This window comes from Triticum aestivum, chromosome 2B (genome assembly GCF_018294505.1).
Source record: "Triticum aestivum cultivar Chinese Spring chromosome 2B, IWGSC CS RefSeq v2.1, whole genome shotgun sequence".
Lineage (NCBI taxonomy): Eukaryota > Viridiplantae > Streptophyta > Magnoliopsida > Poales > Poaceae > Triticum > Triticum aestivum.
In genome coordinates this window covers 764,670,417-764,742,256 of record NC_057798.1, presented here as the reverse complement: position 1 = coordinate 764,742,256, position 71,840 = coordinate 764,670,417, and the positions used below count along the sequence as shown (strand labels likewise).

At 43.6% G+C, this 71,840-nt stretch overlaps 2 protein-coding genes, 3 long non-coding RNA genes and 1 pseudogene across 7 annotated transcripts; 3 read left to right on the top strand and 3 right to left on the bottom strand.

Moving 5' to 3' along the window:
- Positions 1–12,339: 12,339 nt before the first annotated feature.
- On the bottom strand, positions 12,340–18,419 carry LOC123047253 (uncharacterized). 2 transcript variants are annotated; one of them, XR_006422868.1, is made up of 8 exons: positions 17,830–18,419; positions 16,899–17,158; positions 16,779–16,827; positions 15,231–15,335; positions 14,452–14,564; positions 13,861–14,026; positions 13,667–13,773; positions 12,340–13,141 (listed from the first exon to the last, which is right to left on the bottom strand). It is a non-coding gene; the product is annotated as an uncharacterized lncRNA (long non-coding RNA). The 2 variants fall into 2 exon arrangements; XR_006422867.1 differs by having other exon boundaries at positions 12,340–13,146; positions 17,830–18,417.
- A 9,633-nt stretch (positions 18,420–28,052) lies between these two features.
- On the bottom strand, positions 28,053–32,094 carry LOC123047251 (uncharacterized). Of its 2 annotated transcripts, XR_006422865.1 has the most exons (5): positions 30,551–32,094; positions 29,771–29,883; positions 29,180–29,345; positions 28,987–29,092; positions 28,053–28,467 (listed from the first exon to the last, which is right to left on the bottom strand). It is a non-coding gene; the product is annotated as an uncharacterized lncRNA (long non-coding RNA). The 2 variants fall into 2 exon arrangements; XR_006422864.1 differs by having other exon boundaries at positions 29,771–32,094.
- A 39-nt stretch (positions 32,095–32,133) lies between these two features.
- LOC123047252 (uncharacterized) lies at positions 32,134–33,720 on the bottom strand. The gene is made up of 3 exons (XR_006422866.1): positions 33,151–33,720; positions 32,220–32,479; positions 32,134–32,148 (listed from the first exon to the last, which is right to left on the bottom strand). It is a non-coding gene; the product is annotated as an uncharacterized lncRNA (long non-coding RNA).
- Positions 33,721–34,038: 318 nt separating this feature from the next.
- LOC123039578 (receptor-like serine/threonine-protein kinase SD1-8) lies at positions 34,039–41,491 on the top strand. The gene is made up of 10 exons (XM_044462687.1): positions 34,039–35,350; positions 35,877–36,008; positions 36,108–36,274; positions 36,445–36,667; positions 36,762–36,981; positions 37,078–37,210; positions 37,316–37,467; positions 40,194–40,364; positions 40,653–40,722; positions 41,486–41,491. The coding sequence occupies exons 1-10, from the start codon at positions 34,039–34,041 to the stop codon at positions 41,489–41,491; spliced, it is 2,586 nt and encodes an 861-aa protein (XP_044318622.1).
- Positions 41,492–48,499: 7,008 nt separating this feature from the next.
- Positions 48,500–56,000, top strand: LOC123039577 (receptor-like serine/threonine-protein kinase SD1-8; annotated as a pseudogene).
- A 6,997-nt stretch (positions 56,001–62,997) lies between these two features.
- On the top strand, positions 62,998–69,359 carry LOC123039576 (receptor-like serine/threonine-protein kinase SD1-8). The gene is made up of 7 exons (XM_044462686.1): positions 62,998–64,309; positions 64,835–64,966; positions 65,066–65,232; positions 65,403–65,625; positions 65,721–65,940; positions 66,037–66,169; positions 69,027–69,359. The coding sequence occupies exons 1-7, from the start codon at positions 62,998–63,000 to the stop codon at positions 69,357–69,359; spliced, it is 2,520 nt and encodes an 839-aa protein (XP_044318621.1).
- Positions 69,360–71,840: the final 2,481 nt, after the last annotated feature.

Sequence of the window (71,840 nt, the reverse complement as noted above, 5' to 3'; positions counted from 1 at the left end):
GGTGCACTCGGCGTGCCCCCACTGATCCAGACAGTTTACTGAGACTCGGCTCGAGTCGAGTGGAGTGGAAGATTTCTTAAACACTAAACAAAGGAACACCCCAGTGGGTGATCGGATATAAAACAACATTCAAAAGTTCAGTCGGAGTTTTGCTAACCTGAACGTTGGTCTGAAGGGCAGTACTGGCGTTGTAAGCCACCTGACTAGCCTCGTGCATCACCTTCACCTGCTCCATGACAAGGTTCACCTGGCGAAGAGCTTCCCTAGCGGCACTCGGTGAGTCATTTGGGGTCTGATACGCGGCAAAGAGTGATGGCTCCAAGGCAGTCGAAGCAGGTACTGGGTCAGACGCGTGGAGTTGCACTGGAGCGGCAGGAGTCTGTGCAGTCAATCCCGACGGACAATCAGTCGTCAGCGGGCTGGCGAATGTGACGTTGGTTCGAACCGGCTCTCTGGAACGTTCGGCCACCGCCTCAAGCGCTGGATTCGACTGAGGGACTTGAATTTCAAGCCTCCTCCTGCTTGAGCTTCCACTCTTCTTCCTCCTCTCCTGTAGAGGCGCTTCTTATTTTTCATCATCGGGGAGCACAACGATTTCTTGCAGAACTACAGAACGGGGGAAATATCAGATATTTAGCCGATTGACTACTCACTCGACTAAATGAAACCTGGTCGAACGGACTTACCAGCCCGAGAGGTGGCCTCCTCGTCTCCTAGTGCCTTATCGATATCCATGTCAGTAGCAGCGGAGGTGGGGCTATAAAGATGCATGATCCAATTGGCCAGAACAGAAATTTCAGTCGGTCTGCATAAACACAAGTGTGATACTCACCCCGAAGCCACAGGGACGTCCATCTTGATCCGCGGCAAAGTCTTCTGAGTCTTGGGAGGAGCAACCTTGGGCTGCTTGGCAATCTTCTCCGTCGGCTCCGGAGTCGACGTCCGAGTGCGCTTCTGAGCGTGAGTACTCAGAGCCACATTCTTCCCGCGCCCGCCCGCCTGGTCGTGTTGCTGCTTGGAGCGCCGCTCGGAACGCGGTGGAGAGTTGACTTCTTCTTCGTCGTCCGGCTCCTCGCTCTCCTCCTCCTCCTCTTCATCTGAAGAATCCCAGTCGCCACTCTCGTCTGCGCTGGCCTCTCCCTCCTGGACCTGCTCCAAAGCCTACAAGACAAAAAGTCGAGTAAAAGTCAGTCGACATCAAGTGCAGTCGGAACATATACGCCAGGCGGTCGGAATAAAAGAGCATACCTTGTTGGGTGGGTTGTCATCTCTGAAAGGGATGACTCGCCCGGATCCTCTGGGTTGTCCTGATTGCCTGTGATACTCTTCAACCACATAGCCACGGTCTCGGACGGCACTTCCTCTGGGTGGACCCGAGCGGTGTCTTCGGGTCCGAAGTACAACCACATAGGATGATCACGAGCCTGGAGAGGCTGGATGCATCGACTGAGGAACACTTCCAGCAGGTCCAGGCCGGTGACACCCTCATTGATAAGGTGGACCACTTTCTCCACCAACATCTTCGTCTCCACATTTTCAGCAGCAGTCACTTTGAGTGGAGAAGGAGTCTGAACGCGGTCGAATGTGAAGTGGGGAAGGCCAGTCGACTGGCCTGGAGCTGCGGTCCTCGCAGTAGAACCAAGTCGACTGCCAGCCTCTAACCAGTTCAGGGAGAGTCATAGTAGGGAAAGAACTCCTATGTCTTTTCTGAATACCTAAACGCCCACACATCTGGATGACATGGGTCTTTGAGTCACTCGGCTTTGCTTTTTTGACCGACTGGGATCGGATGGTGAAGATATGCTTGAAAAGACCCCGGTGCGGTCGACACCCTAAGAAGTTTTCACACATCGACACGAACGCGTCTAGATACGTGATGGTGTTGGGAGAAAAATGGTGGAGTTGAGCACCGAAGAAATTCAGAAATCCTCGGAAAAAAGGGGTGCGGAGGGAGCAAAAAACCCCGGTCGATGTGGGTGGCGAGCAGTACGCACTCACCCGGTCGAGGCTGCGGCTCCATCTCCCCTTCCAGCAGCCTTGCCACTCCCTTGGTGATTAGTCCGGACTCCGCCAGCTCGTCCAGATCTTCTTGCCGAAGCGAAGACCGGATCCAATCTCCCTGGATCCAGCCCGGTGGCAGCCCCGCTCGCGATGACGACCCGCGGTTCTGCTTCTTGCCTTTCGGCGCCCCCGTCGCCTTCTTTGCGCGCTCTAGCGCCGCCGTCTTGTCCTTCACCATGACGGCGGAGCAGCAGTATTGAGAGCAGAAGAGCAGGGCGCGGTGGAGAAGTGGAGGTAGAAGGAGGGGAAACGGGCGTGCATAGTGCAGACGCCTCGGCCCCGTCGCCTTGTAAAGGGTTACTTCCGAGTAACTTACGCATGGGGCCAGGCAATCCTGTCAAATCCCGCAACAGTCGCGCGCAACGTACGTGGCAAAAAAGGCAGCACAGAAATCGAGGCATCACCGTTTATCCGCTCCGCCCGCTTCGGCGCCCCCCGTCCCGCGCGCTTCCCCGAAATTTTGTATCCCGCGAAATCCGGGATACACAACAGTCAATCGCGCCCAAGATCTTGCACTCTAACAGAGCACTCGGCAGACGATGCCACAAGTTCAATCGACAACTCCCTGAATGGATCAAGGCAGCTGAGTCGACGCTGAAGTGCCAACGTGAGTTTTCCATCTTGCAGAAAACGCTCGCGAAGGTGCAAAGCTCAGAACAAGTTCAACTTCAACCTACTTTCCACTTGAACCTTAATCCATTCGGGGGCTACTGACGAGGATACAGACCTGGGGTAGGGTCATAGGCCTGACCTATACGTCCTACCCAAGGTCACTACCCTAGAAGATCAGACGTCCAAGAGGCAGCAAGAGAATCCCCAGTCAAAGATGTCGAGTGCAATCCACTCGACAATCATGTCACTCGGGAGTCCTCCTACCTACTGTCATTCGACCACCAGAGAAACACTCGACCTACCGAAGACCAGGAGTCACTCAGCATTACAATGGACAGGCATTCACTCCGTAGTCTTTAAGGTCATTAACAACACTTAATGCTAGCGTTACCAGTAACGCCCCCACTTTATGTACATTAAGTCCCTTGTAATGGAGGGCGATGGGGGTCCTGGCGTACTCTATATAAGACACCCCCCCTTCTCTGGCACAAGGGTTGGCACCCCCTGTAACATCACACATATAATCCAATCGACCGCCTCCGGGCACCAAGACGTAGGGCTGTTACTTCCACAGAGAAGGGCCTGAACTCGTAAACCTCGTGTGTACACCTTCACCATAGCTGAGATCTTGCCTCTCCATACCTACCCCCCTTTCTACTGTCAGTCTTATAACCACGACAGACGAAACTCACCCTCGTCCTCAACTGGATCAAGAGCATGAGGGACGTCATCGAGCTGAACGTGTGCTGAACGCGGAGGTGCCGTACGTTGGGTACTTGATCGGTTGGATCGCGAAGAAGTTCGACTACATCAACCATGTTGTTGAATCACTTTCGCTTTTGGTCTACGAGGGTACGTGGACACACTCGCCCCTCTCGTTGCTATGCATCACCTAGATAGATCTTGTGTGATCGTAGGAATTTTTTTGAAATTACCGCGTTCCCAACAATTGGCGAGGACCCGAAGCTTGGAGAAAGAGGAAGGAGCCCAAGATACCTGAAGCCGCGACCTAAAACAACTCCGGGCCAATTTAGTCAGCACACACTGGAAGAAAATGTGGTTCGTGTCCTCCAAAGTATCACATAATGCACAACGCTCCGAGCTCGGGCCATAACGTTTACAAATTTGGTCAACCGGAGGGAGACGACCTTTCAAAGCTTGCCAGAGGAAAATCTTCACTTTAGGAGGAACACGGGCACGCCAAATTGGACTAAATTTGCTAGTGGGGGATCCACCAATAAGCTTGGTATAGAGAGACTTAACAGAAAAGCGGCCAGAAGAAGCGTGGGGCCAGACCACCGAGTCGGCCGTCTCCGAGAGCACGGGGAAGATGGCAACAAGACGCTACCAATCCTCCAACTTTACAGGGAACAGCGAGCGCCGGAAGGCAAGTTCCTAATTATTAGCCGAAAGCTCCACGATGGAGATGTTCGGGTTGGGGCGGTAAGAAAACAACGTGGGGAAGACCACCGAGAGGGGTGAGTCTCCACACCACCAGTCGAGCCAAAAGTGAATAGAAGCTCCATTTCCAACCAGAAACTTGATTTGAGCCTTAAAAAAGGTCAAACCTTGACAAGATCTTTCCAAAACTGAGACCCTCCCCGAGAGGAAGCGAACATATGGTTAGAAAATGCGAAATACTGAGCTTTGAGAATAGAGAACCACAGGGTATCAGGTCCCGTGGTCATGATTTTCCACCATCATTTGATCATAAGGCATCTATTCATAATAGAAGTGTTAATGATGCACAACCCCGCAAGGTTTTTGTGTCTACATATAATTTTTCCACTCGACCAGTCTGTATTTGCGTCTATTGTCCGCAGAGTTCCAGAAGAAAGCACCCCTATGCTTAGCAAATCCGGCATGGGGACCAGCGGATAGGAAATAAAAGCCCATGATAAACATCGGCAGGGAAGAGAGGCAAGCATTAATTAAATCAACCTTCCCAGCACTACGTATTAGGCTGGTCATAGTGGGAGTAACATAGGTAGTAACATAGATGCCACATAAGCAAAAATGATGATGTGGCAAGTAGTTAATGAGGAGAGAGGCAAATAGAGTAACATAATATGTTACCATCACATAACGGTTTCCAATGCATAATGAGTCTACAAAGTAATAAATGAAGGCAACTATGTTACCACACCTATGACACTATCCACTATGAAGGTAGTAACATAGACTAGTAACATATGTATGTTACTAGTCTAAGTTACTCCCCACTATGACCAGCCTTATATCTACCCGCCACGGGAGCACCATATTCCCTACTTTAGCAATGGTAGGAGCAAACTCCTTGGCACATAGGTTGTCCTGGGAGATCAGGAGCTTCTAGCCGAGGAGGCGGACAAGGATTAGCATAAGCAGACCCAGCCCGATCAGTGCTGCAAGTAGGCTCGCTCCTGCCAGTAAAAAAGCTAGCCGCTTCATGTCCGAGCAGTACGGAGAGTGATCAGCGCCCGACGACGGCATGCGTTGCTTGTTCTGCATCTTCCACTAGGCGATGTGAGCGGTGAGCCTCGCCGACCCTAACCGTGGCCTCGTCGGCGGCTTACTCTGATAAGCCCTGTGACGGAACTACTCCCTCCGTCTTATAATGTAAGACGTTTTTTAAAAAAGTCTTACATTATGAGACGGAGGAAGTATGTTGCATGGCGACGAGCAGCTGGAAGTGGAACTGGAGACTGCTAGGTACCGAAATGCTGATTCAGGTCAGCGCTGTAAGTCATGTTTGATCTGATGGATCCACAGAGACCAGCCTGCAGACAAAAGTACAGATCTGGGACTAGTGAGACCGAGATGGCTATATTAAGCTAATTGATTGAGCATACTGTACTGAAGATCTCACCTCTTTCTTGACGCACTTCTAGAATTGGTCCCCGGCGTTGTCACCGCCTCGACCAATCCAGGTGATTATCTGGTCAACGCGATAAATGTGGCCGGGGAGTCCCCCTTTTCTAAAAAAAAATCTGGTCAACGCGATCAGGGCAAGGGGTGAGTGGCAGCATCTCATCATCGACGCCATTGGATGCGGAGGTGGACAACTGCAGAGGTTGCCTAGATTTACCCGCGACAGTCCAATCTGGGAGAGGAGATTTAACGAGAAGGGAAGGGGGAGGAATGGATCGTGCTGGTGAAGATTTGTGGGGAAGTGCGACGGTGGCGATAAATAATTGAGATGGCAGCCGGGAATTGCAAGCTGACGGCCCACTGTTGGATATTTATGTAGGTTTCAACATGATTATTATTTATTCAAATTAACTTGGAATTGTTCATACGGAGTACTATTATTAATGTTTGTAACGGGAAACAACTGATGTGGAATTTAACGTACTGCTTGTTGTGTGCCCACGTACTGCTTGTCGTGTGCTCCGTTTCGGTGTGCAAGTGACGGCTCGCACCGAGTTGCTGCCAACTCTCCACATGGATTCGGCAGGTCATCAACTCGCGCGCTCCAAGCCCTAGAATATTTCTAGATCACGCGGTCGAGGAAGAAAATCATGCGGCAATTACCGCCGTCGTGTACGCGCGTCGAGGAAAGAAGCAAGCGCCAGTATTTCATTTGTTTTGCAAAAATACTGCTGGTACGAGCGTGAAGCCAACCCTAGTTCCGTTCTAGCAAAGTGCACACATAAAAACTCACGGGGGTGTAGTAGATGGAAAGCAAGTTAAGTTTCAAAAGGATCGAGGAGGGTTGGAGTTGCCACTTTGATTCTTCACATCAAACTCTAATCGCGTGTGTACAAATTGCATTTGTATGCATGGGGATTAAGAAAGTAACGCCGGTGCCTTATTTGTACAAGCACGGAGATCGATGATGGCTCGTGTAGTGTACTTGCTACTACTACCTGATTCACCGAGGAAGGTTGTAACACAAGTCCTGGAAGATTCACTCTCTGCATGTTTATCCTTTGGAACTTCGGCGGCACTTCTGTATATCAACTCTTGTCTGGTTTTCTTTGCCACTTCTTCAGACCGGTAACGTTTTTCTCTAATGGCATCCAAAGAACATATTTTATCTTTTTGTTTGGTTCATACCGATTTGGCAAATATTATCATGGTTTCGAAAGTTGGAATTATGGTTTTATTTTTGATGGAGAAAATCCATAATATTATTGAGTAAAACAAACCAGAAAAGCCAAATTAAAATGACGTTGGTGAGGAAAAGGAAATATATTGAAGAATGTGGGACGGTAAAACTGTGTCTATCATAGCTTGCCACATAACTAGTTAAGGCTTGCTAGACATTTAACGGTTTAAAAGTAAGTAAAAAATATGAAATAAATAGGGAGCCTCACTCTAATATAATAAGATGATCCAATGGTATAATTGTGAAAATATGCATTTATGTGTCCTAGGTGAAAAAAACAAGCATTTCAGCTCACTGCAGGATCAATATATATTGAAAATTTTGTTCTTTTTGTCCAGGACACATGCGGTCATATTTTTTCAATCCCTCCGTTGGATCATGTTATATTATAGGTGTGTTGGTTTAATATTTTTTTCAGGATTTTTGAGAACTTTTACACCGTCGAAAACCTTAACTAGTTCTGTGGCAAGCTATTGTAGAAAATCCTACTCCAATGTGGGACTTGGTATATCCATATTAAATGGCTTGCATAATTATTTGTGATTATTACACTGTTCTTTGGCTTGTTCAATATGTGACTATGAGTAAACAGATTGCATGGAAAATTATGTGCAATCTGGAAAAAAAATCAGTGGAATATTTCTCATAAAGTATTAGTATTTATGGTATTCTGATTTCATGAGCATCTCTATGACCTATGTGTATGGGTAAGAGAGGAAACATACTACCCTTTTATTTATTTTATTATTCCAAACTCTAAGCCGAATTGATGAAATAACTCCATTTGATATTTGTAATTTGGGAGACGATTTTTTTATATGGAGGAAGATATAAACTTTTCAAGGGACAGATCCTATCAAATATTATTGACTGCACCTTGCAAAGGTAATTTTAATATTTATGAATGGAATCTGCAAAGATGAAGTGGAGGAAAATTGTGGTAATTATACCAAATTTGCATGAAAAGGAATTCAGTGAAATGTCTATTATGGCATCACTTATTTATGGAGGAAGATGGGAACCACTCCGTGAAAAAGGAAATTTGCTCTCCTTCGGGAAATTTTGCCATGGAACTCCCCGGTGGAGGAAAATTATTATTGCTATAGGACACTATATGCATTCAGTGAAATGTCTATTATGGCATCACTTATTTATGGAGGAAGATGGGAACCACTCCGTGAAAAAGGAAATTTGCTCTCCTTCGGGAAATTTTGCCATGGAACTCCCCGGTGGAGGAAAATTATTATTGCTATAGGACACTATATGCAAATTCAGTGTGAAGGGATTGAATGTATGGTTCTATATTGGAACCCATTGTTTATGAAATACTATTTGGAAAAGGAAGAAGTGGAAATGTTGCTCAATGATAAAATCAGTGCATTACGGAATTTCACACAATGGTCTATTCTTTCTTGATGGTCCATTGGAAGTTACCAACCCGAACTATTATTTGGGGAAGATAACTCCATAGAGAGGAATGCTGATAACAGGAACACATGCTTGGAATTTATTATTTTTGTCATGGATGACTTGGTCACTTATCATGGAACCGAATCGAGTGGCTTACTAATTCCGGAATACAAAACTTTAGTGGGAGGAATTTGGCTTTCTAAAGCACATATATAATGGTATTTGACTTGCACGCAATTTCTTAAAGTGGAAGGAGAGAAAAGCTTCACATAGTTTTTCTCATATACATATGGTATTTTTTTGGTCTCTCTCACTAGAGGTCGGATTGTTTATCATTTCATTCATTGATGATTGCACTTTATATGGTTCTTTGTTTATCTTTCATTATACAAGTTAGAAGGTTTTATTGTGTTGTTCACATGTTGTACTGAAGTGGAAAATCACAAGTTATTTGTGCCCCTCTTCGAGCATTGGGTGAAACCCTAGGTTCTGGTTATCCAGATCGGAGGGCGATGGCGTCTCGACGTCGTTCTCCTTCATGAAGGCGTTGTCTTGTATGCTCGCGGCATCCTCAGGTTCTAGATTTGGAGAAGTTGGTTGTCTAGTTGTTGGTTTGAGCTGCTTCTTAGGGCGGCGAGTGTTTTTTTTTCACGTGTGCGCGCGGGGGGGGGGGGGGGGGGGGGAGTACCTCCTCCTAACCACACTGCAGTCTCAGGAGTACAACGCCTGTAGGCAGCTAGACTATTTGACAAAGCCCTCCAATTTGCGAAGAGTTTGTCTATGCCACCACGTGCCAACTGACCCCAAGCCTTATGGTGTGGTTCTCCCCCCTCTTGATTGTCTCTCTCGTCCAACAAGCATCCAAGGTGCATCACATCTTCAGCAACAAATGTCAGTTTAGTCTAAGATGTCTTTAAAAATCTGGGAAGATAGGTATCAGAATTGTCACCAAGTCTCCTGTTGTTATCGTGGAAAGAGCTCGACGCAGAGGCGCTTCCTTTTTACCCCCCACCCCCCACCTTTTCTATTTATTTTATCTATTTATAACTATTTATTTATTCATTTTTGTAAAAAAAATGGACATTCTTTATTAGAACACATTAACACTTGTTTCTGAGAAATTTGAACATTTTTTTTTCAAAACCTGAACATCTCTTGTAAGATTTATATACATGTTTTTCACATACAAGCCATTTTTAAGAAAACAACAATTTTTTATACACGTCAATATTGTTTGAATTTGAAACACATGCAAATTTCATTTCACATACAACGTTTTATGTATGCCAATATCTAGATAATTTTTAAAACACATGAAATTTATTTTTAATAGAAAATTTTACATTTAATAACATATAAATTTATTACTACTAAATTACTTGTTAGATTTTATATAGAAAAACAAGTTTGCTTAGGGGGATATGGAAAACAAGAGATACAATATAATCCCATGCATTCCGTATATGGGCTAGACTCGATCCCGACCCCTTGCTGCACCGACAGCTCGCTTTGCGGCCTTCTTCGCCATCTTATAATATTTGTTTTATATATTTATAATTATTTACTTATTCATTTTTGTTAAAAAGAATGGATATTCTTTACTAGAACACATTAACGCTTCTTTCTGAGAAATTTGAACATTTTTTTCAAAACCTGAACATCTCTTGTAAGATTTGCATACATGTTTTTCACATACAAGGCATTTTTAAAGAAATGCCAACACTTTTTTATACACGTGATATTTTTTGAAACACATGCAAATTTCATTTCACATACAACTTTTTATGAATGCCGATATCTAGATAATTTTTAAAACACATGAATTTTTTTTGCATAAAAACATTTACATTTTATAACATATAAATTTTATTATTAATAAATTAATTGTTAAGTTTTATATAGAAAAACAAGTTTGGTTAGGGGGATATGGAAAACAAGCTATACAATTTAATCCCATGCACTCCATATATGGGCTAGACTCGATCCACCGAAGCCCATTCTGCCCCTCTGCCAGCTTCCTCTCTCCAATTCTGTCCTTTCCGCAGTCTCTCCACTCGCACAGACGGCCGGACAACGGCGCAACGCGCCTCCACCACACTCTCCATCCTTGCCCACTCGCCGGCGGCGGTCGGCAGGCATGAGCTTCCCGACGGCGACCAACTGTCTGGTCGTTCCCGAGAAAATCACTTCCCGACGGCAGCCCTCTTCAAGCCAATTTGTGCTTCAGGCCCAACCTCCGGATGCATCTTCAGGTTCAGACGTTAACTGAATCTGCGTCGATTCCACCACACGTTCCTGTCCGGACGCAGTGATCCATCACTGCCAAACACGGTATGTTAGCATATTTTATCTCCAATGTGGTGTGAACAAGCTGTGAAGTGCTAGCATTGCTCAAAGGTTTTCTCTGTGGAGTTGACTGTAAAATTATTAGTATTTCTTAATCAAATTATAGGCTAAACCAATAAATTAGTGAAAGAGCTAGTACCAGCCCTATTTATTGGGGAAGGTGCTATATGATTACTTATAAATAATGCTATTCAATGTACAAATCATTGGTCGTTGGAGATGAATTGCATCGAAAGTACGGTCCACTAAAGCGATGGTTCCATGATGCTTGAGCTATTAAACAAACATGTTCACAGCAACACATATGTAAGTCTGTAACTAGTAAGCATTATTGGTTTGAACTGTTCAAAGACCATCATGTGTTTTAGTGTACTGAAGAACCTGTCAATGCTAGCGTTGCTCAAAGGTTCTCTCTCCGGAGTTGACTGTATAATTATTATTTCTTGATTGGACCATAGGCTAAACCAATGAATTAGTGAAAGAGCTAGTACCTCGAAGTTCCTGCCAGCTTTGCTTATTGTGGAAGGTGTTATATATATGCTAACGTGATGAAGAATGCTATTCAAATGCAGAAGCGGATGATGTTAAGAATACAAAATAGCGATGGACCGTCCTCACTCCTCATGCACCCAACCAAAGGCATGTTCTAGTACCAGTGAATATTTGACTTCTCAAGACAAGCGTATAATTGGGCCGCTGCCCTTTCGGATGGTCCAAGCACCAAATTAGGCCAACCGTCAGTGGCATCCAAAATAAGAAAGATGTTTAGGGGCGTAGAACTTTGCGTGTTGAAGAGAAAGATCTGCTTGTTATTTGATGTATAACTAGATGACTCGTTGCGCCCATGGCACAAAAAGCGAGAGCGAGCCAAGTATTGAAAGCATACATACATGACTGATTTAGAACCAACTAAATAGATACTTATATCTCATTACATGGTACCATGATAGACTAAAGGAAGTAATGAGATCATCTGACAATAGCATATATTGGTTTCATAAAGCAAGCTACAGTGGCAAAGATGCATTGTATAGCTGCAATAGCATACATTGTTTTTATAAAGCAAGCTCCAGTAGCAAAGATGCATTGCATAGCTGCCAACTGGGAAGACCGGGAGATGGAAGCGATGGTATAATGTAGAATGAGCATTCAAACCATGCACAACAGAACATTTAGATGCAGTCGATACATAGCGTTATAAGAGAGGCACAAGATCATTTTACAGTAGCTTATTTACATTGCTAAGCAAGGTACATAGGTACAGATGCATCATATAGATGTTTCCATGGTAGATGACTCGTTGCATCCATTGCCAAGAAGCCTATTATAATATTTTAGAATGAAACAATAAGCACGATTCCAAACCTCATTTCTATAGCATAATAGGATGAGAGGTAAATAGTTTTTTAGATAGTCCTCGGATATTCAAAGGTAATGTTTATGGACCATATATTACATGGCACGATATAAGAATTCATGGATCTAAAGAAGGTAGAGTAAGCACATCATCACATAGATCAAAGAAAAGATAAATGTACGTAAGCACTAAAGCATCAACTACTTCTTTTGACTAAGATGGAACTTGCCCACTTATTTTGCCTCTGAACAAAGTACAACATAAAATCTCACTTTGATCCAAAGACATTATGTCTTTTTTACGGTTTGTGCGGCAACAAAGTTGTTCATGATAATACATGCATAAGAAGTGAAAAATATTTTTGATTTGCACAATGCCATGCAAAATGACTCTACTGCCCCCGGGCAAATTTGCAATTCTGTTCAAATTTTCTTCTCCATGGTTGACTACTGGTCCTTTTTTTGGCAAACTCCGAGCCCTACCCTCCCAAGGAGGGGGCCTCCCTGCTTTCATTAAAACCAGAACCAAAAGGCTCCACCAGGATTACAATTTGAGTAACATCACAAGCCTCAAAGATAAAAGAAAATTACAATCTTGCCCTCAAGATACATGTGCTGAGGGACAAAAACAGACGTCAATAGTTGCTTCACGGACTGCCACCAGGACACAGAACACCAACCACGTGTCTGGCATCCTTGGTTCCATCGACCAGATCTTCGTCCTGTTCCCCTCCCCCTTACTCGTACTGAAGTGAAGTAAGAAAGCACCAAGAGGAGGCCGACGAGGGCACCTTGGGCGCCATCTTCGTGGACGGCTCATGTTGTAGCTTGGCAGCGGAGCGGCTCCTACTGCAGCTCAAAGGCACTGCATCCCGACAGCTCGGAGGCACAACAACTCCATCTGCATCTCGGTGGCCCGGTAGGTCCTGCTGCAGCTCGGAGCTGCGGAATCGGCAAATGGGGTCGTCGTTGCTCGTATCGGCGAGCCGAATCCTTGCAGTTGCCACTGTCGCTCCCTGAAGCTGGTGACTTTCCACGGCAAAGGAGGCTCCAGCAAGACCACAATGGCAGCCGTTGCCGCTCAGGTATACACTAACCTCCTTCGGTGTTTGATGAATCTGTAGAATTTTTTGGGAGATCGTTAGCTCGATCTCCACCGGTAGTTGTGACCGTCGCTGCTGCAAAATCCCAACTTAGTTCACCCCTGCAGCTTAGCTCGTGGAATCCATCATCAAGGATGGGTACCTGGGCCTGGATAATACCTAACTGATCTATGATGAAAGAAAAGAAATGAAAATCCAATACACATCATCATAAGCTTTAATTTATCAAGAAAAACACATTTATAGAATTTCTAATTAGCTCAATTTATAGTAGAAATAAAAGTAAATCACATGTTCAAATGAATGAAGAGGGCTCAAGACCTCGAACCAGGTGTGAAAACCCTGAGTCAGATAAATTCTAACTGCACACCTGTTTATAGTTGTCCCAAAATAAGTGTCGCTGAGTACTAATTTTGACACTTATCTCATGCATTTGATGTTCCCTAAATCAAAGAAGAAAATAATGCAGGAAGTAAGTAAAGTCCAGGCTGGTCAAGTCTCCAGTGACAACCACTATGTGGGAAGAATTAGACTCTGTTGCTAGTTAGTATGTACAAGACACAATCCATTCATGCTAACATCATTTGCTATTAGACTCTTAAATCACACTTAATGTTTCTATTTCCTAAATTAGAATAGTGACCTCGGTACAGCAAAAAACAAAAACGCATGCAGCTAGCTTAATTACCTCAGAAAGCTATTAGCAAGGTAGTAGCAAAATCTTAAGCTCCTTCTGGTTCTTGCTCTGTTTCCACTTGAGCAATCCCTCCCTGCCTCTCAAATCTTCACCAATGTCTGCAAAAAGCATGCACATGGGACTGCATTCAGATAGCCAAATGAACAAATAGTCAGACCAAGTCATTCACTATAACCAACAATTACCTTCCTAAGACATAACTTGAAATCCTCTAGATAGCCTCGTTTCAAAAGAGAAGTTGAACAACCATCGGATGGCAGAGACGCCAAAATATCTTAAATGATACAGCCATAGGCCAATTTCCAGGCATTATTATGTCGCATAATTGTACAGTTGTACTTTCCAAAGCACCTACAATGAAAAGTTAGAAAACCAATTTTGTCCTTCATCATGCAAGTAACGAGAAGACACTTCCTTGATGAGTGACCTTACTGAAGTACCCAAAAATCAAAACAAAACGTTAACTACAAGAGGGGAAGTAGACAAGTAACTTTCAGATATTGGTGTCATTTAATATCAATACAGGAAGATGCTTATCAATAACTATATACAGTTCTTATTCCATTCACACATATTTCTTGCCTCCTGATCATGGTATTGTAAAGGGGACTAAAGAGACAGGTTCTAGGGGAAAAAGTAATAGAGCTATAGGAAATAAAGTAACTCATTTAGGTATGACTATGGACAAGGCAAAGGTTTCAGAGAGAAATTGAGGAATAAAGCAATTTTCTCAATCTAATTACTTCAGAATCATCGGAATGAGAAAACATTGATACCTGCTACTACATACTGATCCATTTGCTTCTCTTCATGGAAGAGTACCATTAGTCCTCTGTCCACATGACACGAACATAATGGCCATCTAACATCAAATAATGTCTTCTTGAAACTGAAACATAGAAAGGCAAGTTTGAGGTAGAAATAGAATCACCTATGTTATCACAAAAAAATTAAGAAACAAAGAAAACGTCCAACAAGAGACTTGCAACCCATCCTAAAAATCCTATAATCTGAATGACATCAGATTTAGCACAAGGCAAAGTATGTATCTTAATCTTATTGAACCAAAGAGAGTAAAACAATAAAATTGTGAACATTATATACATTAAAAATATAAGTGTCAAAGACCACCGGTGCCATTCTCATCAGCATCGACCAATTTTGTGAAAGTAAAAACCATCAAACATGAGAACCGTACCGCCCATCCTAAAACTCTTGGAATCCGATACACGAAGAAAATCAGACACATGACTACCATACATCATATAAAAAATTAAGTTATTTTAATTACTGAGAAACCATGCATCTATTGCCAACAAAATTGGGGCTTCTCATGTACATCAAACCAACAAGTGCAGCTACAATTTTAGAAGTATTTTGGTTTGACTAAAGCAAATGCTAGTCCTCGCACAAGACCCCTTCCAGCCTCATGCTTCAACCTAACACACCTTGTACGTAATACATCGAGGGCCCATGAGCACAAAATAGAAATGAATATATACGCTAGTAAGACCAGAAATTAACAAATACATGGAGCTTAATCATATTGTCTTACATGCATCAGGATGTAAGATGCGGTGACCTTGGCACCACAACCATGGAGACAACCAGTCTGGACATGATGGTGGCAGGGATTCAGCAGCGAGAAAAGGAGGAGACTCTGAAAAGTAAGCGCAATTACTAATCATTTTTACAGTTGCTGATTTAGATTCCGATTCATACTCTAAAATAGGAGGGCTAAAATTTTGTATTCAACCGCTATAAATAAACTACACAAGATGATAGTGAGACTGTGCGTAGAAAGCTAAATGTGCAAGATCGAAATTTTTGCTAGTAAAAGACTTAGCATTTTCTTCTTGCAGAACGTACATCTCTATTTTTGGACAAAAGAATGCAACACATACAAAGAACGGAAAATCGCCATCGAACAAAAGCCATGTTCCACCATTCAAGTATCTGAACAAACAAGCATGCGATTGGTAGCAGTAGTGAATAGTATGCATAGATGTGTCGGCAAGTAACAAAGATTAGCGAAAGGGAAACAGATTATCCAAAAGAAGAAAGGTTTTATATATTTTCAACGTACCCAGCCATAAAATCATATGCTTCTTGATTAACAAAATGAACACACAATTAAGCAGGCATAGGAGGTGCACAATCATGTACCGACAAAAAGAGTTCTGAGTTATGCACATATATAGAGATATAGATAGTGGTGTTTTGAAAATAGCTCTTCTTAATTCTGCATTTCTCCGAGGTACATCTATAAGAAATGCAGAGTGAAGCTGATATTTCCGCTCTATCCTCACAAATATTTTATTTTCAAGCCAATGATAAATTTAGATTGCTACTATTATAACTACAGTACGTATATCAGAGATATTATGGTATAAGCACTTAATAAACTGCTATCAAAGAAGTATACATGACATAAGGAGTATTTTGTTGCCTCGACAATTAAAAAAAATAGAGCAGTACAAATCTTTAAAGGAAAAGGCAAACCGAACTTGCAAATAGTGTGGGTTCCATCAATTTGCACAGAATTTAGACAAAGAAAAGAAACTGAATTCAGACCACAGAACATGGAAACCATGGAGAAGGAAAATCAGGAGATGCCAAAACCATTCAGCAATTTTGTCCCTTGGACCTAGAAGCAAAGACAATTTACTTATATACATTACACACCCAAGAGCTTGCAGCAGGGTAATGAATAAAACAGAACTGCAAGTCTGCAAGAAAGGAGCATATTTACCTTATTAGTTCCCATTGGATTTCTAAGCTACAAAAGTTGTTACATTAATGCTCTCAAGATTGGTAGGTTGTACCCTTTTCATAGTGTGCTGAAACTGTAATTAAATGAACTTTAATTGCATAGCTCTTGCAAGAGTATCACTTCATGTATGACCAATTGGAATCCTTGCTCTGTACTTAATAATTTTGCACTCCAAATAGCTACAACCCTCTACTGTTTTTTTAACCAAGAAGCAATAATGTGACCATAATTCATGGCAAAAAATGTTCGTTGCTCGTGTTAGAAGGATAAAATAACTACCTTTCGTAGGTACTTCAACTATGAAAGAGCATGTAATAATTAGTGATTTACCTAAGAGTAAAAGGAACGCAAGTATATTCATTAACTGCCCTTGTACAACCTGCAAATTGATTATGGAATGAGTTTCTGACGGGAAATAGAAAACACGCAACACAAAAGAACAGTAGGTACCTGACATAGCTCCAACGTGGTAAACTTTTTGAGTGCTTCCAGTCATCTTTGGTGCCTTACTCATGTCTGGAGTCTGGACATTTCCCTGCTCGTCGAGGTCAGTAGGTACCTGACATAGCTCCAGTGTGGTAAACTTTTTTGAGTGCTTCCAGTCATCTTTGGTGCCTTACTCATGTCTGGATTCTGGACATTTCCCTCCTCGTCGAGGTCACTATTGCACCACTACTCACGACAAGGCTCATGTACCAAGTATGGTCCAACTGCCAATAGACAAGCAATGTTGCAGAAAGCAATTGAGGCATTTTCACTAAGTAAAGCTACAAAACCATTTAGTAAAACCCAGTGGAACTATCCTACTACATGACTGAATCAATGAAACATAACAGGAGCTGCAGAAGCCATTCTAGATCTTTTTCACAAACCAAAGGTAGCATTTTAGGTACTAATTAACCCTGGGGCATATATTATCATTTAGTCAAATAACTGAATCGAAGAAAATTGATAGGAAGAGAAGGAATGGGGGTGTTTCAGAACCATGGTTACACATACATGGCATACATCTGAAAAAGGAAAAATGAACAGCCTAAATACATACTTGAAGGAAACAAGATAAAATAAACTGATGTACGAACTGTAATGTGGTGAGGTTATTAGTAGACATGATAAAATACGTATGTACAAGTCATTAATTAATAGATTATGAATAGGAAGACCTTGGAAACAAGGATGAAATTAAATCTGGAAAGGAAACAAGAATAAATCAAATCTGACTAAATCCAGGAGAGTACATGTGAAGAGAGGGAGAGAGAGAGGGGCAAGAAGCACCTGATTAACTTTTGGATTTATATGGTGTGCTGCCCCAATGGCTGTGTGTAACAAGAAAGAGGGGTTGGGGAAGAGAGAGAGGGCACAAAGGGGAGAGGGGGAGTACCTGCATGTGAAGGGGAGGCTGGCCTCGCCGGCGTCCGTCCGACCCGTTCCAGATCGGGAACCTGGGAGAAGGTGCGGAGAGGTAGGGGCATCCCCGTCGCTCACCGGCACTCGCCGTCAGCTGCATCGATCTAGCCACCACCAGGACACTCTAACTTCTTCTGGGGTCTCCTTTTCTTCTTCCAGATTGCGACCAGAAGCACCCCCGAGAGAGAGGGGGCTTGGGGAGGTCGCTGACGAGGGTGGGCTAGGCCATGGTGGTAGGGAGGACGTGAGAGAGGAGGCGGAGATGGGCGGCGGCGCGAGGCGAGGTGGGGTCATGGGGAGGAAGCGCGAGAGGAGGGAGGCGCCTGCGGAGGGCTCTAGGGTTCCTTTTACCCAGGCCACGATTGGCAAGGACGCGATGCACACCTCGTGTACCAAAAACTGGAGAAAACTCACATCAGTAGCATGACCCCACAGCCAACGAGTCCCACCCGTCATCCTCTCTAAAAGCTTACACTAATGTGAGAAAAAGCCAACGGTTGACCAGCTGCCAGCAGCCAAAAAAGTACTGTGGTGGATTCATCGTGCGGTGAAAATCGTCTCGCGCGAGGAGTGCCCCTAGAATGGCGGGTACTCTAGCGTGGTTTATATGTTCAATTATACTACGTAAGAATCTTATTTAGGTAGTGGCGAAAACTCAAAGGTACCCAATTGTAGCTGTGGATTCCCTCTTGTCTATATATAATAGACTACAACAAGTCAGGCATTTGACCTTTAACCGCCAATCAGTTAATACAACTACCTTCATAAGCGAGCTGCAGCCACATATATGCGCAGCTCATGTAGCTAACAGTGTACCTTGTTCAATTAGCTCAAACCCCAGAACAAGAAACATCAAGCCATCATGTGGTTGAAAAACCAGCCACACCTTCACAGCCTCCTGGGCATCCTTGTTCTCTTCATCCTTGTTTCCACAGCATCTGCTGCGAACCGTGGGTCTGACATTCTCGACAAGGGCCGCAACATCACCGACGGCGACACCCTTGTTTCGGCTGATGGGTCATTCACCCTGGGCTTCTTCCCTCCCGGGGTGCTTGCCAAGAGATACCTTGGTATATGGTTCTCCGTGTCCGAGGACGCCATCTGTTGGGTAGCCAACAGAGACCGTCCTCTCACTGACGCTCGTGGGGCACTGGTGATTAGTGACACGAGAAGCCTTTTCTTGCTCGATAGCTTCGGCCAGGTTGTGTGGTCTTCAAACACGACAGGTGCTGCCTCCACGACACTGCAACTGCATAATTCAGGAAACCTTGTCCTGAGCGATGGGAGTGCCAATGGTGCTGCCAGAGGAAAATCTTCACTTTAGGAGGAACACGGGCACGCCAAATTGGACTAAATTTGCTAGTGGGGGATCCACCAATAAGCTTGGTATAGAGAGACTTAACAGAAAAGCGGCCAGAAGAAGCGTGGGGCCAGACCACCGAGTCGGCCGTCTCCGAGAGCACGGGGAAGATGGCAACAAGACGCTACCAATCCTCCAACTTTACAGGGAACAGCGAGCGCCGGAAGGCAAGTTCCTAATTATTAGCCGAAAGCTCCACGATGGAGATGTTCGGGTTGGGGCGGTAAGAAAACAACGTGGGGAAGACCACCGAGAGGGGTGAGTCTCCACACCACCAGTCGAGCCAAAAGTGAATAGAAGCTCCATTTCCAACCAGAAACTTGATTTGAGCCTTAAAAAAGGTCAAACCTTGACAAGATCTTTCCAAAACTGAGACCCTCCCCGAGAGGAAGCGAACATATGGTTAGAAAATGCGAAATACTGAGCTTTGAGAATAGAGAACCACAGGGTATCAGGTCCCGTGGTCATGATTTTCCACCATCATTTGATCATAAGGCATCTATTCATAATAGAAGTGTTAATGATGCACAACCCCGCAAGGTTTTTGTGTCTACATATAATTTTTCCACTCGACCAGTCTGTATTTGCGTCTATTGTCCGCAGAGTTCCAGAAGAAAGCACCCCTATGCTTAGCAAATCCGGCATGGGGACCAGCGGATAGGAAATAAAAGCCCATGATAAACATCGGCAGGGAAGAGAGGCAAGCATTAATTAAATCAACCTTCCCAGCACTACGTATTAGGCTGGTCATAGTGGGAGTAACATAGGTAGTAACATAGATGCCACATAAGCAAAAATGATGATGTGGCAAGTAGTTAATGAGGAGAGAGGCAAATAGAGTAACATAATATGTTACCATCACATAACGGTTTCCAATGCATAATGAGTCTACAAAGTAATAAATGAAGGCAACTATGTTACCACACCTATGACACTATCCACTATGAAGGTAGTAACATAGACTAGTAACATATGTATGTTACTAGTCTAAGTTACTCCCCACTATGACCAGCCTTATATCTACCCGCCACGGGAGCACCATATTCCCTACTTTAGCAATGGTAGGAGCAAACTCCTTGGCACATAGGTTGTCCTGGGAGATCAGGAGCTTCTAGCCGAGGAGGCGGACAAGGATTAGCATAAGCAGACCCAGCCCGATCAGTGCTGCAAGTAGGCTCGCTCCTGCCAGTAAAAAAGCTAGCCGCTTCATGTCCGAGCAGTACGGAGAGTGATCAGCGCCCGACGACGGCATGCGTTGCTTGTTCTGCATCTTCCACTAGGCGATGTGAGCGGTGAGCCTCGCCGACCCTAACCGTGGCCTCGTCGGCGGCTTACTCTGATAAGCCCTGTGACGGAACTACTCCCTCCGTCTTATAATGTAAGACGTTTTTTAAAAAAGTCTTACATTATGAGACGGAGGAAGTATGTTGCATGGCGACGAGCAGCTGGAAGTGGAACTGGAGACTGCTAGGTACCGAAATGCTGATTCAGGTCAGCGCTGTAAGTCATGTTTGATCTGATGGATCCACAGAGACCAGCCTGCAGACAAAAGTACAGATCTGGGACTAGTGAGACCGAGATGGCTATATTAAGCTAATTGATTGAGCATACTGTACTGAAGATCTCACCTCTTTCTTGACGCACTTCTAGAATTGGTCCCCGGCGTTGTCACCGCCTCGACCAATCCAGGTGATTATCTGGTCAACGCGATAAATGTGGCCGGGGAGTCCCCCTTTTCTAAAAAAAAATCTGGTCAACGCGATCAGGGCAAGGGGTGAGTGGCAGCATCTCATCATCGACGCCATTGGATGCGGAGGTGGACAACTGCAGAGGTTGCCTAGATTTACCCGCGACAGTCCAATCTGGGAGAGGAGATTTAACGAGAAGGGAAGGGGGAGGAATGGATCGTGCTGGTGAAGATTTGTGGGGAAGTGCGACGGTGGCGATAAATAATTGAGATGGCAGCCGGGAATTGCAAGCTGACGGCCCACTGTTGGATATTTATGTAGGTTTCAACATGATTATTATTTATTCAAATTAACTTGGAATTGTTCATACGGAGTACTATTATTAATGTTTGTAACGGGAAACAACTGATGTGGAATTTAACGTACTGCTTGTTGTGTGCCCACGTACTGCTTGTCGTGTGCTCCGTTTCGGTGTGCAAGTGACGGCTCGCACCGAGTTGCTGCCAACTCTCCACATGGATTCGGCAGGTCATCAACTCGCGCGCTCCAAGCCCTAGAATATTTCTAGATCACGCGGTCGAGGAAGAAAATCATGCGGCAATTACCGCCGTCGTGTACGCGCGTCGAGGAAAGAAGCAAGCGCCAGTATTTCATTTGTTTTGCAAAAATACTGCTGGTACGAGCGTGAAGCCAACCCTAGTTCCGTTCTAGCAAAGTGCACACATAAAAACTCACGGGGGTGTAGTAGATGGAAAGCAAGTTAAGTTTCAAAAGGATCGAGGAGGGTTGGAGTTGCCACTTTGATTCTTCACATCAAACTCTAATCGCGTGTGTACAAATTGCATTTGTATGCATGGGGATTAAGAAAGTAACGCCGGTGCCTTATTTGTACAAGCACGGAGATCGATGATGGCTCGTGTAGTGTACTTGCTACTACTACCTGATTCACCGAGGAAGGTTGTAACACAAGTCCTGGAAGATTCACTCTCTGCATGTTTATCCTTTGGAACTTCGGCGGCACTTCTGTATATCAACTCTTGTCTGGTTTTCTTTGCCACTTCTTCAGACCGGTAACGTTTTTCTCTAATGGCATCCAAAGAACATATTTTATCTTTTTGTTTGGTTCATACCGATTTGGCAAATATTATCATGGTTTCGAAAGTTGGAATTATGGTTTTATTTTTGATGGAGAAAATCCATAATATTATTGAGTAAAACAAACCAGAAAAGCCAAATTAAAATGACGTTGGTGAGGAAAAGGAAATATATTGAAGAATGTGGGACGGTAAAACTGTGTCTATCATAGCTTGCCACATAACTAGTTAAGGCTTGCTAGACATTTAACGGTTTAAAAGTAAGTAAAAAATATGAAATAAATAGGGAGCCTCACTCTAATATAATAAGATGATCCAATGGTATAATTGTGAAAATATGCATTTATGTGTCCTAGGTGAAAAAAACAAGCATTTCAGCTCACTGCAGGATCAATATATATTGAAAATTTTGTTCTTTTTGTCCAGGACACATGCGGTCATATTTTTTCAATCCCTCCGTTGGATCATGTTATATTATAGGTGTGTTGGTTTAATATTTTTTTCAGGATTTTTGAGAACTTTTACACCGTCGAAAACCTTAACTAGTTCTGTGGCAAGCTATTGTAGAAAATCCTACTCCAATGTGGGACTTGGTATATCCATATTAAATGGCTTGCATAATTATTTGTGATTATTACACTGTTCTTTGGCTTGTTCAATATGTGACTATGAGTAAACAGATTGCATGGAAAATTATGTGCAATCTGGAAAAAAAATCAGTGGAATATTTCTCATAAAGTATTAGTATTTATGGTATTCTGATTTCATGAGCATCTCTATGACCTATGTGTATGGGTAAGAGAGGAAACATACTACCCTTTTATTTATTTTATTATTCCAAACTCTAAGCCGAATTGATGAAATAACTCCATTTGATATTTGTAATTTGGGAGACGATTTTTTTATATGGAGGAAGATATAAACTTTTCAAGGGACAGATCCTATCAAATATTATTGACTGCACCTTGCAAAGGTAATTTTAATATTTATGAATGGAATCTGCAAAGATGAAGTGGAGGAAAATTGTGGTAATTATACCAAATTTGCATGAAAAGGAATTCAGTGAAATGTCTATTATGGCATCACTTATTTATGGAGGAAGATGGGAACCACTCCGTGAAAAAGGAAATTTGCTCTCCTTCGGGAAATTTTGCCATGGAACTCCCCGGTGGAGGAAAATTATTATTGCTATAGGACACTATATGCATTCAGTGAAATGTCTATTATGGCATCACTTATTTATGGAGGAAGATGGGAACCACTCCGTGAAAAAGGAAATTTGCTCTCCTTCGGGAAATTTTGCCATGGAACTCCCCGGTGGAGGAAAATTATTATTGCTATAGGACACTATATGCAAATTCAGTGTGAAGGGATTGAATGTATGGTTCTATATTGGAACCCATTGTTTATGAAATACTATTTGGAAAAGGAAGAAGTGGAAATGTTGCTCAATGATAAAATCAGTGCATTACGGAATTTCACACAATGGTCTATTCTTTCTTGATGGTCCATTGGAAGTTACCAACCCGAACTATTATTTGGGGAAGATAACTCCATAGAGAGGAATGCTGATAACAGGAACACATGCTTGGAATTTATTATTTTTGTCATGGATGACTTGGTCACTTATCATGGAACCGAATCGAGTGGCTTACTAATTCCGGAATACAAAACTTTAGTGGGAGGAATTTGGCTTTCTAAAGCACATATATAATGGTATTTGACTTGCACGCAATTTCTTAAAGTGGAAGGAGAGAAAAGCTTCACATAGTTTTTCTCATATACATATGGTATTTTTTTGGTCTCTCTCACTAGAGGTCGGATTGTTTATCATTTCATTCATTGATGATTGCACTTTATATGGTTCTTTGTTTATCTTTCATTATACAAGTTAGAAGGTTTTATTGTGTTGTTCACATGTTGTACTGAAGTGGAAAATCACAAGTTATTTGTGCCCCTCTTCGAGCATTGGGTGAAACCCTAGGTTCTGGTTATCCAGATCGGAGGGCGATGGCGTCTCGACGTCGTTCTCCTTCATGAAGGCGTTGTCTTGTATGCTCGCGGCATCCTCAGGTTCTAGATTTGGAGAAGTTGGTTGTCTAGTTGTTGGTTTGAGCTGCTTCTTAGGGCGGCGAGTGTTTTTTTTCACGTGTGCGCGCGGGGGGGGGGGGGGGGGGGGAGTACCTCCTCCTAACCACACTGCAGTCTCAGGAGTACAACGCCTGTAGGCAGCTAGACTATTTGACAAAGCCCTCCAATTTGCGAAGAGTTTGTCTATGCCACCACGTGCCAACTGACCCCAAGCCTTATGGTGTGGTTCTCCCCCCTCTTGATTGTCTCTCTCGTCCAACAAGCATCCAAGGTGCATCACATCTTCAGCAACAAATGTCAGTTTAGTCTAAGATGTCTTTAAAAATCTGGGAAGATAGGTATCAGAATTGTCACCAAGTCTCCTGTTGTTATCGTGGAAAGAGCTCGACGCAGAGGCGCTTCCTTTTTACCCCCCACCCCCCACCTTTTCTATTTATTTTATCTATTTATAACTATTTATTTATTCATTTTTGTAAAAAAAATGGACATTCTTTATTAGAACACATTAACACTTGTTTCTGAGAAATTTGAACATTTTTTTTTCAAAACCTGAACATCTCTTGTAAGATTTATATACATGTTTTTCACATACAAGCCATTTTTAAGAAAACAACAATTTTTTATACACGTCAATATTGTTTGAATTTGAAACACATGCAAATTTCATTTCACATACAACGTTTTATGTATGCCAATATCTAGATAATTTTTAAAACACATGAAATTTATTTTTAATAGAAAATTTTACATTTAATAACATATAAATTTATTACTACTAAATTACTTGTTAGATTTTATATAGAAAAACAAGTTTGCTTAGGGGGATATGGAAAACAAGAGATACAATATAATCCCATGCATTCCGTATATGGGCTAGACTCGATCCCGACCCCTTGCTGCACCGACAGCTCGCTTTGCGGCCTTCTTCGCCATCTTATAATATTTGTTTTATATATTTATAATTATTTACTTATTCATTTTTGTTAAAAAGAATGGATATTCTTTACTAGAACACATTAACGCTTCTTTCTGAGAAATTTGAACATTTTTTTCAAAACCTGAACATCTCTTGTAAGATTTGCATACATGTTTTTCACATACAAGGCATTTTTAAAGAAATGCCAACACTTTTTTATACACGTGATATTTTTTGAAACACATGCAAATTTCATTTCACATACAACTTTTTATGAATGCCGATATCTAGATAATTTTTAAAACACATGAATTTTTTTTGCATAAAAACATTTACATTTTATAACATATAAATTTTATTATTAATAAATTAATTGTTAAGTTTTATATAGAAAAACAAGTTTGGTTAGGGGGATATGGAAAACAAGCTATACAATTTAATCCCATGCACTCCATATATGGGCTAGACTCGATCCACCGAAGCCCATTCTGCCCCTCTGCCAGCTTCCTCTCTCCAATTCTGTCCTTTCCGCAGTCTCTCCACTCGCACAGACGGCCGGACAACGGCGCAACGCGCCTCCACCACACTCTCCATCCTTGCCCACTCGCCGGCGGCGGTCGGCAGGCATGAGCTTCCCGACGGCGACCAACTGTCTGGTCGTTCCCGAGAAAATCACTTCCCGACGGCAGCCCTCTTCAAGCCAATTTGTGCTTCAGGCCCAACCTCCGGATGCATCTTCAGGTTCAGACGTTAACTGAATCTGCGTCGATTCCACCACACGTTCCTGTCCGGACGCAGTGATCCATCACTGCCAAACACGGTATGTTAGCATATTTTATCTCCAATGTGGTGTGAACAAGCTGTGAAGTGCTAGCATTGCTCAAAGGTTTTCTCTGTGGAGTTGACTGTAAAATTATTAGTATTTCTTAATCAAATTATAGGCTAAACCAATAAATTAGTGAAAGAGCTAGTACCAGCCCTATTTATTGGGGAAGGTGCTATATGATTACTTATAAATAATGCTATTCAATGTACAAATCATTGGTCGTTGGAGATGAATTGCATCGAAAGTACGGTCCACTAAAGCGATGGTTCCATGATGCTTGAGCTATTAAACAAACATGTTCACAGCAACACATATGTAAGTCTGTAACTAGTAAGCATTATTGGTTTGAACTGTTCAAAGACCATCATGTGTTTTAGTGTACTGAAGAACCTGTCAATGCTAGCGTTGCTCAAAGGTTCTCTCTCCGGAGTTGACTGTATAATTATTATTTCTTGATTGGACCATAGGCTAAACCAATGAATTAGTGAAAGAGCTAGTACCTCGAAGTTCCTGCCAGCTTTGCTTATTGTGGAAGGTGTTATATATATGCTAACGTGATGAAGAATGCTATTCAAATGCAGAAGCGGATGATGTTAAGAATACAAAATAGCGATGGACCGTCCTCACTCCTCATGCACCCAACCAAAGGCATGTTCTAGTACCAGTGAATATTTGACTTCTCAAGACAAGCGTATAATTGGGCCGCTGCCCTTTCGGATGGTCCAAGCACCAAATTAGGCCAACCGTCAGTGGCATCCAAAATAAGAAAGATGTTTAGGGGCGTAGAACTTTGCGTGTTGAAGAGAAAGATCTGCTTGTTATTTGATGTATAACTAGATGACTCGTTGCGCCCATGGCACAAAAAGCGAGAGCGAGCCAAGTATTGAAAGCATACATACATGACTGATTTAGAACCAACTAAATAGATACTTATATCTCATTACATGGTACCATGATAGACTAAAGGAAGTAATGAGATCATCTGACAATAGCATATATTGGTTTCATAAAGCAAGCTACAGTGGCAAAGATGCATTGTATAGCTGCAATAGCATACATTGTTTTTATAAAGCAAGCTCCAGTAGCAAAGATGCATTGCATAGCTGCCAACTGGGAAGACCGGGAGATGGAAGCGATGGTATAATGTAGAATGAGCATTCAAACCATGCACAACAGAACATTTAGATGCAGTCGATACATAGCGTTATAAGAGAGGCACAAGATCATTTTACAGTAGCTTATTTACATTGCTAAGCAAGGTACATAGGTACAGATGCATCATATAGATGTTTCCATGGTAGATGACTCGTTGCATCCATTGCCAAGAAGCCTATTATAATATTTTAGAATGAAACAATAAGCACGATTCCAAACCTCATTTCTATAGCATAATAGGATGAGAGGTAAATAGTTTTTTAGATAGTCCTCGGATATTCAAAGGTAATGTTTATGGACCATATATTACATGGCACGATATAAGAATTCATGGATCTAAAGAAGGTAGAGTAAGCACATCATCACATAGATCAAAGAAAAGATAAATGTACGTAAGCACTAAAGCATCAACTACTTCTTTTGACTAAGATGGAACTTGCCCACTTATTTTGCCTCTGAACAAAGTACAACATAAAATCTCACTTTGATCCAAAGACATTATGTCTTTTTTACGGTTTGTGCGGCAACAAAGTTGTTCATGATAATACATGCATAAGAAGTGAAAAATATTTTTGATTTGCACAATGCCATGCAAAATGACTCTACTGCCCCCGGGCAAATTTGCAATTCTGTTCAAATTTTCTTCTCCATGGTTGACTACTGGTCCTTTTTTTGGCAAACTCCGAGCCCTACCCTCCCAAGGAGGGGGCCTCCCTGCTTTCATTAAAACCAGAACCAAAAGGCTCCACCAGGATTACAATTTGAGTAACATCACAAGCCTCAAAGATAAAAGAAAATTACAATCTTGCCCTCAAGATACATGTGCTGAGGGACAAAAACAGACGTCAATAGTTGCTTCACGGACTGCCACCAGGACACAGAACACCAACCACGTGTCTGGCATCCTTGGTTCCATCGACCAGATCTTCGTCCTGTTCCCCTCCCCCTTACTCGTACTGAAGTGAAGTAAGAAAGCACCAAGAGGAGGCCGACGAGGGCACCTTGGGCGCCATCTTCGTGGACGGCTCATGTTGTAGCTTGGCAGCGGAGCGGCTCCCTACTGCAGCTCAAAGGCACTGCATCCCGACAGCTCGGAGGCACAACAACTCCATCTGCATCTCGGTGGCCCGGTAGGTCCTGCTGCAGCTCGGAGCTGCGGAATCGGCAAATGGGGTCGTCGTTGCTCGTATCGGCGAGCCGAATCCTTGCAGTTGCCACTGTCGCTCCCTGAAGCTGGTGACTTTCCACGGCAAAGGAGGCTCCAGCAAGACCACAATGGCAGCCGTTGCCGCTCAGGTATACACTAACCTCCTTCGGTGTTTGATGAATCTGTAGAATTTTTTGGGAGATCGTTAGCTCGATCTCCACCGGTAGTTGTGACCGTCGCTGCTGCAAAATCCCAACTTAGTTCACCCCTGCAGCTTAGCTCGTGGAATCCATCATCAAGGATGGGTACCTGGGCCTGGATAATACCTAACTGATCTATGATGAAAGAAAAGAAATGAGAATCCAATACACATCATCATAAGCTTTAATTTATCAAGAAAAACACATTTATAGAATTTCTAATTAGCTCAATTTATAGTAGAAATAAAAGTAAATCACATGTTCAAATGAATGAAGAGGGCTCAAGACCTCGAACCAGGTGTGAAAACCCTGAGTCAGATAAATTCTAACTGCACACCTATTTATAATTGTCCCAAAATAAGTGTCGCTGAGTACTAATTTTGACACTTATCTCATGCATTTGATGTTCCCTAAATCAAAGAAGAAATAATGCAGGAAGTAAGTAAAGTCCAGGCTGGTCAAGTCTCCAGTGACAACCACTATGTGGGAAGAATTAGACTCTGTTGCTAGTTAGTATGTACAAGACACAATCCATTCATGCTAACATCATTTGCTATTAGACTCTTAAATCACACTTAATGTTTCTATTTCCTAAATTAGAATAGTGACCTCGGTACAGCAAAAAACAAAAATGCATGCAGCTAGCTTAATTACCTCAGAAAGCTATTAGCAAGGTAGTAGCAAAATCTTAAGCTCCTTCTGGTTCTTGCTCTGTTTCCACTTGAGCAATCCCCCCTGCCTCTCAAATCTTCATCAATGTCTGCAAAAAGCATGCACATGGGACTGCATTCAGATAGCCAAATGAACAAATAGTCAGACCAAGTCATTCACTATAACCAACAATTACCTTCCTAAGACATAACTTGAAATCCTCTAGATAGCCTCGTTTCAAAAGAGAAGTTGAACAACCATAGGATGGCAGAGACGCCAAAATATCTTAAATGATACAGCCATAGGCCAATTTCCAGGCATTATTATGTCGCATAATTGTACAGTTGTACTTTCCAAAGCACCTACAATGAAAAGTTAGAAAACCAATTTTGTCCTTCATCATGCAAGTAACGAGAAGACACTTCCTTGATGAGTGACCTTACTGAAGTACCCAAAAATCAAAACAAAACGTTAACTACAAGAGGGGAAGTAGACAAGTAACTTTCAGATATTGGTGTCATTTAATATCAATACAGGAAGATGCTTATCAATAACTATATACAGTTCTTATTCCATTCACACATATTTCTTGCCTCCTGATCATGGTATTGTAAAGGGGACTAAAGAGACATGTTCTAGGGGAAAAAGTAATAGAGCTATAGGAAATAAAGTAACTCATTTAGGTATGACTATGGACAAGGAAAAGGTTTCAGAGAGAAATTGAGGAATAAAGCAATTTTCTCAATCTAATTACTTCAGAATCATCGGAATGAGAAAACATTGATACCTGCTACTACATACTGATCCATTTGCTTCTCTTCATGGAAGAGTACCATTAGTCCTCTGTCCACATGACACGAACATAATGGCCATCTAACATCAAATAATGTCTTCTTGAAACTGAAACATAGAAAGGCAAGTTTGAGGTAGAAATAGAATCACCTATGTTATCACAAAAAAATTAAGAAACAAAGAAAACGTCCAACAAGAGACTTGCAACCTATCCTAAAAATCCTATAATCTGAATGACATCAGATTTAGCACAAGGCAAAGTATGTATCTTAATCTTATTGAACCAAAGAGAGTAAAACAATAAAATTGTGAACATTATATACATTAAAAATATAAGTGTCAAAGACCACCGGTGCCATTCTCATCAGCATCAACCAATTTTGTGAAAGTAAAAACCATCAAACATGAGAACCGTACCGCCCATCCTAAAACTCTTGGAATCCGATACACGAAGAAAATCAGACACATGACTACCATACATCATACAAAAAAATTAAGTTATTTTAATTACTGAGAAACCATGCATCTATTGCCAACAAAATTGGGGCTTCTCATGTACATCAAACCAACAAGTGCAGCTACAATTTTAGAAGTATTTTGGTTTGACTAAAGCAAATGCTAGTCCTCGCACAAGACCCCTTCCAGCCTCATGCTTCAACCTAACACACCTTGTACGTAATACATCGAGGGCCCATGAGCACAAAATAGAAATGAATATATACGCTAGTAAGACCAGAAATTAACAAATACATGGAGCTTAATCATATTGTCTTACATGCATCAGGATGTAAGATGCGGTGACCTTGGCGCCACAACCATGGAGACAACCAGTCTGGACATGATGGTGGCAGGGATTCAACAGCGAGAAAAGGAGGAGACTCTGAAAAGTAAGCGCAATTACTAATCATTTTTACAGTTGCTGATTTAGATTCCGATTCATACTCGAAAATAGGAGGGCTAAAATTTTGTATTCAACCGCTATAAATAAACTACACAAGATGATAGTGAGACTGTGCGTAGAAAGCTAAATGTGCAAGATCGAAATTTTTGCTAGTAAAAGACTTAGCATTTTCTTCTTGCAGAACGTACATCTCTATTTTTGGACAAAAGAATGCAACACATACAAAGAATGGAAAATCGCCATCGAACAAAAGCCATGTTCCACCATTCAAGTATCTGAACAAACAAGCATGCGATTGGTAGCAGTAGTGAATAGTATGCATAGATGTGTCGGCAAGTAACAAAGATTAGGGAAAGGGAAACAGATTATCCAAAAGAAGAAAGGTTTTATATATTTTCAACGTACCCAGCCATAAAATCATATGCTTCTTGATTAACAAAATGAACACACAATTAAGCAGGCATAGGAGGTGCACAATCATGTACCGACAAAAAGAGTTCTGAGTTATGCACATATATAGAGATATAGATAGTGGTGTTTTGAAAATAGCTCTTCTTAATTCTGCATTTCTCCGAGGTACATCTATAAGAAATGCAGAGTGAAGCTGATATTTCCGTTCTATCCTCACAAATATTTTATTTTCAAGCCAATGATAAATTTAGATTGCTACTATTATAATTACAGTATGTATATCAGAGATATTATGGTATAAGCACTTAATAAACTGCTATCAAAGAAGTATACATGACATAAGGGGTATTTTGTTGCCTCGACAATTAAAAAAAAATAGAGCAGTACAAATCTTTAAAGGAAAAGGCAAACCGAACTTGCAAATAGTGTGGGTTCCATCAATTTGCACAGAATTTAGACAAAGAAAAGAAACTGAATTCAGACCACAGAACATGGAAACCATGGAGAAGGAAAATCAGGAGATGCCAAAATCATTCAGCAATTTTGTCCCTTGGACCTAGAAGCAAAGACAATTTACTTATATACATTACACACCCAAGAGCTTGCAGCAGGGTAATGAATAAAACAGAACTGCAAGTCTGCAAGAAAGGAGCATATTTACCTTATTAGTTCCCATTGGATTTCTAAGCTACAAAAGTTGTTACATTAATGCTCTCAAGATTGGTAGGTTGTACCCTTTTCATAGTGTGGTGAAACTGTAATTAAATGAACTTTAATTGCATAGCTCTTGCAAGAGTATCACTTCATGTATGACCAATTGGAATCCTTGCTCTGTACTTAATAATTCTGCACTTCAAATAGCTACAACCCTCTACTGTTTTTTTAACCAAGAAGCAATAATGTGACCATAATTCATGGCAAAAAATGTTCGTTGCTCGTGTTAGAAGGATAAAATAACTACCTTTCGTAGGTACTTCAACTATGAAAGAGCATGTAATAATTAGTGATTTACCTAAGAGTAAAAGGAACGCAAGTATATTCATTAACTGCCCTTGTACAACCTGCAAATTGATTATGGAATGAGTTTCTGACGGGAAATAGAAAACACGCAACACAAAAGAACAGTAGGTACCTGACATAGCTCCAACGTGGTAAACTTTTTGAGTGCTTCCAGTCATCTTTGGTGCCTTACTCATGTCTGGAGTCTGGACATTTCCCTGCTCGTCGAGGTCAGTAGGTACCTGACATAGCTCCAGTGTGGTAAACTTTTTTGAGTGCTTCCAGTCATCTTTGGTGCCTTACTCATGTCTGGATTCTGGACATTTCCCTCCTCGTCGAGGTCACTATTGCACCACTACTCACGACAAGGCTCATGTACCAAGTATGGTCCAACTGCCAATAGACAAGCAATGTTGCAGAAAGCAATTGAGGCATTTTCACTAAGTAAAGCTACAAAACCATTTAGTAAAACCCAGTGGAACTATCCTACTACATGACTGAATCAATGAAACATAACAGGAGCTGCAGAAGCCATTCTAGATCTTTTTCACAAACCAAAGGTAGCATTTTAGGTACTAATTAACCCTGGGGCATATATTATCATTTAGTCAAATAACTGAATCGAAGAAAATTGATAGGAAGAGAAGGAATGGGGGTGTTTCAGAACCATGGTTACACATACATGGCATACATCTGAAAAAGGAAAAATGAACAGCCTAAATACATACTTGAAGGAAACAAGATAAAATAAACTGATGTACGAACTGTAATGTGGTGAGGTTATTAGTAGACATGATAAAATACGTATGTACAAGTCATTAATTAATAGATTATGAATAGGAAGACCTTGGAAACAAGGATGAAATTAAATCTGGAAAGGAAACAAGAATAAATCAAATCTGACTAAATCCAGGAGAGTACATGTGAAGAGAGGGAGAGAGAGAGGGGCAAGAAGCACCTGATTAACTTTTGGATTTATATGGTGTGCTGCCCCAATGGCTGTGTGTAACAAGAAAGAGGGGTTGGGGAAGAGAGAGAGGGCACAAAGGGGAGAGGGGGAGTACCTGCATGTGAAGGGGAGGCTGGCCTCGCCGGCGTCCGTCCGACCCGTTCCAGATCGGGAACCTGGGAGAAGGTGCGGAGAGGTAGGGGCATCCCCGTCGCTCACCGGCACTCGCCGTCAGCTGCATCGATCTAGCCACCACCAGGACACTCTAACTTCTTCTGGGGTCTCCTTTTCTTCTTCCAGATTGCGACCAGAAGCACCCCCGAGAGAGAGGGGGCTTGGGGAGGTCGCTGACGAGGGTGGGCTAGGCCATGGTGGTAGGGAGGACGTGAGAGAGGAGGCGGAGATGGGCGGCGGCGCGAGGCGAGGTGGGGTCATGGGGAGGAAGCGCGAGAGGAGGGAGGCGCCTGCGGAGGGCTCTAGGGTTCCTTTTACCCAGGCCACGATTGGCAAGGACGCGATGCACACCTCGTGTACCAAAAACTGGAGAAAACTCACATCAGTAGCATGACCCCACAGCCAACGAGTCCCACCCGTCATCCTCTCTAAAAGCTTACACTAATGTGAGAAAAAGCCAACGGTTGACCAGCTGCCAGCAGCCAAAAAAGTACTGTGGTGGATTCATCGTGCGGTGAAAATCGTCTCGCGCGAGGAGTGCCCCTAGAATGGCGGGTACTCTAGCGTGGTTTATATGTTCAATTATACTACGTAAGAATCTTATTTAGGTAGTGGCGAAAACTCAAAGGTACCCAATTGTAGCTGTGGATTCCCTCTTGTCTATATATAATAGACTACAACAAGTCAGGCATTTGACCTTTAACCGCCAATCAGTTAATACAACTACCTTCATAAGCGAGCTGCAGCCACATATATGCGCAGCTCATGTAGCTAACAGTGTACCTTGTTCAATTAGCTCAAACCCCAGAACAAGAAACATCAAGCCATCATGTGGTTGAAAAACCAGCCACACCTTCACAGCCTCCTGGGCATCCTTGTTCTCTTCATCCTTGTTTCCACAGCATCTGCTGCGAACCGTGGGTCTGACATTCTCGACAAGGGCCGCAACATCACCGACGGCGACACCCTTGTTTCGGCTGATGGGTCATTCACCCTGGGCTTCTTCCCTCCCGGGGTGCTTGCCAAGAGATACCTTGGTATATGGTTCTCCGTGTCCGAGGACGCCATCTGTTGGGTAGCCAACAGAGACCGTCCTCTCACTGACGCTCGTGGGGCACTGGTGATTAGTGACACGAGAAGCCTTTTCTTGCTCGATAGCTTCGGCCAGGTTGTGTGGTCTTCAAACACGACAGGTGCTGCCTCCACGACACTGCAACTGCATAATTCAGGAAACCTTGTCCTGAGCGATGGGAGTGCCAATGGTGCTGCCATATGGCAGTCATTTGACCACCCATCAAACACCTTGCTTCCCAGCATGAAGATTGGCAAGAACCTATGGACCAGGGAAGAGTGGTACCTTACGTCGTGGGCTTCGGCCAATGACCCTGCCACAGGGAAGTTTCGCTACATTACTGACGGAGAAGGTGTGCCACAAAACATACTCTTGGATGGTGACAAAATGATCTACCGGTCAGGACCATGGAATGGCCTACGGTTCAGCGGTGTCACGGAGATGACCTCGTATTCTGACAAGTTTGCTTACCAGTTGACAAGCAGCTCAAGTGAGGTAACCTACAACTATGTTTCCAAGGCTGAAGCCTCCTTCTCGCGTCTACTTCTGACTGATGACGGAGTATACCAACGCCTGGTATGGGACCCAACCAGCCGGTTGTGGAAGATCTTCTTCCAAGCGCCGAGGGACATCTGCGACCACTATGGCAGGTGTGGGCCATTTGGTCTGTGCAACGCCAATGCTCCATCAACGTCGTTCTGCAGCTGTGTACAGGGGTTCAGCCCGACATCTCCAGTGCAGTGGAAGATGAGGGACACCTCCAACGGTTGCCGCCGAAAGATTGTACTGGACTGTGGCAATGGAATGTCCAGTACCACGGACGGTTTCGTGGTGATAGACGGAGTGAAGCTTCCCAACACGCACAATGTATCGGTGAATGCTAGCATCACGTTGGAGGAGTGCAGGGCGAGGTGCCTGGCCAACTGCTCTTGTTTGGCGTATGCGCCGTTGGATCTCAAAGGAGGAGGCGCTGGAACTGGCTGCATCATCTGGACAGAGGACCTCATGGATCTCCAGTATGTAGATGGAGGGCAAATCCTTTATCTCAGATCCACCAAGTCAGATTTAGGTATGTTATATTGTTTCACTTTCTAGATCATTAGCAATGTATAGTTTGCATTTTAAGATTTTTGGTGATGCTAATTTACTGTTGTTCCTGAGATGCACACCTCATGGATGCCCCTCCTTACCCATTTCCAACATCTACCATTTTAGATTCCCAATAGGAAAGTTTAGAGTTTAGGATTTCAACCAAACAAAGCTATACAACTGCAGTTCGTAGATATGTCAACATTCAATTAATCAAGGAATGTGATGGCACAGATGGCTACTGGCTAGTTCAAAGAGCATACTGTACCGACCAATGTAGCATCACAACGCCTACCAGGATTTGAGTCCTAAGCTTAGAACCAAGGCCATGCAACCAGTTAGAAAATATGTTAGGATCACTGCAAGGAAGGTATCAGTTAGATGGCACCAACATCTAATACTGTGTTTCTAGTTTTTTTTAGAAGATTTATGCCTTTGCGCAAATACCAAAGGAAAGTTTAACATTTAAGCTAATTTAAGTTCCAAAATTTTATTGTTCATAATAGATGGGCCATCTGTATCCATGTTCCCAACTGGTATCGTTATCGGTGTATCCGTAGCCTTGATCATCATTCTGGTTCTCCTTGCCTTCTGGGTTATTATCACCAGGAGACGACATCGCATGCAAAGGGTATTAGGTAAGTTCTTAATTATATTAAATTATTAATCGCATTTGTATTTCTTCTTTTACTATTCCGAATGAGAGAAGTAGACTCACAAGCCTAACTATTTTCCAGTACACAATGGTCTGAGGGTGACAGGGGGTTCTGACAGCCATTCTCCGAATCCCGCTTCGCCCATGATGTCCGTCCCTACAATTGATCTCCATACTATAATAGAGGCTACAGGAAGTTTCTCCGATGCAAATAAAGTTGTTGAAGAAGGATTTAGTGTTGTCTACAAGGTGTTGATTTTTTTTCTTATCCATATGAACTGACATTTTTCCCACGTTGACTACACAATACACAAGGAGATAATAGAATCAGACAATCCAATGGCACCCTTCAGTAATTAATTGCATGCTGCAAATATCTGCTGGATCTACACTGTAACATATTACTGTATAATCAATAGGGGCAACTACCTGGTGGTACAGTGGTTGCTGTAAAGAGGCTCAAACAGTCTCTTCTTACTGATAAAGGCAGGCAGCATTTCTCAAGGGAAGTGGAAGTGATGTCAACGCTTACCCATGTCAATCTTGCTAAGCTCCTCTACTATTGCCGGGAAGGAGATGAGTGGATACTAGTCTACGAGTGGATGGAGAAAAAAAGTTTGAATCTTTACATATTTGGTACTCGTTGCAATGCATGCCATGTTAATCTATCATTATATGTACCCACAACTATTCCTATCTGTTTTTGGCCTCACACACCCATTTGGAAATGCAGGAGAAGAAGGACTCCGTTCCTCACTGAGTTGGGCGCAAAGACGGGAAATAATTCGAGGTGTGGCCATAGGTGTTGAATTTCTTCACGGCAGAGGATTCATTCACAGGGATCTAAAACCTGCGAGCATACTTGTCAGTGACACGTGGGTTCCAAAGATAGCAGACTTTGCCACCGCAAAGCTATTTATTGACGAGCAGACAAATTTGACATTAGTACAGACACGGTATGATTAAAATTTCCAACCCATCTAATGTTTTCATATTCATGGTAGACTACCAGGACAAACCTCAATTAACTCCATGTTTTGTGTTAAATGCAGGGGATATGTGGCTCCAGAGTATATAGGGGAAGGGGCCCTGACGTACAAGTGTGATGTATATAGCTTTGGAGTCGTTTTGCTGGAGACAGTCAGTGGCAAAAGGAGAACAAGCAATGCAACGTTCCTTCCTGATGTAAGTCTGCTCAGCACAAAACATACTCCTCCCTGGTGCATCCTCTAGTTTCTCCCCAATGAAAATGGGCCACTAGCTGAGCTTTTTATTCTTTCTTTCTTACAGGCCTGGGAATTGTGGAATCAATGTAAGAGCGGGGAGCTTCTTGATGTGGCGGTGGGTGGTGAACCTGAAGGTGAAGTCTTGTCGGGGCTACTCAGATGCATCCAGATTGGCCTTCTCTGCGTGCAGTATTTGCCAGAGCATAGACCTTCAATGTCTGAAGTTGTGGCAATGCTAAACAACAGCTCATAGCTCCCCAGGCCACTGAAACCCACACCAAACAGCAGACCAGGACCGGGCGCACAGCCAGGACCGAGCCGGACCTTCTTACTGTGGCTATTTTGCTCATGTGGACGTGACCCCACGAGCCCGGGCATGGAAGCTACGGTGTAGTGCTTCGGTCTATCAGGGTGAGGCAGAGGCAGTGGCAGTGCAAGAGGAAATAAGCCTAAAACTTACTACCGGTCTGGATCTGGAACTTGCGGCATGAATTTGATGTTTATTGGTGTACTTTAACACCAGATATCGCCATTGTTTTCCTGTCTGGATTTGTGCTTTTTCAAAGTACGACGGGATTGTTGGAACTTACTGCCAGCCTTGGAAGTCGATGTTTTATTCTTGTATATATACTTAAGCACAGTGTATCGCCATTGTTTTCATTTTCATATTTGTGCTTGTTCAAATATTACTTGGCAGTATTGATTGAACTTTTCTTATGAGAATGATATAATATTTGGGGGTTGTTTTGTATGTCACTTCCATACCTCCATGAGCAGGCTAAACACTGCAAAGTGAACTGTTATGCAGTCTAGTGCATAGCAATCAAGACAGTACGTAGATCTTGTGTGTGCAAGTAACATGATGCAGTACGTTATTGGTTTATAATTTTCATAGATTTCCCCCCAAGATAAAAAAAAAATTAGCTGAGAAAAAAAATGGGAAAGAAGAAACAGGAGTAGTAAACTGAGAGATGGAAAAAAAGTACAAGGCACACTATGTCAGTGTGGACAGCTATCTGCAGACATGCGCATTGTGGAGGCGCGCATGTAATGTCCAACGCATCATTTAACCATTTCAATTTGTAATAGCTAACCACATCTGCCACGTGGTTGATACCCTGGCCCGGAGAGCTGTTAATAAACTAGCCAAAGTCAATCTAGCTAAGCGGTGTGGTACTAATAACGAAAATACTACGCACCGCGGCTCGAGCCGGAAACTACGCCTCCGCAGTTGGGCCACATCACTGTTGTCTTTCGAGCGTCCAGCTTAGCTTTCCGCACTGAGCCAGGCCAGGCCCAGCAGCGGGATAGCAAGAAGAAAACAGAGACACTGCGCTATTTTTGAGGATATGGGCTGGAATCGGTCTACCGAAGCCCATCATGCTGCTCAGCCTGCTTCTTCCCCGACTCCGTCCTCTCCGAGAGCAACTGGTTAACGAGCGCTGCTCCGGGAGCCTCAATGATCAGTGCCACTTGGCGTGCTCTCAGCCATTTGCCACATGTCGCGCTTTGGGCTTCCTATGGATTTTTTTTCGCACGCGTTTTCGGCTTTTTAAACGTTTTTTTCGGCTTTTTTCAACGTTTTGGTTTTCCACCGGTCTTCCTTAGCTTTTCGATAAAAAAAAATTAAATTTTTTTTCTTTCACGAGAGTCATAGTTTTGCTTACGTGAGAGGCACGGGTGTGCTTTCGTGAGAGTCAAGGCCGTGCCTCTCGGAAACTGAAAAAAAAATGCATTTTATGTTTTTTTCTCTTTCGTGAGAGTCACAGTTTTGCTTTCGCAAGATGCACGGTTGTGCTTTAGCGAGAGTCACGGCTGTGCCTCTCCGAAACGAAAAAGACGTGTTTTCTGTTTTTTTCGCGAGAGTCACGCCCGTGCTTTAGCGAGAGTCACGCCCGTGCCTCTCGAAAATGAAAAAAAACATGTTTTCTGTTTTTTTTTGCGAGAGTCACGGTTTTGTGTCCGCAAGAGGCACGGTTGTGCTTTCGCGAAAGTCATGGTCATGCCTCCTCGGTAACGGAAAAAGAACGTGCTTTCTCTTTTCTTCCTTCCGCGAGAGCCACGGTTGTGATTTTCTGAGAGGCACGGGCGTGCCTCTTTCGAAAAGGAAAAAACCCGTGCTCCCGGTTAGTTTTTTCGTTCGGTTTTTTCACGAAAAAAACCTTCATCAAAACCTATCAACATCGGATCTAGTTTTGAAGATCTCGATGCGAGGAATCTAACGATGAAAGCGGTTCGAGATTTGGACGCGCAGTTTGAGAGATAAAACGTTTTGAATAAACGGATCTACGAAAAAAGGGAAAACGCTCAGCTTACGACAAGTGGCGCACAGCATGAGCGCCACTTGTCGCAACCTGAGGAGTTGGAAGTGATCTTTGCAACGAGTATTCCTCAATTAGTGATTTTGGTCTTCTCCGCTCGCACGCAGGCACACACGGCCAACCCCACAGGAACGACACACCCCGTCACTGTCCACTCGCAGGCGGCGGTCAGCAGACGTGAACATACAAGTGTGATGTATATAGCTTCGGAGTTGTCCTGCTAGAGATAGTCACCTGCAAAAGGAGAACAAGCATGCCAACGTTCCTTCTTCATGCAAGTCTGCTCATGATAAAACGTACTCTTCCTTATGCGTCCTCTAGTTTCTTCCCACTGAAATGGGTGCAAAACTGCAAACTAACAATGAACGGGTAATCTTTGTTCAGTTTGCTACACAAGCCCAACACACGTTTCAAACATAGCCATATCAAACAAAGATGAGCGGTACTCCATTAACCGAGCATATTTTTGCAGGCCTGGGAACTATGGAATCGTCGCGATATTGAGGAGCTTCTTGATGAAGAAGTGGGCGAACCTGGTGAGCTCTTGTCAGCACTAGCCAGGTGCATCTAGATTGGCTTTCTCTGCGTGCAGAATTTGCACCAATCACCTGAGGAGGACAGGCCTGCCATGTTTGAAGTTGTGGCAATGCTAACCAGCACTTACTCACAGCTCCATTTACCAAGTAAACCGATTGCTAACAGGGCACCTGGCCCGAGCGTACAGCTAATCTCAGATGACACCCCCGGGCCGAGCACCATCTCTCGCTCAGCACATCCTGCGGCAAATGCAGTGTATGATTCGTGATCATTTCGGGCTGGGTCCTTCCGGTTTGAGTGCCTCACCATTCCTTACGGCTTCATTGGGACGGTGCAAGCGAAATAAGCCTTAAATTTACTACCAGGCGGGTACTTGCGTTCTGAAGTTGATGCTTTATTTGTGTACTTTATTGAAAAAGGCTTTCGCCCCATTTTATACTGGACATCGCCTTTCTTTTCCTGTCTGAATATGTGCTTGTCCAAACTATGACGGAATTTTTGGAACTTTCTTATGTGAACACTGTAAAGTGAATTTTTATGCAGGCCACTAGGCCGTGCACCATTCAGAGCTGAGTCCAGTTCAAAGGATGGGAACAGCTTGCGCTCTGAACTGGTGCATAACCATTTAGTATAGTCAGAGCATCTCTAGCAGACCCCTTAAACCGCGAAACTGAAAACCTTCGCGGAAAACGCATTTTAAGGGTTGGTTTGGGTTGCGGCCGAGTAGACCCCTTAAACATAGATTGTAAAATCAAATATTCTCGAATATTCTTCCTCACGTCTTCTTCTTCCTCTCGCCCATCCACGACCACCTAGCTCACTTCCACGAACCCGACGGACAGCGCACAAAGCAACTAAATACGGTGCCGCCGGTGTCCAGCACGGCTCGCACGAAGCGCCCCAGCGTCACCGTCGCCGTCGCTGCTTGAATCGGTCCAAAAGCTGGCTAGCGCCGGCATCGAATCGACCCAGAGCTAGCTAGCTGGCTGGTTAATCGATCGACCCAGGAGCTAGCTAGCTAGCTCCCGTCGCCGTGGCCAATCGATCCACAAGCTAGAGCTAGCTTCCCTCGCTGAAGTCACCGAGCCTCCGAACCGGATCAGCCATGGCCTCAGGCACACGCTCGATCCTTTTGTAGTGCAGAATTTTATTGGAGTAGGGAGAAATCGATGGCTGGAGACGGATGGTACGTATGGCGGCGCGTGGGGATAGGCGGCGGAAGGATCCGATTCGTGGCATGTATACTGTCCTCGGACATGTAGAACTAACGGTTGGAGGCTAGTGGCCTGTAAAATGTTTACAGTTCCGTGAACTTCTACAGGTCTGTTCTGGACACAAATTGATCTGAAACTGTAAATTTACTGAAATTTTTACAGGTTTGACGTTCTTAAGGGGTCTATTAGAGATGCTCTCAGGAGAGTGAATCTTGCGTCGGGAAGTAACCATTAGCATTTCAGCATTGCTGTTGGTGTATAATTTTCATCGGTCCCCCCCCCCAGAAAAAAAAAGATTGAATTGGGAAAGAAAAAGAAGAAAAAATAAAAAATGGACGCACGCCATGTCGGTGTGGAAAGCTAGCAGCAACCATGTGGCGAACCAATTTGTGGTTGGATGGTTAAAGGGACTATGGTATCCCCAGCCCACTAGGGTTCTAATCCTGGTGCTCGCATTTATTCTTGGATTTATTTCAGGATTTACGGCAATGCACATTTAGTGGGAGGAGACGTTCCCGTCGACGACAGGGTACCTATGGTAACTTCGTAAATTTCAAGATGATATGACGGCTCAGTCTTTCGAAGGTACTCATAGGGATAGGGTATGCGTGTGTGCGTTCATAGGGGTGAGCGTATGCGCGTATATATGAGTGTTTGCGTCTGTACTGTGTTAAAAAAATCATGAAAAAACAAAGAAAAACAATAAAACACACAATAAAAAAGACCAGATGATTGAAGAAAACCCGTGAAGAAACAGAGAAAACAGACAGAAAAAAAGACAAAAAAAACAGAAGAAACCAGTACATCAACCACCACGAACGAGCATCTCGATCGCAAACAGCTAAAGAAGAAAACAGAGGTAAAATAGGCTGGCTCAGTACGTAGTGCGGCGAAAATGCCTCAGACGAGACTGAAGTAACACTCGCTCTAAGGCCTGGAGAGAGGTCGCTACAGGCTAGGACACCTGAAAGAGATCAGAGTTGCGAATATCAGGTGATACCAGTCCTTAGATGACTTCATGATACCAACATGTAAAATTCAAATTTAAACATGTCAATTTTTTTAAAAGAATCATGGATGTTCACAACACATATGTCGACAACCCCTAAAAAATTCAGATCGAATTTCGAAATACACAAAGAGAAAGAAAAAAGACAAATCCATCATAAATAGTATCAAAAGAAGACAAAAGCTAGAATGCCACTATTCACATATGAATTTGTCTTTTTTGTTTCTCCTTGTGTATTTCGAATTTTGATCTGAATTTTTTAGGGGTTGTCAACATATGTGTTGTGAACATTCATTATAATTTCAGAATTTTTTGACATGTTTAAATTTGAGTTTGTAAGTTGGTATCATGGTATCATGTGGTATCACCTGATACTTCCGGAGGCGTGTTCCGGAGGCTTGTTAGTTGTAGCCAACTCCGGAGGCGTGTAGCCCCGGTGGCACAGAGGTAGTGCTGTTTTTGTGATTAGTACCATACCGCTTAACTGGATTAAGTTCGGCTAATTTATAAACCGCACGCCAGGAACGGTTAGCAACCACGCGGCAGGTGTGGTCAGCTATTAGAAATTGAATTGGTTAAATGATCCGTTGGAGATTATTACATGCACGGCTCCACATGCCTGCATGGTTGCAGCTAGCTTTCCCCACCGACATGGTGTGTTTGCATTTTTATTTTTCTTGGCCTTTTTGTTTCTCAATTCAATATTCTTTCTTTCTTTCTTTCTTTCGGGGAATCGATGAAAATTATACACCAATGCTGCAATCCATCATGTTACTTGCCCACACTACTCTCTTCACAGTACCAATTTTTTTTTATAGAAACTCCTGGCCGTGATTTATTAACTCAGGATGTTTTTAGGGATACAAATGATATCTGGTCTATCCAGAAGCCACAAATGGCGCTCAAAATCTAAGTTAGTAGCTGCTTTTGCCGGACTATGAACTTCTACATTCAAACTTCTACTTTCATACACAAAATCTACTGAACTCACACTCTTCATCTTCTCCTTTATTTCATGAATGATTGCTACCGACGTTCCAAGCTGCCCCAGCAATCAGTTGCTATGACAACATTGTTGCACAATAGGTCCATCGCCAAGGACAAAGCTTCACTGCTCGCCTTTACTTCAAGAATATCTGGTGATATCAAATCACAAACTACAGTCACCGAAGCACCAAGGACAAGCCCGGTTTCTGCATAAAGCTGCACAAGTTCCTCTATCTCCATGACGTCCAATGGCTGCGTCTGTATGGATCTTCACAGCACCGGCCGATGGTGGGATCCATCTAGCCGGCTGACTGGCTGAGCAGGAGTAGCCCTCAATGTTTTCTTCCAAGGGATCAAAGCGAGATCATCTAAGTAGTTCTTGAAAAATATGAACGTTTACAGAGGGACTGAACTTGGTCCTCGTGTACGAACTTCCTCCGTGGCCACCATATCGACCATAGTATCATCAGGGTTTTTTACAAAGCTGCTTTCATCCGTAGAAGACTGAATTTCCATGAGCCATAGCTTCGCATCATTCAACCTGCAGGCGATCAAGTGTTCCACAAGTTCTTCGTCAACAAGAGAGCAAAGGCACTTTGCCATTGTACATTCCATAAGCGCATGTTTCCAAGTGTCCTGACCGTGCCAATTGTGCACCCATCCTGTGAACTGGACTCAGCTCTGAATGCTGTGCCCGTCTAGCATAGTGGCCTGCGTAACAATTCACTTTGCGCTGTTCAGTCTGCTCTTGTTTCCAAAATATGGAGGCAACCTTCGATACAAGGTATGAAAGTGACATACAAAACATTGATTTCCCGGTCTGGCAGTAAGTTCCAACAATCTCGTCCTACTTTGAACAGGCACGAATTCAGCCAGGAAAGCAAGAGGTGATATCCAGTGTTAATTATCACACCACATTCAAATTGGTGTGCAATTATCATTCTCATAACACAAGTTCCAACAAATATGTCATAGTTTGGACAACCACAAATTCAGATAGGAAAATGAAGGCGATATCCAGTGTTAAAGTACAAACATCAAACATCAAATTCATACCGCAAGTCACAGATTGGTACAGTAGTAAATTTTTAGGCTTATGTTGCTTGCATTGTCGCGATGAAGCCGCAAGGAAGGATGAGGCACTCAAACTGAAAAGATCCAGCACCAAATGATCACGGATCATACGATGTGATTGCTGCAGGAGAAGAGATTGGTCAGAGGGCCCAGCTTGGCCCGGGGGTTAATCGTACACTGGGGCCAGCTCCACTGTTGGCTGTGGGTCTACTTGGCATACGGAGCTGTGAGTGTGAGTCGGTGCCGGCTAGCATTCCCACAACTTCAGACATGGCAGGCCTGCCCTCCTCGGGCGATTGCTGCACACAAAGAAGGCCAATCTGGATGCACCTGGCTAGTGCTGACAAGAGCTCACCAGGTTCGCCCACTTCTTGATCAAGAAGCTCCTCAATATCATGTCGATTCCACAATTCCCAGGCCTGCAAAAATATGCTTAGTTACATGCACGGAGTAGCGCTCATCTTTGTTTGATATGTGGCTATGTTTGGAACGTGTGTTGGGGTTGTGTAGCAAGCTGAACAAAGATTACTGGTTCATTACTAGGACACTATATGCAAATTCAGTGTGAAGGGATTGAATGTATGGTTCTATATTGGAACCCATTGTTTATGAAATACTATTTGGAAAAGGAAGAAGTGGAAATGTTGCTCAATGATAAAATCAGTGCATTACGGAATTTCACACAATGGTCTATTCTTTCTTGATGGTCCATTGGAAGTTACCAACCGAACTATTACTTGGGGAAGATAACTCCATAGAGAGGAATGTTGATAACAGGAACACATGCTTGGAATTTATTATTTTTGTCATGGATGACTTGGTCACTTATCATGGAACCGAATCGAGTGGCTTACTAATTCCGGAATACAAAACTTTAGTGGGAGGAATTTGGCTTTCTAAAGCACATATATAATGGTATTTGACTTGCACGCCATTTCTTAAAGTGGAAGGAGATAAAAGCTTCACATAGTTTTTCTCATATACATATGGTATTTTTTTGGTCTCTCTCACTAGAGGTCGGATTGTTTATCATTTCATTCATTGATGATTGCACTTTATATGGTTCTTTGTTTATCTTTCATTATACAAGTTAGAAGGTTTTATTGTGTTGTTCACATGTTGTACTGAAGTGGAAAATCACAAGTTATTTGTGCCCCTCTTCGAGCATTGGGTGAAACCCTAGGTTCTGGTTATCCAGATCGGAGGGCGATGGCGTCTCGACGTCGTTCTCCTTCATGAAGGCGTTGTCTTGTATGCTCGCGGCATCCTCAGGTTCTAGATTTGGAGAAGTTGGTTGTCTAGTTGTTGGTTTGAGCTGCTTCTTAGGGCGGCGAGTGTTTTTTTTTCACGTGTGCGCGCGGGGGGGGGGGGGAGTACCTCCTCCTAACCACACTGCAGTCTCAGGAGTACAACGCCTGTAGGCAGCTAGACTATTTGACAAAGCCCTCCAATTTGCGAAGAGTTTGTCTATGCCACCACGTGCCAACTGACCCTAAGCCTTATGGTGTGGTTCTCCCCCCACCGGATTGTCTCTCTCGTCCAACAAGCATCCAAGGTGCATCACATCTTCAGCAGCAAATGTCAGTTTAGCCTAAGATGTCTTTAAAAATCTGGGAAGATAGGTATCAGAATTGTCACCAAGTCTCCTGTTGTTATCGTGGAAAGAGCTCGACGCAGAGGCGCTTCCTTTTTACCCCCCACCCCCACCTTTTCTATTTATTTTATCTATTTATAACTATTTATTTATTCATTTTTGTAAAAAAATGGACATTCTTTATTAGAACACATTAACACTTGTTTCTGAGAAATTTGAACATTCTTTTTTTTCAAAACCTGAATATCTCTTGTAAGATTTATATACATGTTTTTCACATACAAGCCATTTTTAAGAAAACAACAATTTTTTATACACGTCAATATTGTTTGAATTTGAAACACATGCAAATTTCATTTCACATACAACGTTTTATGTATGCCAATATCTAGATAATTTTTAAAACACATGAAATTTATTTTTAATAGAAAATTTTACATTTAATAACATATAAATTTATTACTACTAAATTACTTGTTAGATTTTATATAGAAAAACAAGTTTGCTTAGGGGGATATGGAAAATAAGAGATACAATATAATCCCATGCATTCCGTATATGGGCTAGACTCGATCCCGACCCCTTGCTTCACCGACAGCTCGCTTTGCGGCCTTCTTCGCCATCTTACAATATTTGTTTTATATATGTATAATTATTTACTTATTCATTTTTGTTAAAAAGAATGGATATTCTTTACTAGAACACATTAACGCTTCTTTCTGAGAAATTTGAACATTTTTTTCAAAACCTGAACATCTCTTGTAAGATTTGCATACATGTTTTTCACATACAAGGCATTTTTAAAGAAATGCCAACACTTTTTTATACACGTGATATTTTTTGAAACACATGCAAATTTCATTTCACATACAACTTTTTATGAATGCCGATATCTAGATAATTTTTAAAACACATGAATTTTTTTTTCATAAAAACATTTACATTTTATAACATATAAATTTTATTATTAATAAATTAATTGTTAAGTTTTATATAGAAAAACAAGTTTGGTTAGGGGGATATGGAAAACAAGCTATACAATTTAATCCCATGCACTCCATATATGGGCTAGACTCGATCCACCGAAGCCCATTCTGCCCCTCTGCCAACTTCCTCTCTCCAATTCTGTCCTTTCCGCAGTCTCTCCACTCGCACAGACGGCCGGACAACGGTGCAACGCGCCTCCACCACACTCTCCATCCTTGCCCACTCGCCGGCGGCGGTCGGCAGGCATGAGCTTCCCGACGGCGACCAACTGTCTGGTCGTTCCCGGGAAAATCACTTCCCGACGGCAGCCCTCTTCAAGCCAGTTTGTGCTTCAGGCCCAACCTCCGAATGCATCTTCAGGTTCAGACGTTAACTGAATCTGCGTCGATTCCACCACACGTTCCTGTCCGGACGCAGTGATCCATCACTGCCAAACACGGTATGTTAGCATATTTTATCTCCAATGTGGTGTGAACAAGCTGTGAAGTGCTAGCATTGCTCAAAGATTTTCTCTGTGGAGTTGACTGTAAAATTATTAGTATTTCTTAATCAAATTATAGGCTAAACCAATAAATTAGTGAAAGAGCTAGTACCAGCCCTATTTATTGGGGAAGGTGCTATATGTTTACTTATAAATAATGCTATTCAATGTACAAATCATTGGTCGTTGGAGATGAATTGCATCGAAAGTACGGTCCGCTAAAGCGATGGTTCCATGATGCTTGAGCTATTAAACAAACATGTTCACAGCAACACATATGTAAGTCTGTAACTAGTAAGCATTATTGGTTTGAACTGTTCAAAGACCATCATGTGTTTTAGTGTACTGAAGAACCTGTCAATGCTAGCGTTGCTCAAAGGTTCTCTCTGCGGAGTTGACTGTATAATTATTATTTCTTGATTGGACCATAGGCTAAACCAATGAATTAGTGAAAGAGCTAGTACCTCGAAGTTCCTGCCAGCTTTGCTTATTGTGGAAGGTGTTATATATATGCTAACGTGATGAAGAATGCTATTCAAATGCAGAAGCGGATGATGTTAAGAATACAAAATAGCGATGCACCGTCCTCACTCCTCATGCACCCAACCAAAGGCATGTTCTAGTACCAGTGAATATTTGACTTCTCAAGACAAGCGTATAATTGGGCCGCTGCCCTTTCGGATGGTCCAAGCACCAAATTAGACCAACCGTCAGTGGCATCCAAAATAAGAAAGATGTTTAGGGGCGTAGAACTTTGCGTGTTGAAGAGAAAGATCTGCTTGTTATTTGATGTATAATTATACTACGTAAGAATCTTATTTAGGTAGTGGCGAAAACTCAAAGGTACCCAATTGTAGCTGTGGATTCCCTCTTGTCTATATATAATAGACTACAACAAGTCAGGCATTTGACCTTTAACCGCCAATCAGTTAATACAACTACCTTCAGAAGCGAGCTGCAGCCACATATATGCGCAGCTCATGTAGCTAACAGTGTACCTTGTTCAATTAGCTCAAACCCCAGAACAAGAAACATCAAGCCATCATGTGGTTGAAAAACCAGCCACACCTTCACAGCCTCCTGGGCATCCTTGTTCTCTTCATCCTTGTTTCCACAGCATCTGCTGCAAACCGTGGGTCTGACATTCTCGACAAGGGCCGCAACATCACCGACGGCGACACCCTTGTTTCGGCTGATGGGTCATTCACCCTGGGCTTCTTCCCTCCCGGGGTGCTTGCCAAGAGATACCTCGGTATATAGTTCTCCGTGTCCGAGGACGCCATCTGTTGGGTAGCCAACAGAGACCGTCCTCTCACTGACGCTCGTGGGGCGCTGGTGATTAGTGACACGGGAAGCCTTTTCTTGCTCGATAGCTTCGGCCAGGCTGTGTGGTCTTCAAACACGACAGGCGCTGCCTCCACGACGCTGCAACTGCATAATTCAGGCAACCTTGTCCTGAGCGATGGGAGTGCCAATGGTGCTGCCATATGGCAGTCATTTGACCACCCATCAAACACCTTGCTTCCCAGCATGAAGATTGGCAAGAACCTATGGACCAGGGAAGAGTGGTACCTTACGTCGTGGGCTTCGGCCAATGACCCTGCCACAGGGAAGTTTCGCTACATTACTGACGGAGAAGGTGTGCCACAAAACATACTCTTGGATGGTGACAAAATGATCTACCGGTCAGGACCATGGAATGGCCTACGGTTCAGCGGTGTCACGGAGATGACCTCGTATTCTGACAAGTTTGCTTACCAGTTGACAAGCAGCTCAAGTGAGGTAACCTACAGCTATGTTTCCAAGGCTGAAGCCTCCTTCTCGCGTCTACTTCTGACTGATGACGGAGTATACCAACGCCTGGCATGGGACCCAACCAGCCGGTTGTGGAAGATCTTCTTCCAAGCGCCGAGGGACATCTGCGACCACTATGGCAGGTGTGGGGCATTTGGTCTGTGCAACGCCAATGCTCCATCAACGTCGTTCTGCAGCTGTGTACAGGGGTTCAGCCCGACATCCCCAGTGCAGTGGAAGATGAGGGACACCTCCAACGGTTGCCGCCGAAAGATGGTACTGGACTGTGGCAATGGAATGTCCAGTACCACGGACGGTTTCGTGGTGATAGACGGAGTGAAGCTTCCCAACACGCACAATGTATCGGTGAATGCTAGCATCACGTTGGAGGAGTGCAGGGCGAGGTGCCTGGCCAACTGCTCTTGTCTGGCGTATGCGCCGTTGGATCTCAAAGGAGGAGGCGCTGGAACTGGCTGCATCATCTGGACAGAGGACCTCATGGATCTCCGGTATGTAGATGGAGGGCAAATCCTTTATCTCAGATCCACCAAGTCAGAATTAGGTATGTTATATTGTTTCACTTTCTAGATCATTAGCAATGTATAGTTTGCATTTTAAGATTTTTGGTGATGCTAATTTACTGTTGTTCCTGAGATGCACACCTCATGGATGCCCCTCCTTACCCATTTCCAACATCTACCATTTTAGCTTCCCAATAGGAAAGTTTAGAGTTTAGGATTTCAACCAAACAAAGCTATACAACTGCAGTTCGTAGATATGTCAACATTCAATTAATCAAGGAATGTGATGGCACAGATGGCTACTGGCTAGTTCAAAGAGCATACTGTACCGACCAATGTAGCATCACAACGCCTACCAGGATTTGAGTCCTAAGCTTAGAACCAAGGCCATGCAACCAGTTAGAAAATATGTTAGGATCACTGCAAGGAAGGTACCAGTTAGATGGCACCAACATCTAATACTGTGTTTCTAGTTTTTTTTAGAAGATTTATGCCTTTGCGCAAATACCAAAGGAAAGTTTAACATTTAAGCTAATTTAAGTTTCAAAATTTTATTGTTCATAATAGATGGGCCATCTGTATCCATGTTCCCAACTGGTATCGCTATCGGTGTATCCGTAGCCTTGATCATCATTCTGGTTCTCCTTGCCTTCTGGGTTATTATCACCAGGAGACGACATCGCATGCAAAGGGTATTAGGTAAGTTCTTAATTACATTAAATTATTCATCGCATTTGTATTTCTTCTTTTACTATTCCGAATGAGAGAAGTAGACTCACAAGCCTAACTATTTTCCAGTACACAATGGTCTGAGGGTGACAGGGGTTCTGATAGCCATTCTCCGAATCCCGCTTCGCCCATGACGTCCGTCCCTACAATTGATCTCCATACTATAATAGAGGCTACAGGAAGTTTCTCCGATGCAAATAAAGTTGTTGAAGAAGGATTTAGTGTTGTCTACAAGGTGTTGATTTTTTTTCTTATCCATATGAACTGACATTTTTCCCACGTTGACTACACAATACACAAGGAGATAATAGAATCAGACAATCCAATGGCACCCTTCAGTAATTAATTGCATGATGCAAATATCTGCTGGATCTACACTGTAACATATTACTGTATAATCAACAGGGGCAACTACCTGGTGGTACAATGGTTGCTGTAAAGAGGCTCAAACAGTCTCTTCTTACTGATAAAGGCAGGCAGCATTTCTCAAGGGAAGTGGAAGTGATGTCAACGCTCACCCATGTCAATCTTGCTAAGCTCCTCTACTATTGCCGGGAAGGAGATGAGTGGATACTAGTCTATGAGTGGATGGAGAAAAAAAGTTTGAATCTTTACATATTTGGTACTCGTTGCAATGCATGCCATGTTAATCTATCATTATATGTACCCACAACTATTCCTATCTGTTTTTGGCCTCACACACCCATTTGGAAATGCAGGAGAAGAAGGACTCCGTTCCTCACTGAGTTGGGCGCAAAGACGGGAAATAATTCGAGGTGCGGCCATAGGTGTTGAATTTCTTCACGGCAGAGGATTCATTCACAGGGATCTAAAACCTGCGAACATACTTGTCAGTGACACGTGGGTTCCAAAGATAGCAGACTTTGCCACCGCAAAGCTATTTATTGACGAGCAGACAGATTTGACATTAGTACAGACACGGTATGATTAAAATTTCCAACCCATCTAATGTTTTCATATTCATGGTAGACTACCAGGACAAACCTCAATTAACTCCATGTTTTGTGTTAAATGCAGGGGATATGTGGCTCCAGAGTATATAGGGGAAGGGGCCCTGACGTACAAGTGTGATGTATATAGCTTCGGAGTCGGTTTTGCTGGAGACAGTCAGTGGCAAAAGGAGAACAAGCAATGCAACGTTCCTTCCTGATGTAAGTCTGCTCAGCACAAAACATACTCCTCCCTGGTGCATCCTCTAGTTTCTCCCCAATGAAAATGGGCCACTAGCTGAGCTTTTTATTCTTTCTTTCTTACAGGCCTGGGAATTGTGGAATCAATGTAAGAGCGGGGAGCTTCTTGATGTGGCGGTGGGTGGTGAACCTGAAGGTGAAGTCTTGTCGGGGCTACTCAGATGCATCCAGATTGGCCTTCTCTGCGTGCAGTATTTGCCAGAGCATAGACCTTCAATGTCTGAAGTTGTGGCAATGCTAAACAACAGCTCACAGCTCCCCAGGCCACTGAAACCCACACCAAACAGCAGACCAGGACCGGGCGCACAGCCAGGACCGAGCCGGACCTTCTTACTGTGGCTATTTTTCTCATGTGGACGTGACCCCACGAGCCCGGGCATGGAAGCTACGGTGTAGTGCTTCGGTCTATCAGGGTGAGGCAGAGGCAGTGGCAGTGCAAGAGGAAATAAGCCTAAAACTTACTACCGGTCTGGATCTGGAACTTGCGGCATGAATTTGATGTTTATTGGTGTACTTTAACACCAGATATCGCCATTGTTTTCCTGTCTGGATTTGTGCTTTTTCAAAGTACGACGGGATTGTTGGAACTTACTGCCAGCCTTGGAAGTCGATGTTTTATTCTTGTATATATACTTAAGCACAGTGTATCGCCTTTGTTTTCATTTTCATATTTGTGCTTGTTCAAATATTACTTGGCAGTATTGATTGAACTTTTCTTATGAGAATGATATAATATTTGGGGGTTGTTTTGTATGTCACTTCCATACCTCCATGAGCAGGCTAAACACTGCAAAGTGAACTGTTATGCAGTCTAGTGCATAGCAATCAGGACAGTACGTAGATCTTGTGTGTGCAAGTAACATGATGCAGTACGTTATTGGTTTATAATTTTCATAGATTTCCCCCCAAGATAAAAACAAAAATTAGCTGAGAAAAAAAATGGGAAAGAAGAAACAGGAGTAGTAAACTGAGAGATGGAAAAAAAGCACAAGGCACACTATGTCAGTGTGGACAGCTAGCTGCAGACATGCGCATTGTGGAGGCGCGCATGTAATGTCCAACGCATCATTTAACCATTTCAATTTGTAATAGCTAACCACATCTGCCACGTGGTTGATACCCTGGCCCGGAGAGCTGTTAATAAACTAGCCAAAGTCAATCTAGCTAAGCGGTGTGGTACTAATAACGAAAATACTACGCACCGCGGCTCGAGCCGGAAACTACGCCTCCGCAGTTGGGCCACATCACTGTTGTCTTTCGAGCGTCCAGCTTAGCTTTCCGCACTGAGCCAGGCCAGGCCCAGCAGCGGGATAGCAAGAAGAAAACAGAGACACTGCGCTATTTTTGAGGATATGGGCTGGAATCGGTCTACCGAAGCCCATCATGCCGCTCAGCCTGCTTCTTCCCCGACTCCGTCCTCTCCGAGAGCAACTCGTTAACGAGCGCTGCTCCGGGAGCCTCAACGATCAGTGCCACTTGGCGTGCTCTCAGCCATTTGCCACGTGTCGCGCTTTGGGCTTCCTATGGATTTTTTTCCGCACGCGTTTTCGGCTTTTTAAACGTTTTTTTCGGCTTTTTTCAACGTTTTGGTTTTCCACCGGTCTTCCTTAGCTTTTCGCGTGAAAAACGCGTTTTCTGTTTTTTTTTCTTTCACGAGAGTCATGGTTTTGCTTACGTGAGAGGCACGGATGTGCTTTCGTGAGAGTCAAGGCCGTGCCTCTCGGAAACTGAAAAAATGCATTTTATGTTTTTTTCTCTTTCGTGAGAGTCACGGTTTTGCTTTCGCAAGATGCACGGTTGTGCTTTAGCGAGAGTCACGGCCGTGCCTCTCCGAAACGAAAAAGACGTGTTTTCTGTTTTTTTCGCGAGAGTCACGCCCGTGCTTTAGCGAGAGTCACGGCCGTGCCTCTCGGAAATGAGAAAAAACATGTTTTCTGTTTTTTTTGCGAGAGTCACGGTTTTGTGTCCGCGAGAGGCACGGTTGTGCTTTCGCGAGAGTCACGGTCATGCCTCCTCGGTAACGAAAAAAGAACGTGTTTTCTCTTTTCTTCCTTCCGCGAGAGGCACGGTTGTGATTTTCTGAGAGGCACGGGCGTGCCTCTTTCGGAAAGGAAAAAACCCGTGCTCCCGGTCAGTTTTTTCGTTCGGTTTTTTCACGAAAAAAACCTTCATCAAAACCTATCAACAGCGGATCTAGTTTTGAAGATCTCGATGCGAGGAATCTAACGATGAAAGCGGTTCGAGATTTGGACGCGCGGTTTGAGAGATAAAACGTTTTGAATAAACGGATCTACGAAAAAAGGGAAAACGCTCAGGTTACGACAAGTGGCGCACAGCATGTGCGCCACTTGTCGCAACCTGGGGAGTTGGGAATGATCTTTGCAACGAGTATTCCTTAATTAGTGATTTTGGTCTTCTCCGCTCGCACGCACGCACACACGGCCAACCCCACAGGAACGACACACCCCATCACTGTCCACTCGCAGGCGGCGGTCAGCAGACGTGAACGTACAAATGTGATGTATATAGCTTCGGAGTTGTCCTGCTAGAGATAGTCACCTGCAAAAGGAGAACAAGCATGCCAACGTTCCTTCTTCATGCAAGTCTGCTCATGATAAAACGTACTCTTCCTTATGCGTCCTCTAGTTTCTTCCCACTGAAATGGGTGCAAAACTGCAAACTAACAATGAACGGGTAATCTTTGTTCAGTTTGCTACACAAGCCCAACACACGTTTCAAACATAGCCATATCAAACAAAGATGAGCGGTACTCCATTAACCGAGCATATTTTTGCAGGCCTGGGAACTATGGAATCGTCGCGATATTGAGGAGCTTCTTGATGAAGAAGTGGGCGAACCTGGTGAGCTCTTGTCAGCACTAGCCAGGTGCATCCAGATTGGCCTTCTCTGCGTGCAGAATTTGCACCAATCACCTGAGGAGGACAGGCCTGCCATGTCTGAAGTTGTGGCAATGCTAACCAGCACTGACTCACAGCTCCATTTACCAAGTAAACCGATTGCTAACAGGGCACCTGGCCCGAGCGTACAGCTAATCTCAGATGACACCCCCGGGCCGAGCACCATCTCTCGCTCGGCACATCCTGTGGCAAATGCAGTGTATGATTCGTGATCATTTCGGGCTGGGTCCTGCCGGTTTGAGTGCCTCACCATTCCTTACGGCTTCATTGGGACGGTGCAAGCGAAATAAGCCTTAAATTTACTACCAGGCGGGTACTTGCGTGCTGAAGTTGATGTTTTATTTGTGTACTTTATTGAAAAAGGCTTTCGCCCCATTTTATACTGGACATCGCCTTTCTTTTCCTGTCTGAATATGTGCTTGTCCAAACTATGACAGAATTTTTGGAACTTTCTTATGTGAACACTGTAAAGTGAATTTTTATGCAGGCCACTAGGCCGTGCACCATTCAGAGCTGAGTCCAGTTCAAAGGATGGGAACAGCTTGCGCTCTGAACTGGTGCATAACCATTTAGTATAGTCAGAGCATCTCTAGCAGACCCCTTAAATCGCGAAACTGAAAACCTTCGCGGAAAACGCATTTTAAGGGTTGGTTTGGGTTGCGGCCGAGTAGACCCCTTAAACATAGATTGTAAAATCAAATATTCTCGTATATTCTTCCTCACGTCTTCTTCTTCCTCTCGCCCATCCACGACCACCTAGCTCACTTCCACGAACCCGACGGACAGCGCACAAAGCGACTAAATACGGTGCTGCCGGTGTCCAGCACGGCTCGCACGAAACGCCCCAGCGTCACTGTCGCCGTCGCTGCTTGAATCGGTCCAAAAGTTGGCTAGCGCCGGCATCGAATCGACCCAGAGCTAGCTAGCTGGGTGGCTAATCGATCGACCCAGGAGCTAGCTAGCTAGCTCCCGTCGCCGTGGCCAATCGATCTACAAGCTAGAGCTAGCTTCCCTCGCCGTAGCTGTCAAATACGGAGCCGCTGGTGTCACGAAGCCGCCGCATCTCGTTCACCGAGCCTCCAAACCGGATCAGCCATGGCCTCAGGCACACGCTCGATCCTTTTGTAGTGCAGAATTTTATTGGAGTAGGGAGAAATCGATGGCTGGAGACGGATGGTACGTATGGCGGCGCGTGGGGATAGGCGGCGGAAGGATCCGGTTCGTGGCATGTATACTGTCCTCGGACATGTAGAACTAACGGTTGGAGGCTAGTGGCCTGTAAAACGTTTACAGTTCCGTGAACTTCTACAGGTCTGTTCTGGACACAAATTGATCTGAAACTGTAAATTTACTGGAATTTTTACAGGTTTGACGTTCTTAAGGGGTCTATTAGAGATGCTCTCAGGAGAGTGAATCTTGCGTCGGGAAGTAACCATTAGCATTTCAGCATTGCTGTTGGTGTATAATTTTCATCGGTACCCCCCCCAGAAAAAAAAGATTGAATTGGGAAAGAAAAAGAAGAAGAAATAAAAAATGGACGCACGCCATGTCGGTGTGGAAAGCTAGCAGCAACCATGTGGCGAACCAATTTGTGGTTGGATGGTTAAAGGGACTATGGTATCCCCAGCCCACTAGGGTTCTAATCCTGGCGCTCGCATTTATTCTTGGATTTATTTCAGGATTTACGGCAATGCACATTTAGTGGGAGGAGACGTTCCCGTCGACGACAGGGTACCTATGGTAACTTCGTAAATTTCAAGATGATATGACGGCTCAGTCTTTCGAAGGTACTCATAGGGATAGGGTATGCGTGTGTGCGTTCATAGGGGTGAGCGTATGCGCGTATATATGAGTGTTTGCGTCTGTACTGTGTTAAAAAAATCATGAAAAAACAAAGAAAAACGATAAAACACACAATAAAAAAGACCAGATGATTGAAGAAAACCCGTGAAGAAACAGAGAAAACAGACAGAAAAAAAGACAAAAAAAAACAGAAGAAACCAGTACATCAACCACCACGAGCGAGCATCTCGATCGCAAACAGCTAAAGAAGAAAACAGAGGTAAAATAGGCCGGCTCAGTACGTAGTGCGGCGAAAATGCCTCAGACGAGACTGAAGTAACACTCGCTCTAAGGCCTGGAGAGAGGTCGCTACAGGCTAGGACACCTGAAAGAGATCAGAGTTGCGAATATCAGGTGATACCAGTCCTTAGATGACTTCATGATACCAACATGTAAAATTCAAATTTAAACATGTCAATTTTTTTAAAAGAATCATGGATGTTCACAACACATATGTCGACAACCCCTAAAAAATTCAGATCGAATTTCGAAATACACAAAGAGAAAGAAAAAAGACAAATCCATCATGAATAGTATCAAAAGAAGACAAAAGCTAGAATGCCACTATTCACATATGAATTTGTCTTTTTTGTTTCTCCTTGTGTATTTCGAATTTTGATCTGAATTTTTTAGGGGTTGTCAACATATGTGTTGTGAACATTCATTATAATTTCAGAATTTTTTGACATGTTTAAATTTGAGTTTGTAGGTTGGTATCATGATATCATGTGGTATCACCTGATACTTCCGGAGGCGTGTTCCGGAGGCTTGTTAGTTGTGGCCAACTCCGGAGGCGTGTAGCCCCGGTGGCACAGAGGTAGTGCTGTTTTTGTGATTAGTACCATACCGCTTAACTGGATTAAGTTCGGCTAATTTATAAACCGCACGCCAGGAACGGTTAGCAACCACGCGGCAGGTGTGGTCAGCTATTAGAAATTGAATTGGTTAAATGATCCGTTGGAGATTATTACATGCACGGCTCCACATGCCTGCATGGTTGCAGCTAGCTTTCCCCACCGACATGGTGTGTTTGCATTTTTATTTTTCTTGGCCTTTTTTGTTTCTCAATTCAATATTCTTTCTTTCTTTCTTTCGGGGAATCGATGAAAATTATACACCAATGCTGCAATCCATCATGTTACTTGCCCACACTACTCTCCTCACAGTACCAATTTTTTTTTATAGAAACTCCTGGCCGTGATTTATTAACTCAGGATGTTTTTAGGGATACAAATGATATCTGGTCTATCCAGAAGCCACAAATGGCGCTCAAAATCTAAGTTAGTAACTGCTTTTGCCGGACTATGAGCTTCTACATTCAAACTTCTACTTTCATACACAAAATCTACTGAACTCACACTCTTCATCTTCTCCTTTATTTCATGAATGATTGCTACCGACGTTCCAAGCTGCCCCAGCAATCAGTTGCTATGACAACATTGTTGCACAATAGGTCCATCGCCAAGGACAAAGCTTCACTGCTCGCCTTTACTTCAAGAATATCTGGTGATATCAAATCACAAACTACAGTCACCGAAGCACCAAGGACAAGCCCGGTTTCTGCATCAAGCTGCACAAGTTCCTCTATCTCCATGACGTCCAATGGCTGCGTCTATATGGATCTTCACAGCACCGGCCGATGGTGGGATCCATCTAGCCGGCTGACTGGCTGAGCAGGAGTAGCCCTCAATGTTTTCTTCCAAGGGATCAAAGCGAGATCATCTAAGTAGTTCTTGAAAAATATGAACGTTTACAGAGGGACTGAACTTGGTCCTCGTGTACGAACTTCCTCCGTGGCCACCATATCGACCATAGTATCATCAGGGTTTTTTACAAAGCTGCTTTCATCCGTAGAAGATTGAATTTCCATGAGCCATAGCTTCGCATCATTCAACCTGCAGGCGATCAAGTGTTCCACAAGTTCTTCGTCAACAAGAGAGCAGAGGCACTTTGCCATTGTACATTCCATAAGCGCATGTTTCCAAGTGTCCTGACCGTGCCAATTGTGCACCCATCCTGTGAACTGGACTCAGCTCTGAATGCTGTGCCCGTCTAGCATAGTGGCCTGCGTAACAATTCACTTTGCGCTGTTTAGTCTGCTCTTGTTTCCAAAATATGGAGGCAACCTTCGATACAAGGTATGAAAGTGACATACAAAACAGTGATTTCCCGGTCTGGCAGTAAGTTCCAACAATCTCGTCCTACTTTGAACAGGCACGAATTCAGCCAGGAAAGCAAGAGGTGATATCCAGTGTTAATTATCACACCACATTCAAATTGGTGTGCCAAAATTATCATTCTCATAACACAAGTTCCAACAAATATGTCATAGTTTGGACAACCACAAATTCACATAGGAAAATGAAGGCGATATCCAGTGTTAAAGTACAAACATCAAACATCAAATTCATACCGCAAGTCACAGATTGGTACAGTAGTAAATTTTAGGCTTATGTTGCTTGCATTGTCGCGATGAAGCCGCAAGGAAGGATGAGGCACTCAAACTTAAAAGATCCGGCTCCAAATGATCACTGATCATACGATGTGATTGCTGCAGGAGAAGAGATTGGTCAGAGGGCCCAGCTTGGCCCGGGGGTTAATCGTACACTGGGGCCAGCTCCACTGTTGGTTGTGGGTCTACTTGGCATACGGAGCTGTGAGTGTGAGTCGGTGCCGGCTAGCATTCCCACAACTTCAGACATGGCATGCCTGCCCTCCTCGGGCGATTGCTGCACACAAAGAAGGCCAATCTGGATGCACCTGGCTAGTGCTGACAAGAGCTCACCAGGCTCGCCCACTTCTTGATCAAGAAGCTCCTCAATACCATGTTGATTCCACAATTCCCAGGCCTGCAAAAATATGCTTAGTTACACGCACGGAGTAGCGCTCATCTTTGTTTGATATGTGGCTATGTTTGGAACGTGTGTTGGGGTTGTGTAGCAAGCTGAACAAAGATTACTGGTTCATTACTAGGACACTATATGCAAATTCAGTGTGAAGGGATTGAATGTATGGTTCTATATTGGAACCCATTGTTTATGAAATACTATTTGGAAAAGGAAGAAGTGGAAATGTTGCTCAATGATAAAATCAGTGCATTACGGAATTTCACACAATGGTCTATTCTTTCTTGATGGTCCATTGGAAGTTACCAACCGAACTATTATTTGGGGAAGATAACTCCATAGAGAGGAATGCTGATAACAGGAACACATGCTTGGAATTTATTATTTTTGTCATGGATGACTTGGTCACTTATCATGGAACCGAATCGAGTGGCTTACTAATTCCGGAATACAAAACTTTAGTGGGAGGAATTTGGCTTTCTAAAGCACATATATAATGGTATTTGACTTGCACGCCATTTCTTAAAGTGGAAGGAGATAAAAGCTTCACATAGTTTTTCTCATATACATATGGTATTTTTTTGGTCTCTCTCACTAGAGGTCGGATTGTTTATCATTTCATTCATTGATGATTGCACTTTATATGGTTCTTTGTTTATCTTTCATTATACAAGTTAGAAGGTTTTATTGTGTTGTTCACATGTTGTACTGAAGTGGAAAATCACAAGTTATTTGTGCCCCTCTTCGAGCATTGGGTGAAACCCTAGGTTCTGGTTATCCAGATCGGAGGGCGATGGCGTCTCGACGTCGTTCTCCTTCATGAAGGCGTTGTCTTGTATGCTCGCGGCATCCTCAGGTTCTAGATTTGGAGAAGTTGGTTGTCTAGTTGTTGGTTTGAGCTGCTTCTTAGGGCGGCGAGTGTTTTTTTTCACGTGTGCGCGCGGGGGGGGGGGGGGGGGGGGGAGTACCTCCTCCTAACCACACTGCAGTCTCAGGAGTACAACGCCTGTAGGCAGCTAGACTATTTGACAAAGCCCTCCAATTTGCAAAGAGTTTGTCTATGCCACCACGTGCCAACTGACCCTAAGCCTTATGGTGTGGTTCTCCCCCCTCTTGATTGTCTCTCTCGTCCAACAAGCATCCAAGGTGCATCACATCTTCAGCAGCAAATGTCAGTTTAGCCTAAGATGTCTTTAAAAATCTGGGAAGATAGGTATCAGAATTGTCACCAAGTCTCCTGTTGTTATCGTGGAAAGAGCTCGACGCAGAGGCGCTTCCTTTTTACCCCCCACCCCCCACCTTTTCTATTTATTTTATCTATTTATAACTATTTATTTATTCATTTTTGTAAAAAAAATGGACATTCTTTATTAGAACACATTAACACTTGTTTCTGAGAAATTTGAACATTCTTTTTTCAAAACCTGAACATCTCTTGTAAGATTTATATACATGTTTTTCACATACAAGCCATTTTTAAGAAAACAACAATTTTTTATACACGTCAATATTGTTTGAATTTGAAACACATGCAAATTTCATTTCACATACAACGTTTTATGTATGCCGATATCTAGATAATTTTTAAAACACATGAAATTTATTTTTAATAGAAAAATTTACATTTAATAACATATAAATTTATTACTACTAAATTACTTGTTAGATTTTATATAGAAAAACAAGTTTGCTTAGGGGGATATGGAAAACAAGAGATACAATATAATCCCATGCATTCCGCATATGGGCTAGACTCGATCCCGACCCCTTGCTTCACCGACAGCTCGCTTTGCGGCCTTCTTCGCCATCTTACAATATTTGTTTTATATATTTATAATTATTTACTTATTCATTTTTGTTAAAAAGAATGGATATTCTTTACTAGAACACACTAACGCTTCTTTCTGAGAAATTTGAACATTTTTTCCAAAACCTGAACATCTCTTGTAAGATTTGCATACATGTTTTTCACATACAAGGCATTTTTAAAGAAATGCCAACACTTTTTTATACACGTGATATTTTTTGAAACACATGCAAATTTCATTTCACATACAACTTTTTATGAATGCCGATATCTAGATAATTTTTAAAACACATGATTTTTTTTCATAAAAACATTTACATTTTATAACATATAAATTTTATTATTAATAAATTAATTGTTAAGTTTTATATAGAAAAACAAGTTTGGTTAGGGGGATATGGAAAACAAGCTATACAATTTAATCCCATGCACTCCATATATGGGCTAGACTCGATCCACCGAAGCCCATTCTGCCCCTCTGCCAGCTTCCTCTCTCCAATTCTGTCCTTTCCGCAGTCTCTCCACTCGCACAGACGGCCGGACAACGGCGCAACGCGCCTCCACCACACTCTCCATCCTTGCCCACTCGCCGGCGGCGGTCGGCAGGCATGAGCTTCCCGACGGCGACCAACTGTCTGGTTGTTCCCGGGAAAATCACTTCCCGACGGCAGCCCTCTTCAAGCCAGTTTGTGCTTCAGGCCCAACCTCCGGATGCATCTTCAGGTTCAGACGTTAACTGAATCTGCGTCGATTCCACCACACGTTCCTGTCCGGACGCAGTGATCCATCACTGCCAAACACGGTATGTTAGCATATTTTATCTCCAATGTGGTGTGAACAAGCTGTGAAGTGCTAGCATTGCTCAAAGGTTTTCTCTGTGGAGTTGACTGTAAAATTATTAGTATTTCTTAATCAAATTATAGGCTAAACCAATAAATTAGTGAAAGAGCTAGTACCAGCCCTATTTATTGGGGAAGGTGCTATATGTTTACTTATAAATAATGCTATTCAATGTACAAATCATTGGTCGTTGGAGATGAATTGCATCGAAAGTACGGTCCGCTAAAGCGATGGTTCCATGATGCTTGAGCTATTAAACAAACATGTTCACAGCAACACATATGTAAGTCTGTAACTAGTAAGCATTATTGGTTTGAACTGTTCAAAGACCATCATGTGTTTTAGTGTACTGAAGAACCTGTCAATGCTAGCGTTGCTCAAAGGTTCTCTCTGCGGAGTTGACTGTATAATTATTATTTCTTGATTGGACCATAGGCTAAACCAATGAATTAGTGAAAGAGCTAGTACCTCGAAGTTCCTGCCAGCTTTGCTTATTGTGGAAGGTGTTATATATATGCTAACGTGATGAAGAATGCTATTCAAATGCAGAAGCGGATGGTGTTAAGAATACAAAATAGCGATGCACCGTCCTCACTCCTCATGCACCCAACCAAAGGCATGTTCTAGTACCAGTGAATATTTGACTTCTCAAGACAAGCGTATAATTGGGCCGCTGCCCTTTCGGATGGTCCAAGCACCAAATTAGGCCAACCGTCAGTGGCATCCAAAATAAGAAAGATGTTTAGGGGCGTAGAACTTTGCGTGTTGAAGAGAAAGATCTGCTTGTTATTTGATGTATAATTATACTACGTAAGAATCTTATTTAGGTAGTGGCGAAAACTCAAAGGTACCCAATTGTAGCTGTGGATTCCCTCTTGTCTATATATAATAGACTACAACAAGTCAGGCATTTGACCTTTAACCGCCAATCAGTTAATACAACTACCTTCAGAAGCGAGCTGCGCAGCTCATGTAGCTAACAGTGTACCTTGTTCAATTAGCTCAAACCCCAGAACAAGAAACATCAAGCCATCATGTGGTTGAAAAACCAGCCACACCTTCACAGCCTCCTGGGCATCCTTGTTCTCTTCATCCTTGTTTCCACAGCATCTGCTGCAAACCGTGGGTCTGACATTCTCGACAAGGGCCGCAACATCACCGACGGCGACACCCTTGTTTCGGCTGATGGGTCATTCACCCTGGGCTTCTTCCCTCCCGGGGTGCTTGCCAAGAGATACCTCGGTATACGGTTCTCCGTGTCCGAGGACGCCATCTGTTGGGTAGCCAACAGAGACCGTCCTCTCACTGACGCTCGTGGGGCGCTGGTGATTAGTGACACGGGAAGCCTTTTCTTGCTCGATAGCTTCGGCCAGGTTGTGTGGTCTTCAAACACGACAGGCGCTGCCTCCACGACGCTGCAACTGCATAATTCAGGCAACCTTGTCCTGAGCGATGGGAGTGCCAATGGTGCTGCCATATGGCAGTCATTTGACCACCCATCAAACACCTTGCTTCCCAGCATGAAGATTGGCAAGAACCTATGGACCAGGGAAGAGTGGTACCTTACGTCGTGCGCTTCGGCCAATGACCCTGCCACAGGGAAGTTTCGCTACATTACTGACGGAGAAGGTGTGCCACAAAACATACTCTTGGATGGTGACAAAATGATCTACCGGTCAGGACCATGGAATGGCCTACGGTTCAGCGGTGTCACGGAGATGACCTCGTATTCTGACAAGTTTGCTTACCAGTTGACAAGAAGCTCAAGTGAGGTAACCTACAGCTATGTTTCCAAGGCTGAAGCCTCCTTCTCGCGTCTACTTCTGACTGATGACGGAGTATACCAACGCCTGGTATGGGACCCAACCAGCCGGTTGTGGAAGATCTTCTTCCAAGCGCCGAGGGACATCTGCGACCACTATGGCAGGTGTGGGGCATTTGGTCTGTGCAACGCCAATGCTCCATCAACGTCGTTCTGCAGCTGTGTACAGGGGTTCAGCCCGACATCTCCAGTGCAGTGGAAGATGAGGGACACCTCCAACGGTTGCCGCCGAAAGATGGTACTGGACTGTGGCAATGGAATGTCCAGTACCACGGACGGTTTCGTGGTGATAGACGGAGTGAAGCTTCCCAACACGCACAATGTATCGGTGAATGCTAGCATCACGTTGGAGGAGTGCAGGGCGAGGTGCCTAGCCAACTGCTCTTGTCTGGCGTATGCGCCGTTGGATCTCAAAGGAGGAGGCGCTGGAACTGGCTGCATCATCTGGACAGAGGACCTCATGGATCTCCGGTATGTAGATGGAGGGCAAATCCTTTATCTCAGATCCACCAAGTCAGAATTAGGTATGTTATATTGTTTCACTTTCTAGATCATTAGCAATGTATAGTTTGCATTTTAAGATTTTTGGTGATGCTAATTTACTGTTGTTCCTGAGATGCACACCTCATGGATGCCCCTCCTTACCCATTTCCAACATCTACCATTTTAGCTTCCCAATAGGAAAGTTTAGAGTTTAGGATTTCAACCAAACAAAGCTATACAACTGCAGTCGTAGATATGTCAACATTCAATTAATCAAGGAATGTGATGGCACAGATGGCTATTGGCTAGTTCAAAGAGCATACTGTACCGACCAATGTAGCATCACAACGCCTACCAGGATTTGAGTCCTAAGCTTAGAACCAAGGCCATGCAACCAGTTAGAAAATATGTTAGGATCACTGCAAGGAAGGTACCAGTTAGATGGCACCAACATCTAATACTGTGTTTCTAGTTTTTTTTAGAAGATTTATGCCTTTGCGCAAATACCAAAGGAAAGTTTAACATTTAAGCTAATTTAAGTTTCAAAATTTTATTGTTCATAATAGATGGGCCATCTGTATCCATGTTCCCAACCGGTATCGTTATCGGTGTATCCGTAGCCTTGATCATCATTCTGGTTCTCCTTGCCTTCTGGGTTATTATCACCAGGAGACGACATCGCATGCAAAGGGTATTAGGTAAGTTCTTAATTATATTAAATTATTAATCGCATTTGTATTTCTTCTTTTACTATTCCGAATGAGAGAAGTAGACTCACAAGCCTAACTATTTTCCAGTACACAATGGTCTGAGGGTGACAGGGGGTTCTGATAGCCATTCTCCGAATCCCGCTTCGCCCATGACGTCCGTCCCTACAATTGATCTCCATACTATAATAGAGGCTACAGGAAGTTTCTCCGATGCAAATAAAGTTGTTGAAGAAGGATTTAGTGTTGTCTACAAGGTGTTGATTTTTTTTCTTATCCATATGATCTGACATTTTTCCCACGTTGACTACACAATACACAAGGAGATAATAGAATCAGACAATCCAATGGCACCCTTCAGTAATTAATTGCATGCTGCAAATATCTGCTGGATCTACACTGTAACATATTACTGTATAATCAACAGGGGCAACTACCTGGTGGTACAATGGTTGCTGTAAAGAGGCTCAAACAGTCTCTTCTTACTGATAAAGGCAGGCAGCATTTCTCAAGGGAAGTGGAAGTGATGTCAACGCTCACCCATGTCAATCTTGCTAAGCTCCTCTACTATTGCCGGGAAGGAGATGAGTGGATACTAGTCTACGAGTGGATGGAGAAAAAAAGTTTGAATCTTTACATATTTGGTACTCGTTGCAATGCATGCCATGTTAATCTATCATTATATGTACCCACAACTATTCCTATCTGTTTTTGGCCTCACACACCCATTTGGAAAATGCAGGAGAAGAAGGACTCCGTTCCTCACTGAGTTGGGCGCAAAGACGGGAAATAATTCGAGGTGTGGCCATAGGTGTTGAATTTCTTCATGGCAGAGGATTCATTCACAGGGATCTAAAACCTGCGAACATACTTGTCAGTGATACGTGGGTTCCAAAGATAGCAGACTTTGCCACCGCAAAGCTATTTATTGACGAGCAGACAGATTTGACATTAGTACAGACACGGTATGATTAAAATTTCCAACCCATCTAATGTTTTCATATTCATGGTAGACTACCAGGACAAACCTCAATTAACTCCATGTTTTGTGTTAAATGCAGGGGATATGTGGCTCCAGAGTATATAGGGGAAGGGGCCCTGACGTACAAGTGTGATGTATATAGCTTCGGAGTCGTTTTGCTGGAGACAGTCAGTGGCAAAAGGAGAACAAGCAATGCAATGTTCCTTCCTGATGTAAGTCTGCTCAGCACAAAACATACTCCTCCCTGGTGCATCCTCTAGTTTCTCCCCAATGAAAATGGGCCACTAGCTGAGCTTATTATTCTTTCTTTCTTACAGGCCTGGGAATTGTGGAATCAATGTAAGAGCGGGGAGCTTCTTGATGTGGCGGTGGGTGGTGAACCTGAAGGTGAAGTCTTGTCGGGGCTACTCAGATGCATCCAGATTGGCCTTCTCTGCGTGCAGTATTTGCCAGAGCATAGACCTTCAATGTCTGAAGTTGTGGCAATGCTAAACAACAGCTCACAGCTCCCCAGGCCACTGAAACCCACACCAAACAGCAGACCAGGACCGGGCGCACAGCCAGGACCGAGCCGGACCTTCTTACTGTGGCTATTTTGCTCATGTGGACGTGACCCCACGAGCCCAGGCATGGAAGCTACGGTGTAGTGCTTCGGTCTATCAGGGTGAGGCAGAGGCAGTGGCAGTGCAAGAGGAAATAAGCCTAAAACTTACTACCGGTCTGGATCTGGAACTTGCGGCATGAATTTGATGTTTATTGGTGTACTTTAACACCAGATATCGCCATTGTTTTCCTGTCTGGATTTGTGCTTTTTCAAAGTACGACGGGATTGTTGGAACTTACTGCCAGCCTTGGAAGTCGATGTTTTATTCTTGTATATATACTTAAGCACAGTGTATCGCCTTTGTTTTCATTTTCATATTTGTGCTTGTTCAAATATTACTTGGCAGTATTGATTGAACTTTTCTTATGAGAATGATATAATATTTGGGGGTTGTTTTGTATGTCACTTCCATACCTCCATGAGCAGGCTAAACACTGCAAAGTGAACTGTTATGCAGTCTAGTGCATAGCAATCAGGACAGTACGTAGATCTTGTGTGTGCAAGTAACATGATGCAGTACGTTATTGGTTTATAATTTTCATAGATTCCCCCCCAAGATAAAAACAAAAATTAGCTGAGAAAAAAAATGGGAAAGAAGAAACAGGAGTAGTAAACTGAGAGATGGAAAAAAAGCACAAGGCACACTATGTCAGTGTGGACAGCTAGCTGCAGACATGCGCATTGTGGAGGCGCGCATGTAATGTCCAACGCATCATTTAACCATTTCAATTTGTAATAGCTAACCACATCTGCCACGTGGTTGATACCCTGGCCCGGAGAGCTGTTAATAAACTAGCCAAAGTCAATCTAGCTAAGCGGTGTGGTACTAATAACGAAAATACTACGCACCGCGGCTCGAGCCGGAAACTACGCCTCCGCAGTTGGGCCACATCACTGTTGTCTTTCGAGCGTCCAGCTTAGCTTTCCGCACTGAGCCAGGCCAGGCCCAGCAGCGGGATAGCAAGAAGAAAACAGAGACACTGCGCTATTTTTGAGGATATGGGCTGGAATCGGTCTACCGAAGCCCATCATGCCGCTCAGCCTGCTTCTTCCCCGACTCCGTCCTCTCCGAGAGCAACTGGTTAACGAGCGCTGCTCTGGGAGCCTCAACGGTTAGTGCCACTTGGCGTGCTCTCAGCCATTTGCCACGTGTCGCGCTTTGGGCTTCCTATGGATTTTTTTTCGCACGCGTTTTCGGCCTTTTAGATGTTTTTTTCGGCTTTTTTCAACGTTTTGGTTTTCCACCGGTCTTCCTTAGCTTTTCGCGTGAAAAAAAATTAAATTTTTTTGGCGTGAAAAACGCGTTTTCTGTTTTTTTTTCTTTCACGAGAGTCATGGTTTTGCTTACGTGAGAGGCACGGGTGTGCTTTCGTGAGAGTCAAGGCCGTGCCTCTCAGAAACTGAAAAAAATGCATTTTATGTTTTTTTCTCTTTCGTGAGAGTCACGGTTTTGCTTTCGCAAGATGCACGGTTGTGCTTTAGCGAGAGTCACGGCCGTGCCTCTCCGAAACGAAAAAGACGTGTTTTCTGTTTTTTTCGCGAGAGTCACGCCCGTGCTTTAGCGAGAGTCACGGCCGTGCCTCTCGGAAATGAAAAAAAACATGTTTTCTGTTTTTTTTGCGAGAGTCACGGTTTTGTGTCCGCGAGAGGCACGGTTGTGCTTTCGCGAGAGTCACGGTCATGCCTCCTCGGTAACGGAAAAAGAACGTGTTTTCTCTTTTCTTCCTTCCGCGAGAGGCACGGTTGTGATTTTCTGAGGGGCGTGCCTCTTTCGGAAAGGAAAAAACCTGTGCTCCCGGTCAGTTTTTTCGTTCGATTTTTTCACGAAAAAAACCTTCATCAAAACCTATCAACATCGGATCTAGTTTTGAAGATCTCGATGCGAGGAATCTAACAATGAAAGCGGTTCGAGATTTGGACGCGCAGTTTGAGAGATAAAACATTTTGAATAAACGGATCTACGAAAAAAGGGAAAACGCTCAGGTTACGACAAGTGGCACACAGCATGTGCGCCACTTGTCGCAACCTGGGGAGTTGGGAGTGATCTTTGCAACGAGTATTCCTCAATTAGTGATTTTGGTCTTCTCCGCTCGCACGCACGCACACACGGCCAACCCCACAGGAACGACACACCCCGTCACTGTCCACTCGCAGGCGGCGGTCAGCAGACGTGAACGTACAAGTGTGATGTATATAGCTTCGGAGTTGTCCTGCTAGAGATAGTCACCTGCAAAAGGAGAACAAGCATGCCAACGTTCCTTCTTCATGCAAGTCTGCTCATGATAAAACGTACTCTTCCTTATGCGTCCTCTAGTTTCTTCCCACTGAAATGGGTGCAAAACTGCAAACTAACAATGAACGGGTAATCTTTGTTCAGTTTGCTACATAAGCCAAACACACGTTTCAAACATAGCCATATCAAACAAAGATGAGCGGTACTCCATTAACCGAGCATATTTTTGCAGGCCTGGGAACTATGGAATCGTCGCGATATTGAGGAGCTTCTTGATGAAGAAGTGGGCGAACCTGGTGAGCTCTTGTCAGCACTAGCCAGGTGCATCCAGATTGGCCTTCTCTGCGTGCAGAATTTGCACCAATCACCTGAGGAGGACAGGCCTGCCATGTCTGAAGTTGTGGCAATGCTAACCAGCACTGACTCACAGCTCCATTTACCAAGTAAACCGATTGCTAACAGGGCACCTGGCCTGAGCGTACAGCTAATCTCAGATGACACCCCCGGGCCGAGCACCATCTCTCCCTCGGCACATCCTGTGGCAAATGCAGTGTATGATTCGTGATCATTTCGGGCTGGGTCCTTCCGGTTTGAGTGCCTCACCATTCCTTACGGCTTCATTGGGACGGTGCAAGCGAAATAAGCCTTAAATTTACTACCAGGCGGGTACTTGCGTTCTGAAGTTGATGTTTTATTTGTGTACTTTATTGAAAAAGGCTTTCGCCCCATTTTATACTGGACATCGCCTTTCTTTTCCTGTCTGAATATGTGCTTGTCCAAACTATGACAGAATTTTTGGAACTTTCTTATGTGAACACTGTAAAGTGAATTTTTATGCAGGCCACTAGGCCGTGCACCATTCAGAGCTGAGTCCAGTTCAAAGGATGGGAACAGCTTGCGCTCTGAACTGGTGCATAACCATTTAGTATAGTCAGAGCATCTCTAGCAGACCCCTTAAATCGCGAAACTGAAAACCTTCGCGGAAAACGCATTTTAAGGGTTGGTTTGGGTTGCGGCCGAGTAGACCCCTTAAACATAGATTGTAAAATCAAATATTCTCGTATATTCTTCCTCACGTTTTCTTCTTCCTCTCGCCCATCCACGACCACCTAGCTCACTTCCACGAACCCGACGGACAGCGCACAAAGCGACTAAATACGGTGCCGCCGGTGTCCAGCACGGCTCGCACGAAGCGCCCCAGCGTCACCGTCGCCGTCGCTGCTTGAATCGGTCCAAAAGCTGGCTAGCGCCGGCATCGAATCGACCCAGAGCTAGCTAGCTGGGTGGCTAATCGATCGACCCAGGAGCTAGCTAGCTAGCTCCCGTGGCCGTGGCCAATCGATCTACAAGCTAGAGCTAGCTTCCCTCGCCGTAGCTGTCAAATACGGAGCCGCTGGTGTCACGAAGCCGCCGCATCTCGTTAACCGAGCCTCCGAACCGGATCAGCCATGGCCTCAGGCACACGCTCGAACCTTTTGTAGTGCAGAATTTTATTGGAGTAGGGAGAAATCGATGGCTGGAGACGGATGGTACGTATGGCGGCGCGTGGGGATAGGCGGCGGAAGGATCCGGTTCGTGGCATGTATACTGTCCTCGGACATGTAGAACTAACGGTTCGAGGCTAGTGGCCTGTAAAACGTTTACAGTTCCGTGAACTTCTACAAGTCTATTCTGGACACAAATTGATCTGAAACTGTAAATTTACTGGAATTTTTACAGGTTTGACGTTCTTAAGGGGTCTGTTAGAGATGCTCTCAGGAGAGTGAATCTTGCGTCGGGAAGTAACCATTAGCATTTCAGCATTGCTGTTGGTGTATAATTTTCATCGGCCCGCCCCAGAAAAAAAAAGATTGAATTGGGAAAGAAAAAGAAGAAGAAATAAAAAATGGACGCACGCCATGTCGGTGTGGAAAGCTAGCAGCAACCATGTGGCGAACCAACTTGTGGTTGGATGGTTAAAGGGACTATGGTATCCCCAGCCCACTAGGGTTCTAATCCTGGTGATCGCATTTATTCTTGGATTTATTTCAGGATTTACGGCAATGCACATTTAGTGGGAGGAGACGTTCCCGTCGACGACAGGGTACCTATGGTAACTTCGTAAATTTCAAGATGATATGACGGCTCAGTCTTTCGAAGGTACTCATAGGGATAGGGTATGCGTGTGTGCGTTCATAGGGGTGAGCATATGCGCGTATATATGAGTGTTTGCGTCTGTACTGTGTTAAAAAAAATCATGAAAAAACAAAGAAAAACGATAAAACACACAATAAAAAAGACCAGATGATTAAAGAAAACCCGTGAAGAAACAGAGAAAACAGACAGAAAAAAAGACAAAAAAAAAACAGAAGAAACCAGTACATCAACCACCACGAGCGAGCATCTCGATCGCAAACAGCTAAAGAAGAAAACAGAGGTAAAATAGGCACGTAGTGCGGCGAAAATGCCTCAGACGAGACTGAAGTAACACTCGCTCTAAGGCCTGGAGAGAGGTCGCTACAGGCTAGGACACCTGAAAGAGATCAGAGTTGCGAATATCAGGTGATACCAGTCCTTAGATGATTTCATGATACCAACATGTAAAATTCAAATTTAAACATGTCAATTTTTTTAAAAGAATCATGGATGTTCACAACACATATGTCGACAACCCCTAAAAAATTCAGATCGAATTTCGAAATACACAAGGAGAAAGAAAAAAGACAAATCCATCATGAATAGTATCAAAAGAAGACAAAAGCTAGAATGCCACTATTCACATATGAATTTGTCTTTTTTGTTTCTCCTTGTGTATTTCGAATTTTGATCTGAATTTTTTAGGGGTTGTCAACATATGTGTTGTGAACATTCATTATAATTTCAGAATTTTTTGACATGTTTAAATTTGAGTTTGTAAGTTGGTATCATGGTATCATGTGGTATCACCTGATACTTCCGGAGGCGTGTTCCGGAGGCTTGTTAGTTGTGGCCAACTCCGGAGGCGTGTAGCCCCGGTGGCACAGAGGTAGTGCTGTTTTTGTGATTAGTACCATACCGCTTAACTGGA

Excerpts from the sequence above, each read along its gene's own strand:
- LOC123039576 (XM_044462686.1), top strand. The coding sequence starts at position 62,998 with ATGTGGTTGAAAAACCAGCCACACCTTCACAGCCTCCTGGGCATCCTT. Across the intron at positions 65,233-65,402 it reads GATTTAGTGTTGTCTACAAG|GGGCAACTACCTGGTGGTAC; the intron begins GTGTTGATTTTT and ends TATAATCAACAG. Across the intron at positions 65,941-66,036 it reads TTGACATTAGTACAGACACG|GGGATATGTGGCTCCAGAGT; the intron begins GTATGATTAAAA and ends TGTTAAATGCAG.
- LOC123039578 (XM_044462687.1), top strand. The coding sequence starts at position 34,039 with ATGTGGTTGAAAAACCAGCCACACCTTCACAGCCTCCTGGGCATCCTT. Across the intron at positions 35,351-35,876 it reads ATCCACCAAGTCAGATTTAG|ATGGGCCATCTGTATCCATG; the intron begins GTATGTTATATT and ends TGTTCATAATAG. Across the intron at positions 37,468-40,193 it reads CCAGAGCATAGACCTTCAAT|GCCTGCCATGTTTGAAGTTG; the intron begins GTCTGAAGTTGT and ends TGAGGAGGACAG.